General features: G+C 40.1%; 1 protein-coding gene and 3 long non-coding RNA genes across 4 annotated transcripts; all 4 read left to right on the top strand.

Annotated features, from left to right (window-relative positions):
• Nucleotides 1-23,737: 23,737 nt before the first annotated feature.
• On the top strand, nucleotides 23,738-42,773 carry LOC311051371 (dynactin subunit 1-like; the record flags this gene model as incomplete). The annotated part of the gene is given in 17 exon segments (XM_084065935.1): nucleotides 23,738-23,749; nucleotides 31,174-31,372; nucleotides 33,313-33,491; nucleotides 33,792-34,006; nucleotides 34,860-34,978; nucleotides 35,153-35,231; nucleotides 35,840-35,999; nucleotides 36,737-36,841; nucleotides 37,513-37,704; nucleotides 38,504-38,623; nucleotides 39,053-39,205; nucleotides 39,657-39,817; nucleotides 40,352-40,520; nucleotides 40,810-40,848; nucleotides 40,850-40,879; nucleotides 41,265-41,477; nucleotides 42,621-42,773. Coding segments are annotated over 17 exon segments (2,298 nt in total).
• Nucleotides 42,774-42,919: 146 nt separating this feature from the next.
• Nucleotides 42,920-43,573, top strand: LOC311048321. The gene is made up of 3 exons (XR_014601084.1): nucleotides 42,920-43,029; nucleotides 43,123-43,237; nucleotides 43,528-43,573. It is a non-coding gene; the product is annotated as an uncharacterized lncRNA (long non-coding RNA).
• A 3-nt stretch (nucleotides 43,574-43,576) lies between these two features.
• Nucleotides 43,577-44,723, top strand: LOC311048315. The gene is made up of 3 exons (XR_014601083.1): nucleotides 43,577-43,627; nucleotides 44,019-44,104; nucleotides 44,673-44,723. It is a non-coding gene; the product is annotated as an uncharacterized lncRNA (long non-coding RNA).
• Nucleotides 44,724-49,973: 5,250 nt separating this feature from the next.
• On the top strand, nucleotides 49,974-50,993 carry LOC311048304. The gene is made up of 3 exons (XR_014601081.1): nucleotides 49,974-50,033; nucleotides 50,706-50,781; nucleotides 50,924-50,993. It is a non-coding gene; the product is annotated as an uncharacterized lncRNA (long non-coding RNA).
• Nucleotides 50,994-72,089: the final 21,096 nt, after the last annotated feature.

The raw sequence follows: 72,089 nt of genomic DNA on the forward strand, positions 1-72,089 counted from the left end.
CCGAGGTGAGTTTTCTCAGGTCATGGGGTGAGTGTTCCTACCCCCGAAAATCTTGGGGGTGAGTATTCCTACCTCTGGGGTGAGTCTTCCGGGGTGAGTATTCCTACCTCTGAGGTGAGTTGGTTTTGGGGTGAGTCTTCTTGAGAATACAAGAAGACTCACCTCAAGACAAACTCACCTCAACTGAAAAAGGAATACTCACCTCGGGGGTAGGAACAGTCACCCCGGGGGGTGGGTAAACTCACCTCAGGACCTGAGAAAACTCACCTCGGAACACTCACCCCGGGGGTAGGAACACTCACCCCGGGGGTAGGAAAACTCACCCAGAAAAACTCAATGGTGTAATGTACAGTGAGTTTTTGTTTTGTGGGTGGGTTTAACCTTTCCCCTCTACACCAAGTCTGTATGTTTAAAAAAGGCACATCTACCGGCTTGTGAGCTTTCCTTTTTCACAGAATGCTTTCATAATGAGACACGTTTAATCCATACTGGATTAAATTCTGTCTTTGAAGGTATAGAATTACCAAATTATGTTGTTCAATGATATATTTGTGTTTAAAATACACACACACACACACACACACACACACACACACACACACACACACACACACACACACACACACACACACACACACACACACACACACACAAAGAGTAAGGCATCAAAATGTACCAAAAGTAATATTTCTAAAAACTAAAGTTCTCAAACAATGCATGTGTGCAATGCAATGTTCTATGCTGTTATCATTTATACCAGCAAAGTAGTAGGTAACTAAATATCCTAGGTAAAAATAGGGAAAAGTGTTTAATGCATGTTTTACAATAGTGAAATGTATATCTAATAGTAACTAAAGTTAAAGCACTTTAATTAGCTAAATGTAATTTAACAACATACATTGACATTGGAATGTTCATTTCTCTGGGTTCCTACCTTTGTTTGTTTGTTTGTTTGTTTGATGGGGGCACAGGAGTGAAGGGGAGGAGGGGGGTTGACCACTTAACACTAATAGGCTTCGTCCACACGTACACGGGTATTTTCATAAACGCAGATATTTCGTTTTCGTTTTTGAAAACCTCCGCGTCTACACGGCCCTGTATAAAAAAATCTCTCTGTCCACACGACAACGGCTAAACGTTAACGGCTAAATGCAAAAACTCTGTTTACCGTGTCCACACGGGAACACATAGCCGGAGTTTTAAAAAAAATACACTGTGGCAGGAGTTTTCCAAAAGATGCGTTTACATGGAGCAAAAACGCGTTTGCGTGTGGACGAACCCCCCAAAACGCATATAAAAAGCTACGTTTATGAAAATACCCGTGTACGTGTGGACGAAGCCTAATATCCCATTCCACTTAATGATTCATTGTTTGATATCTAATAGGTGGATGGGGCAAGGTGTGGAGCTGGAGACACATAGCAAATGACCATGCTATTTGCTATTTGCATTCCTTGTTCACTTTTCTGATGAAATCTACCTTTCATTCATTCTGTGAAAATGGAAAGCTCACATTATGAAAGCATTCTGTGAAAATGGAAAGCTCACAAGCCGGTAGATCTACCTTTTTACCTTTTCTGATGAAATCTACCTTGTATTTAAAGCACTATTTAAAGCACTTTATTAATTCTATACCTTCAAAGAAAGAATTTAATCCAGATATGGATTAATCCAGATATGGATTAAACATAATTATGAAAGCATTCTGTGAAAATGGAAAGCTCACATTATGAAAGCATTCTGTGAAAATGGAAAGCTCACAAGCCGGTAGATCTACCTTTTTTTAAACATTGGGGTGAGTTTTCCACAAAGTTGGGGTGAGTCTTCCGAGGTGAGTTTTCTCAGGTCATGGGGTGAGTGTTCCTACCCCCCGAAAATCTTGGGGGTGAGTATTCCTACCTCTGAGGTGAGTCTTCCGGGGTGAGTATTCCTACCTCTGAGGTGAGTTGGTTTTGAGGTGAGTCTTCTTGATACCCTTCTTGATACCCTAAAAGCATGCCTGGACTGTTCAGATTGGGACACTTTTAGAGATGGCTTTTTTTTGCAAACTGATAAACAAAGTATGTTTCACGCCCATGCATCGATTAAGAACAACCTTAAAGGAGGGCTGCCAACTGCAGGAATCTCCTGGATTTCAACCACGTCTCCTGACAATCCAGGAGAAACTCCCCAAATTCGCTAGAACGCAGGAAATTGCATCTATGTTAAAACGTTTCTGGGGGTGGACCCCCAGACCCGACCGCAAATAGTAAAAAGACAAATCAAGTCTGTTCATGTGTCTCCTATATATGTAGTGTTATAAAACACATGAATAGCTTTAAAACATATTAATAGAGTTATAAAACACATGAATCGTTTTAAAACATATTAATAGAGTTATAAAACACATGAATAGTTTTAAAACATATTAATAGAGTAAACATCCGCAGACACATGTGTCTGGAGATTATTATGGATTAGTGTTTCTCATATCAAGGACCCCCAAATTAATGTATGCATTTGGCCACGGACCCCCATCTGAAAATATTTTGTGCCAGGGACCCCCAGAATAGAAGATTTATGTTAAGAAATTCAACATTATTCAAACTTTTCCAAACATTTTCGAGATTTTGGAACATTTCAAAGAATAGCAGATGTACAAGCTCACCGCGCGCCACGAAGTGACGCTGTGAGCTTGTATATCTGATATTTTTGAAAAGCCAAAGTATAAAATGTGGAGCTTTCTGAGTCTGACTCCACACAGGTGTAGATGGTTTAGTGTTGATGGGGATCGATTCACTCTGCAGGTTGAAGATCCGGTCGAAAAACGGAAGCGGAAATAGTGCGTCCACGTAATGTGCGGTTGAACGTGTTCTACGCACCGGATCCAGTAGGCGTGGCTTTGGACCGGATGTGAATACAGTTTTAAATGGACGCAGGCGCGCGACGCTCGTTTGCTTTGAATTGTTTGGTGTGCACCGCGCTACGCCACTTTCTGTTGAAGGTAAAACTGATGTTTGATTTATGTCAACATGACACGTTTTTATCCACCAATATTTACACTATTAATATTTAAGCTTTCAAGGTGTTGTAGGCCTAGGACTGTGAATTATTATGAGACCCAAATTATAACCGAGGGCGCAAATGCAAACTAGTCATTTTTTTCCAGTCTGACTTAAATGTAGGCTATACATGATAAAATACATCTATAGTCTTGATCCAAGGCTATCATCAAGCAAACATTTGTTACAAATGATCACTAAACTAAATTGTCACTATAAAGTCAGTGGTGGAAAGTAACTAAGCACATTTACTTATAAGTACTGTAATTAAGTAACATTTTGAGGTATTTGTACTTTACTTGAGTATTTACAATTGTCTATACTTTTACTTCTACTCCACTACATCTCAGAGGCAAATATTATACTTTTACTCCACTACAATTATTGGAAAACTTTATAGTTACTAGTTACTTTTCAGATGTGAATTATTATATTATGAAACATACATTAACCCGTTTAGCCCTATTTTATATAGGCTATTTGAAAATAGCCGATCTACAAGCTCACAACGCGTTGCATCGTGACACATTGTGAGATTGTAGATCTGCTATTTTCAAATATTTAGTACTTTTACTTTTGGTACTTTAAGTACATTTTAATGCCAATACTTTTGTACTTTTACTCAAGTACATTTTTAATTCCGGACTTTTACTTGTAACAGAGTATTTTATATTGCAGTATTGGTACTTTTACTTAAGTAAAGAATTTGAGTATTTTTTCCACCACTGCCTAAAGTTTAAACCTTAAACCACACTCACTGCGTGGTGGTTTGTTGGTAGTGTTTGTTGGTAGTTTTAAACGGCTCATAAATCCCCATAAATGAACCCAATCCAACACATGCGTGGCTTTGGGGTGTTTCAACCCAAAGCCACGCATGTTACCCGTCCATACGGGTCGGTTGTGTTCCGTAATAATTCGTAAAGTTGAATAAAGACGCGTTTTAATCCCGTGTGTGTCTGAACGCCGTTCTATTTCCACATTTACATGGAGTGTAATACCTGCGTTCACCTGACACAGCGCCACTTTACCAAATAGTTTGTGGTTCTGTGTTTAAGGCTCTTGCGTCTACATTTATGTATGCATTGTAAATATAAAGTGATTATCTTAAAGCCACAGATGTTATCCGTACATACGGGGTGTTAGTGTTCAGTTAATGTTCATTATAGTTTAATAAATAAGTGTTTTAATCCCCTCTGTGGATGAACGTCATTGTATTTCCTGGATTACATGGGGTGTAATACCGGTGTTCACCTGCTGCAACAAAGCGACTTACACCCATTGAATGATATATATACAGCAGTTGTTCTCAAACCTTTTCATGTCAAGGACCCCCAAATTGACACTTATTAGCCCGTGGACCCCCATTTGAAAAGATAAGCCAGGGACCCCCATAAGAGAATATTTTTTACGGCTCTAGCAGTGATTCTCAACCATTTTAATTTCAAGGACCCCTAGTTTGACCTGCACTAGGCTACGGACCCCCATGTAATGGGATTTCTATCTCTGGGACCCAAATTCATATTGTAAATCAATGTTAATTTAACTCTGAGAGCGTACAAATGGAACCAAATGGACCCGTTAGGGTCCATTTGGTTCCATTTGTACGCTCTCAGAGTTACAGATAAGGGTCCATTTGGTTCCTATCCATCATTTAGCAGGGGACCCCCTGGAACCCCCTCAAGTACCCCTGGGGTTCCCCGGACCCCACTTTGAGAACCAATGATATACAGTGATGTTCAGACAGACCAGATTGAACCATTTATTAATTGAATAATGTGTAATATTACTGAGCATAAAGGGTCTGTATGGTGGGATAACATCTGTGGCTTTGGGATAAACACTTTATATTTAGAATGTATACATTTATGGATTTATGTTTGCTGTTGTGTAAAGTAACTAATTATATGTACTCAAGTAGAATGTTTAGGTATATTTACTTTACTGGAGTATTTTCAGTTTTCAGTACTTTTACTTCTACTCCACTACATCTCAGAGGCAAATATTATGCTTTTACTCCACTACAATTATTTGAAAACTTTAGTTACTACTGTAGTTACTCTGCCGATATAAATTATTACATTATAAAACATACATTAACCACTTTAGCCCTATTTTATACCTAGGCTATTTGAGAATAGCATATCTACAAGCTCACAACGCGTCGCGATGTGTCGCGATCGTAGATCTGCTATTTTCAAACATTTTAGTACTTTTACTTTTGGTACTTTTAGTACATTTTTATACCAATACTTTTGTACTTTTTATACTCAAGTACATTTTTAATTCCGGACAATTACTTGTAATGGAGTACTTCTACATTGCAGTATTGATACTTTTTACTTAAGTAAAACATTTGAGTACTTTTCCCACCACTGTGTGAAAGCCTAAGGATGGAGATAACAGAGCTACGTTGTAACATAACACCCAGGCAGGAGAATAAGTAATCTAAAGTAAATATCCATATCAAAATCCATAACAATGAATCTATGAGTCTTGATCCAATGCTAAGATGACACTATAATATGGTCTCTATCGGGAGGAAACCTCAGAATGTCACAAAACTGTTACTTTTCAGGATTCAAAAATGGCAAAAGTAGCAGATCTACAAGCTCAAAACATGCTGCTTTGTGCGTTTCAAGCTTGTAGATCTGCTACTATTGATGCTTGTATGCGACGCTGTAGTATGATCGAGTAGGACGAGAGGTTTCTGCCCGACAACAACAAACGTATACTTAACACTATAGCTAGAGCCATATGAAATCCGTTTTATTTTTTTCCCAATTCCGTTTTATTTTTTCCCAAATTCTGTTTTTTCCATTTTAATATTTCTGAATTCTGTATTTTGCTTTTTATGCTCATTTTTACCATAAAAAAAGTGTCTGGTAAGTGGAAATGAATAAATGTTCAAGATATAACAGTCCATACATGGCCCTTGTTGTGTTATACGCAAAAATGTTCCCAAAATAATTCGGTCTAATTCGGTCTGAGCATGCGCAAAATGGCGTCGCCCATGTATTATTGTTTCTATCGTCTTTCTAAGACTATTTCTACGTGGATTTTACTGTTTATAAAGTAGGATGTGGCCATGCAAAATGGTGGTGTCCCGTGGATTTGTAAAAATTTGCGGTAAAAAAAATTATTTTACCGCGATTTTTTTTAATTTTCCAAATTCTGCAATATTCAGTGTTTTATTCCAATTCCATTTTTATTGGTCATTTCCGCGATTCCGTCCGCGATTCCGTTAACACGGATTTCATATGGCTCTAACTATAGCATACATGGGCAACTGGCGGCCCGGGGGCCACATGCGGCCCTCACCTTCACTTAATGCGGCCTGCAGGTTAATAGTGATATATTATTGATGTCAGCTGTTCCAATTCCAAACATGCAATCATGACCCGCTTTAATTACTTCAGTCTATATTATCAATTTAAAGGAGTAGTTCACCCAAAAAATGACTTATTTCCTAACAATTGAACACCCCATGAAGCCTTGAATTCATGCAGATTGCTTTGTTTTTGTCGCATTCCAAAGCCAATAATTTGATTACCAGCGGTCTATCCGGTAGGAGACACAAAGAGTCTCCTTTGAGTCTCCTACCGTATACATAAGGATCTTTATTATTATCATCAAATCATTGGCTTAGGAATGCGGCAAAAACTAGGAAATCTCCATGAATTCAAGGCTTCATGGGGTGTGTAATTGATAGAAAATTAGTCATTTTTTGGGTGAACTACTCCTTTAATGACTTTGTCCAATGTATTTGTATTTAAGTTCATAAGGTTAACTTAAGTATATGTAAACTTCAGGATTCCAATTCCAAAATAGCATATCTACAAGCTCAAAGCGCGTCGCGATGCGCTTGTAGATCAGCTATTTTTGCTACTTTTGTGTGACATACTAGAATGACGAATTTAATTTACAAAAAAAGTTTAAATAAGGAGATAAGAGGTATCTGCCCGACAACAACAATATGCAATGTGTCCCCCTGGAGTCAGTGTGGAAATATAGTGACCCTCTGCATCAACAAAGTTGCATCACCCCTGCACTATAGCCTACTTAAAAACTATATTTTCTATTGTTATTATACAATATATTAAATGTAATGTTGGTGTATATCTGTGTCTTGCAGGTTAATCATGAGGTGACCTTCAGCAGAGTGGACTAAATCTACTTCATACAGTGAGTTAAAAACGCTGAGTCATGGCTTCTAGCTATATGACTCAGCGTTTGACTCGCTGTATGAGTTCTACAGTGAAGGTCCTGGATGGATGGAGTCATCAGGAGATAGCTGGTAATAGAGTGTCTGTAACTCAGGACAAGGGGCTTGAAGATGGAACCTCGATGGAGTCGACGCAGCAACGAGCCCTGAGAGCTGAAACGTATAACGGTGCCAACGAACGCTCTCCGTTGAGATACAAGGCGTACGGTGCTCGGGACGTGGTGCCATACAACCTACGCGGCTCTATTAATACCAGCTATCTTCAACCGAGCGGTGGAAGGCCCCACACGGTACGTACCTGGATCACACCTGGCCAGTATAAACTAGGGCTGTGTCACCATTAGAAAAGTTGATGATTAATTGTCACACAAATGATTGCGATTTAACGATTTAATTGTGTTTGACGTTGAACATTGGTACATTATAAATACAAATTTGATCTATTTTTGGCTTCTAGGGCCTCGTAAACAACATTTGCACCAGACAGATATGACAAATAATATACATAATTTAATACTTTCAAAAAATAAATTAATAGTGGAATTAGCCGAGTGGAAATGACCGATCTACAAGCTCAAAACGTGTGGCGATGGGACACATTTTGAGCTCGTAGATCCACTATTTTTGGAAAATGTTTGAAAATATATGAAAATTTTTAACATGGTAATGATCATGACGATTATGCAAAATACATTTTTAATTCTGATATCAAAAATAATTGCAATTAGGCATTTATGTAATAATTGTGACGGGTCTAGTATAAACCCTAGGGTTTATACTCATGGTAACTGATGACTGATAAGCTGTGGGGGTTATCAGACCACACTTTGAGAATCACTGGTCAAACGGCTGAGAGGTTGTTTTCAAGCCAAATTCCAAACCTCAAAATTCTGCCTCCAGTGTTATGGAGAAATTGGTGACCTGACAAAAGATGTGTCCATCTTGTGGACTTCACATAATGTCAAACACACAGTAAATCACTGCTGTTTATGAACAGTTGCTCGGTTAATAAACAAAACAGTGGTTATTTAGATTTGGACATTGATCTTTATGTGAAGTCCAACGAGATGGTTGCATGTTTTCTGAAGGTCACCAATTTCACTAACACCACCATTGTAGGAGGGGGGCACAAACTGTGAGTTTGCCATATTGGAAATAAATTGGGCTCGCTTCCCTTCACAGGTGTTACCAATGATGCTAATGAAGGCTCTGTTCCAAACGGCCCACGGGTGTTTAAAGGGATATTTCACTTTCAAAAAAACTTTTGGTCATTTTATTGTCTACTCAGGCTTTTGTGAGCCCCCCAGACCGTTTTTAAATTGCTTGATTCAGTATTTAGACATTTGATATTCATTTTATCAGATACGCCCCCTTCCTATCTAACATGCTAAAAATGGAGTTTGAAGTTAATATGGGTTTGTATAGGAAGGGGGCGTGTCTGATAAAATGAATATCAAATGTCTAAATACTGAATCAAGCAACTTAAAAACGGTCTGGGGGGCTCACAAAAGCCTGAGTAGACGATAAAATGACCCAAAGTTTTTTTGAAAATGAAATATCCCTTTAACTCCGAGAGTACAAATGGAAACAAATTACGGGTCCATTTGGTTCCGTCTGTACACTCTTAATTAGTATCATTTGTAACACCTGTGAAGGAAAGTACGGAAGAGGCCCAATCCTTGGCCAAATGCATTTTCATTTGGGGTCCTTGATATGAAAACCTTTGAGAGCCACTGTTTAGTTCTGAAACTGGATTAAATGCCAAGCATTGTATATTTACTTGAAAATGGTGTTTGATACAGGAATAGTGGACATGTCTTTGTTAAATTGGCTATTTTTATTTCTCAAATATTAAACAAATTAAGGATTTACTAAATGGTCTTAAAGGTAGGGTAAGTGATTTTCTTTGGTTAAAATAAGTGTTAAATAGCTCTATATTCTGATAGTACTCATTGCTATAGAGGGTTTGTTCAGTATTAGGAGTCTCCTTGTCTCTCCAGCTCTTTATAAAACAGAAAATGCATTTTTGTTTCAGTTTCATTTCCAATTAAATTTTCATTTTATCCAATCGGGATAGAGAACTCAATCAGGATATAGATTAAACAAGTGAAATTGGAAGTGATGACACTAAGAAATGAGCAGGCAAAATTGGAACTGGAACACTATAAAAATGAAGCTTAAAATGGGTACTTTCTCCTGATTGGCTGAGATTTTGACATCTACCGGAAACATTTATTTTCTGTTTATTAAAGAGCTGGAGAGACATGGAGACTCATGTTACTGAACAAACACTCTATAGCAATGATTACTATCAGAATATAGTGCTTTAACCTTTTAACAAAATACTTTTTGTTTTAACCAAAAAATATCACTTACCCTACCTTTAAGTGATGTAAAGTACACATGATGTGAACATGTGTACTGTACATCATTATCAGACCTAAACGTACCCTTCAACTAATTGTTTTATGCCCACAGTGGCTGTAGGCTACAGGTTTTGTAGCAATTGTAGATATATTAGGTCTCAATTGTCGAATGTTCAAGCATCTTCAAATAGTGTATACTTTAATTACTTACTTTGAGGAAAATAAATGGCCAATTACACATTGAAGTGCCCACTTTTCCCAGGTGCCCACTCTTCCGGTTACATAATCGCAAATTATTTGAGGTAATTGCAATTATTTTGCATAAAATCGTCATAGTTTCCAGTTCATAAAATGGAGGAAATGGCCGATCTACAAGCTCACACCGTGCCGTGATCGCGACACGTTGTGAGCTTGTAGATCGCTTTTTTTTTTTTACATGAGAAAGTCAAGTCAGGTAATATGGCATTCATTTAAGTTATTTGTCATATCTGCCCTGTTTACGAAGTTTAAAAGCCAGCCAAAAATATATTTCTTATGTTCAATGCCAAACAAACACAATTAAATCATTAATTGCAATTATTTGTGACAATGAATGAAGTAAAATGTCATAATGGTGACACAGCCTGTCAGTGACTAGGTTATGACATGTCACTATGGCTTCCAAAATGTCACCCTGTAGGGCCGGCACAACTCAACTTTTTGTTTTCTTTTTCTTGTGTCTTTACAGAACATGAAGTTGTCAAGAAGAAGACGTCTGTAGATGGCAGGAAGGTAGGAACCTTTTGATTTCTGCTGCTGCTTGTTAAGGGGGCTACATGCTACATGCTACCATACCATGTATGTCGTCATTCGCGTCGTCTATCGTATAGTTTCACGTTATTTGCGTTGCCACAAATGACAAATGTCTGTCCACATCACATTTATGTGATTTTATTTATCGTTTCACGTAATTGTTCGGCTAAAGCTTTGGTCACGTCGGTCCACATCACATACGACCATATGTGGTCGTAACTTCTCCTCTTTTCCTCTGTTCTTTGCTTTAATAAAGCAATAACAAAATGATTTGTTTTTATTCACTTTTGTGTCTGAGTTATTTGATCGATTTTTTATTTTTGTCTTTACTTCTTTTCACAAACACATTTCTTTCTTCTTGCCTGTCTATTGCACTAGTTCTTCACTAGTGGTTTGTGTGTACAAATGTATGTGATGTGGAGGTATGTGATTTATGTCTGGTATCATTATGGTAGCATGTAGCCCCATTAACACTGTGTTTACATCCATCTGTGCTGTAGGTCTGTGCAAACTAATAGAGAAAGCAAATGATGTCCGTAGTGTCATTTGCTTCCTTTCTTAGTGTTTTTTTTCCATTTGCTGCTGTTTGAGTCGTGGCTGCTGTTGAAGGTAAGTGCTAGTAGTGACACGGTCTATCATTGGTTGTCGGGCAGAAACCTTGTATCTCCATATTTAAACATTATTTTTTGTAAATACATTTCTTTACTTGGTCATACTACAGTGTCACACACTAAAGCAGTACAAACTGCCGATCTACAAGCTCACAAAGCAAAGATCATGATAATTACATTGGATCCATTGGAACACAGTTTATTTTTTGTGTCCATTTTAACCCATTAAGACCTGGAACTGTCATTTTTAGATTTGAGCTAAAAAGCATTATTTTGCACTTTGGGCTATTCAAAAATAGTTAAAATGTGTGCAAATCTTTGAATATATATATATATTTTTTTAAAGCTAACATTTTTAACTCAAATCTTTGCTTCTGGGGGGTTCCTAGAACGAAATATTTTGATGGGGGTCCGCGGCCAAATACATATAATTTTGGGGGTCCTTGACATGAAAAAGATTGAGCACCACTGATATAAACATACGTTTTTCAGAAAACTGTTGAGATTTAGGAGACATGTTGAATCGGCTTCAGGTCTCAATGGGTTAAAAAGTAACAGTTTTGGACATAAAAGGTTTCTACCTGACCTCCATACTTTAACTTTCCCTCTTTTCTCTTCTCTATTATTTGCTTTAATAAAGTTATTACTTTTTTTCCCCCTAGTGTGTCTTTGTGTGGTTTTTTACAAATGGAACCAAATGGACCCATCACTGGTCCATTTGGTTCCATTTGTAGTACTGACAGCATACGTATACTAGGCTGTTTATGTAATGACAGGGTACAGTATGTAGGCTCACGCTAAGCTGTATAATATAGTGACAGGGTACAGTATATGTATACTAGGTTGTATAATATAGTGACAGGGTATAGTATATGTGGCTCTTGGTCACATAGCAAACTCGCATAGTTAAACCTATTTGCGCTTTATCTATTTTTGATAAAGTTAAAAATATAGCTTTTTTTTGCCCTGTCATAGTATCATGTAAACCTTTTTTAGTGTTGCTTGCGTTGCGTCATTTAACGGGTGGCGGGCCAGCGGTTTGCGTCGTTTGCGTTCAATGCCCGTCATTCGTGAAGAATAAGTAAGAAGGGACTGGACCAGTGTTTTTTTATTATTGGGTCACGGCCAGCATTTTGATTTGATTTGCGTCGCGTCTCAGGATTTCACGTAACATCCGTGCAGGTAAGTCATCACGTCAGCCCACATCACATAAGTCCATGGTGTAGTGTAGTGTAGTATGTGATGTGGATTGATGTGATGTATGTGTTGTCATTTCACAACACATGCGGGTAAAAATTACATTTGATTTCACGTCGCTTCCGTGATATGCAGGTAAGTCTTCATCACGTCAGCCCACATCACATATGACCGTACAGGGGGGCCGTATGTGATGTGCATTGATGTGATGTATGTGTTGTGTTGTGTCATTTCACAACATATGCGGGTAAAACATCATCACGTTACGTCCACGTCACATATGAACATATGTGGAGGTATGTGATGCATGTCGTCCTTTACGTCGTGTGTCGTTTCGCGTAATTTTATTGGTGTTGTACCATTTCAGGCTATTTGCGAGTAAAGATTCATCACGCCAATCCACATCACATAATAATAATAATAATAATAATAATAATAATAACATCACATTACTGGTCGTAGGGTTAGGGTTATATGTGATGTGGATTTATGTGATTTTGTGATTATTTCACGACATTTGCGGATAGCTCGTCATTCACATCGGTCGGCAATTTTTTCTTTTAGGCCAGGTACACGCCGTTGTTTACAGTAGGTCAGAACAGGGAGAGATGTAGGGCCATCATTCATATCATATGCATTTAACCCATTAAGACCTGGAACTGTGTCATTTTTAGATTTGAGCTAAAAAGCTTTATTTTACACTTTGGCTATTCAAAAATAGCAGATATGCAAGCTCATAGCGCAGCACCGAGTGCCGCGCTATGAGCTTGTAGATCTGTTGTTTTTGAAAATTCGTGAAAATGTGTGCAAATCTTTGAATATATATATATTTAAAGCAAATATTTTTTAACTCAAATCTTTGCTTCTGCGGGGGGCGGGGGGGGGTCCCTGGAACAAAATATTTTGATGGGTGTCCGCGGCCAAATACATATCATTTTGGGGGTCCTTGACATGAAAAAGTTTGAGAACCACTGATATAGAAACTTATGTTTTTCAGAAAACTGTTGGGATTTAGGAGACATGTAGAATCGGCTTCAGGTCTTAAAGGGTTAATGACTTTGGTTATTCCTGTTGCTTGTGTATTAATGTCATTCATAGTGTTGTATATTGTGTACTAATGTCATTCATAGTGTTGTGTACTAATGTCATTCATGCTGTTGCTGTATTGCTGACAAATATTGGCACAATTGATTTTGCGTTGCGTCATTTGCGGTAAAGCTTAATCACGCCAATCCACATCGCATATGACCAGTATGTGATGTGAAGGTGTTTGACGGATGTCGGCATGTGCATCACGTATAGTTACTCGTTATTTGTGCCGTCATTTGCGAGTAAAGCTTCATCACGTCAATCCACATCACATAATAATAATAATAATATAATAATGTAATATAAACGATACATACAACCATATGACCAGTATGTGATGTGGACTTCGTTTCACGTTGTTTGCGTACAATGCTCGTCATTTGGCAGGAGAATAATGAAGAAAATGGACTGATGCTGGACTGAGACTGATGCAGAGAACATGAAACAAAGAATGCTGCTGCCATTGCGTCATATGCGCCTCGTATGATTTATGTCAATCGTTCACAAATGATGTAAATCATACGAGTCTCTCTATCTATCCCTCTCTCTGTCTCTTTATCCCTCATCTCTCTATCTCTATCCCTCATCTCTCTATCTCTTCCCCTGCTAAGTATGTTGGTGAATGTAATGCACATTACAAAGTGCTTTGGTTAAAGGTACTATAGATAAATTCACCATTTAAATTGTAAACTTTGAATTGAACTCATAGGCATCAGCTAGCAGCCACTGTGACACTGTGTAAGAGGCAGTTCAGTCACTGTAGACTGTATTACTCCTGGAAAATAAAATAAACCTTAGTCATAACTGTGTGATTGCATTCTAAACATTACAGTCATAACTGATGTCATTCAAAATGTGTAAGCTCTATATTTAACAGCTACCAGGCATTGTGCCACTGCAGAGGTTCCCAAACCTTTTAGCTCAGGACCCAAACTAGTGAAGATAATAGATTTGCAAGCTCACAACGAGCATGTAAATCTATTTTCACAACCTCTTTTTTTTGTTTTGTTTCTAATTTATTGCTTAGATTTGTTGTTTTCACGAAATAGCACATGTTCTATTTTGCTTGCTTCTTATATGTGCTTTTAATTCATTTTAATTTTACTATTTGACCCCAGAAAAAATAGTCACTGTTTGAATCTGGATCTGAAATTATCAATAAACAAGCAATGGCAAAAACACACTGGAATGTAAACATTTCAGTGTAAAGATTGTCATAACGTTTTAGCTCGAGACCCAAAAGAGAAATGTGTTGTCTCCCTGGGACCTAGTGAGAATAGCAGATCTGCTGCAAGCTCGGCTTGTAGATCTACTATTTTCATTACTTATTTTATTATTTTAAATGGAATTTCTTTGATTTTTGTTTTTAAATGTATCGGGTTCTTTTGAAACATAAGAACGTTTTACTACTCTAAATATGTTATTTTATTCATGTAAAACAAATGTAGGATACTAAAAGGAAAGAGGAATATTTATTGACTGATCTCAAAAACAAATGAAAACTGGCAGAAATAAAGACTCACTCCATAAAAACCTTAAGGAAAACTCCTTAGACAGAAACTAAGAACATATATTTTTATTTTATTTTTTCTATGTTCATCAAGTGCTCCAAGTGCTCAAAGTGAAAAGTGCAGCAACACACATTTAGGTCGTAGGACCATCGTCAGTGCAATTAAAGCTTCATCACGTCAGTCCACATCACATAATGACCGTAGTGTAGTGTAATGTAGTGTAGTATGTGATGTGGATTTCTGTGTTGTCATTTGTGGGTAAAGCTTCATTATTCATGCCGGTCAATAGGCGAGGCACTGATGATGGTCCTTTGACCCAAACGTTTGCTGCTGCACTTTTCACTTTTAGCACTTGGAGCTCTTTATGAGCATGAACAAATAAAACACTAATATATTTTTTTAGTCTCGGTCTAAGGTGTTTTTCTTAAGGTTTTTATGGAGTGAGTCTTTTCTTCAACCGGTTTTCCTTTTGTATAAAGATGTTAACATAGCTACCCATTTATGGTCTGTAAATGATTACATTATTACAAATTCTAAAAATATAAAATTGGTTGGAGGAGTCAAGATTTTATTTCACACTTGTAAGTTTTGTGGACATTTTTGTTTTTTGATAACAAATATGATCTATATGTCATTTACCCGATTAAAAGCATTATCAGGTTTTTATTAAAACAAAGTAAAACAATGTCCACAGAGCTTTAAAAAAGTGTTAAATAAAATAAAGTTCCTCTAAAAATGTCAATCTTAATTGTGAAACTTAATTACATGTTGCTCATGTACTTAATCCATAGGGTTAGGTTTTCATCTGCCGTAGTTGTAGATCTTTAATTAAATGTTCATGTACAGAGTGTTAATCCATAGGGTTATGTTTTCATCTGCTGTAGTAGATCTTTGAAATGTGTAAATCAGTGGTTCTCAACCTTATTCTGGATCTGACCACTTAACATGGCAGCCGTGTTAAGTGGACAGATGGGTGGGCCTTTTCAGAGCATGCTATAAAGACCAATCAATCCATTGGTACTAACTTAGTATAAATTATTTATTTAGTATAACTTTTTTATATTAAATCTTAATGTTTTTGCCAAATATTTAGGAGGAGAACCACTGGTTTAAATGTCAACTAAATGTAAGTTGTAAGTTAAACAAATGATTCCCCTACTTTATGGAATTGCTTTTCTTTTTTTAATTTACTTTATGAAATTAGTTTGAGCTTGTAGATCTTCACTCTTGTAGATTTTCATTATTTTCTTTTCTTTATGGAATTTCTTATTTAGCATTTTCTTAAATGACATTATTTTGAATGTTTTTCTTTATTTTTGTGACATTGATCTTGTAGATCGGCTATTTTCACTTTTTATAATGTTTTTTGGACATCAACAATATTCCAATATGTCATATCTAATCCATTCAGAACAAACCAATGTCATTTCAAATGTATTTAATACATTACAATGTTCAGTGAACCGTAATCCACAGGCCAATAACCTGCTGGAAGCTTTGATTGAATACTTAATTAACAGGTTGGGGGGGGGGGGGGTTATTTACTCATGACCCAAGAAAATGTGTCCACGACCCATTATTGAGTCCCGACCCATAACTTGGGAAACAGTGGACAAGGGTCCATTTTGTTCCATGTTTCCTTAAATATATGAGGTTCCTTTGAAAAATAACGTTTTATTTCTGTACATTTCTTTCTTTTTTTTTATTGTAGGAAACTAAAAGGAAAAATTGGAATATTTACTGACTGTAGCTGGTCTCAAAAACAAAGCAAAACTGGCAGAAAAAAAGACTCCCTCCACAAACTCCTTAGACGAAGGACCAAAGAAAAGCTATTTTTATTTTATTCGTTTCATGATCATAAAGTGCTCCAAGGGATCAAAGTGAAAAGTGCAGCAGCAAACATTTAGGTCATAGGACCATCGTCAGTGCTATATCATCAGATCTAATCATTTTCGGTTAAAGTTTCATTACGTCAGTCCACATCACATATGACCATAGTGTATGTCTGGTGTAGTGTAGTGAGTGTAGTGTAGTATGTGATGTGGATTTATGTCTCGTTTCATTTTGCGTAATTTGATTTGCGTCTCGTCTTATCATTTCACGTCACTTCAGTCATGTGCAGGTAAGTCTTCATCACGTCAGTCCACATCACATATGACCATAGGCGCTGTATGTGATGTGGATTTATGTGTTGTCATTTGCGGGTAAAGCTTCATTATTCACGGCGGTCAGTAGGCGAGGCACTGACGATGGTCCTTTGACCCAAAAGTTTGCTGCTGCACTTTTCACTTAGCTCTTGGAGCACTTTATGAGCATGAACAAATAAAATGCAAATATATTTTCTTAATCTCTGTCTAAGGAGTTTTCCTTAAAGTTTGTGTGGAGTGAAAACATGGCTACCTATTTATGGCCTGTTCATGAATTTTCCATGGCCAGACATTTGGGATCAATAAAAGTAGGAAAAAAGGCTGTTATTCTAGGCCGGACTTGTCCTTTAACATGGCAGCCTTGTTAAGTGGATAAACTAAATTGGTAAATGGATGAACTCTGACGGGATAGATGAGGGAGGTCAGCAAGAGTTTTTTTTGTGCAAATATTAATTTGAATATCTGTTAGTTTATTGTATCTTATCTGTATTTTGTTGTAGTTTTTCTCCTTTTTTATTGTTGTAATGTTAATTATTGACATGTATTTTGGGTTATTGTTTTCCTGTTTTCTTCTTGGTCGTCATGACTTCATAGGCTTGTCAAAATTACATAATAGCATTAGTCTTGATGGATAATATCATTGGAAATGATGTAATATTTGCACAAAAAATATTTCAGTTGTAATGTATGTTTTGTTTTAACTTCCATTTACTGTATTTGAATGTGATGGTATTCTATGTATGTGTTTACCTTGTTTATTGTGAGTCACTCTGGACAAAGAGTATAGATGAATATCTACATTGAAAATTGTGAAGTGACTTTACTGTTGAAATGTAAATGAGTGAATGTTACCATGTGATTTGTAAATAACAACATAAAAACAAAGGCTCTGGTGTGGTTCTCCTGGTTTACCGGGATGGGGTTCAATTCCCTGCAGTGCCCTACTCATAGTGTTGTATTTACCATTTTATATGGTCTGTTTTATTTATGTTCATAGTGTTGTATTTACCCTTTATGGTTTTATTCTTTATGTTCATTGTGTTGTATTTACCCTTACATGGTTTGTTTTATTCTTTATGTTCATTGTGTAGGGTTGGGATCCTTCATTATCATTATAATTGTTGATGACCAAATGGACCATTACAGGTCTGTAACTCTTTAGTGTACAAATGGAACCAAATGGACCCGTTATGGTGGTCCTTGAAACGTAAAAGTTTGAAGACCACTGGTATTGTAATGGTTTATCAGACGTGAAGTCCACACACCAGCTCTTAGTGTGATGGATACGGTTCCAAATGCTAACGCAGCTACAAGCTCTTAGCCTGTCTCAAAGTGGGGTCCGGGGGGGGATTTCAGGGGGTTCCCAGCTAGAGTAGTTAAGGTAGCATCATAAACATTTTAACCACTTTATCCATTTACTAGAGTCTCGGGGGACTACGCCCCCCGAGACCCCAGCCGTTGCGCGGGGCTTTGCGTTCACTGGTGCCTACGTGTGTCTGTCTTTGTGTTTGTGTCGCTGTAGCACAGAGTGGGCATTAAGATGGGATGTATGCTCCTTTAAGGGAGGTGGATCGTGGGATTCTGTTGTTTGCAAAGAGGCGTTGTGAATATTGTCTCATTGCAGACTCACCTTATTGCCACCTGATCGTGTGAGTGAGTGTTGTGTGTACGTAGGGCGGAATAGCTTGCGGGGTTGTGTGCTTTTTTGTTTGCTACTGGGCCTTGCATAGGAATGGATATTTTGAAAAGATGTAACAGTGTAAGGAAGCGTCTTTTGTGTGAGGTGGTAGGCCTTGACAATTATGTAGTGCAAGCATAAATGACACATGGAAGAATGCAACAGATGTACCTCAATGGCGAAGAAGCAGATGTCCATGTTGTAAGGAAGTTGGCAACGCAGGGCCTGCAGAATTGGAGTGAAAGAGCAGCCAGGAATCAACCACACAATGTGACATGTTGAAGAGGGATTATGTGAAAGGAAAGGCAGTGATATGTGTGTGAAGTGTTAAGCAGCAGCACTATTAGTTATGTGGATTTATGAGAAAGGAATGTAACAATGCATGAACCTTGCCTCAAGGGGGACGAAGCAGTAGTCCAGGAAAGAAGCAGCAAGGCCGGCAGGTGGCGCGGGTTGTCATGAAAGGCTCTGCAGAATGGCTGAATGGCAGCGGTGACTTTGATGACAGCGGTTGTGGTGCTGTGTGATAAGCAGAAGGGGGTTGTGACCTATGTGGTGCCAGAAGTTGTTGGAACAGTACGGGATAAAAGCGTATCCCTGTATCACAACGACTTTGGCAACCACCAATTGGTCAGCTCATCGTCACGTTGATTAGGGGGGAAAACTGTAGTAATAGTAGTGGATTGTTTGTTTGACGGGGGGCCACTGCAGGTGGTGGAGGACTGCTGTGAGATGGTCTGTGGAACGGGCACTGGTGTGCGGGCAAGGCAGTGAAATGTCTGTGAAGTGGTAATTTGCGTCATTGTCAGCAGCACTTATGTAGATGAATGAGTAATGGCACATGTGACAATGCAGCAGACGTACCGCTTTGTGAAGGAGCACTTGACCATGAAGGGAAGTTGCAACGGGCTGAGGTTACACAGATAGTCATCCATGACAGAGGCTGCAGAATGGGAGAAATGGAGAAGGCGGGAAGGAAGCACACAATGTGAGACGTCCACCATGGATCATGTGACAGTGAAGACAGTGATTTGTGTTTGAAGCGGTAGCTATTGTCAATTATGTAGAGAAATTACAAATGGCACATGGAAGAATGCAAGACTTTTACCTCAATGTGGAAGAAGCACTTGTTTGAAAACCACATTGTCAGTGTGGTCTGTCTGGTGCGGTATGGCAAACGTCAGGGCTGCTGGGTCACCCGTCCTTGAACTGGTAACATAAAGCTGTCCGTGGCTGAAGACAGGGGACTGTAGCCAGACTCCCACTCTTCTGAGGGTCTGCCCTTGGGACTTGTTGATGATGGTGGTGGCAAAAGCAGTGCGGATCGGAAACTGTCGGCTGGCCCAGTCAAAAGGGAACTGTCCAGCTTCAGGAAGGAACTTGATGCGAGGGATCAAGACTTCCTGTTGTGTGGCTGCGATTGTGCACAGCAGGAGCTTGTTGTTGAGGGACCTCTGGAAGAAGAGTTTGGTGCCATTGCACAGTCCGTCTTTAGGGCTGATGTTGCGGAGTAGCATCAAGGGCATTCCAGGCTTGAGGGTGATGATGTGGCGGGGAAATCCACTGGGGCAGAGGGTGTTGAGATATTTGATGGTGAAGCGCATAACATCTTGGTAGTCCACCAGGGTGTCAGCACTGGTGAGCTTGGTAGCCATACCTGGCATCCAGGTCTCCATGATGTCATTGATGGTGTCCACCTCTTTGTTGGTAGGGGCAAGCAGTGATCTGCCGTGCAGCCAGTCAGTGCGTGCGTAATTGGTTGGCAAGTCTGGAAACACTGTGTTGCAAAATTCTTTCATGGATGTGGCCTCTGCGACGTTGTTGCGATCTGTGTTAGGTTGAATGTGGAAACGCATGCTTTCAGGGATGGAGACAAAGTCGTTGGCATCATTTGCTGTGCCATCGCCAAGGCTGAGGGTCCACGTGTCGAAGTCCTCCAGACGTGGGTCTCCACTGGCCTTGACGCGCATGTTTTCTGTGAGGGAGAAGACGGAGAATTTTTCCCAGAGTGTGGAATTGTTCAGGCAGCTGTCTATAATCTGGCCCTCATTGGCCCCTCGAATCACTGGGAGACACTGTCGGAAGTCACCTGCCAAGACAATAATTTTGCCACCAAATGGAGTGTTTGGCTTCTGGAGTAGGTCTTGCAGTGAGCGGTCAAGTGCCTCTAGCAGGTGGCGGTGCATCATGGTGGCTTCATCAATCAGCAGGAGGCGTGAGCGGCGTAGTAGTTTGGCCAGGCTGCTCTGTGCTGTGATGTTCAAGGTAGTGTTCTTTGTGAGGTGGAGAGGAGCTTTCAGGCGCGAATGGAGCGTTCTGCCGAGGTGAAGGAGTTGGGCTGCAATGCCAGTGGTGGCCATGGCAAGGGCAATGCAGCCACCTGGTTCCAGACTCCGCACTGCATCTAGGAGGGCATTGAGCAGGAAGGTTTTACCGCAGCCTCCACGTGCAGATATGAAGACTTGTAGGCTTTGTTGTTGTGTGACAGCTGACTTGACTGTGTCGTAAATCTGTTGTTGTGCTGTAGTGAACTTTGGTATTGTTGCCTCCACAGTGGCGGAGAGCTTGCGCACATCGTAGTTCATTTCTTCACGGATGAGGGCGTCTTCCATGTTGACCAGCCCATGGACAGTGGCCTTTTCAGCATCAGTCATTGGTTCCAGGAAAACGTTGTGGAGGTCCTGGTGATGTGACTGGAGTGAGGCTTGTAGATCCAGTCGGACTATGGTTTTCAGCTGGTCCTCAGTGAAGGAGAGATTCCTAAGCTGTGCTGTGCGCTTGAAATCATCAGTCCACTGTGACCAGTTGTCGTTGAACAGTGTTTTGGGGTCAGCTGGTTGGCAGAAGAGGAGGATGATTACGAATAAGAGACGAATCTGTGGGCACAGCTGTGTGATTGCAGCCTCAGTGAGGACAGTGGCCCACTCGTTGTCGTCATCCAATAGGCCGAGCTCCCTGCACACTTCCTTGTAGGTTTCCAGGGTCCTGCCATTGATGGAGTAGAGGTCGTCAAAACTTGTTTTCCCTCTGCAGTGGTCATGGTGGAGTAGCATTCTCAAGTAGAAGACGTCGCCTGCCACGGGGTTGACGGTGTGGACGCGACCAATGGTGACTGCCTTTTTTTTCCTGAGCTTCCATTTTTTGGTTTGTGGTAGGTAGGTGTATTTCTGAGGCATGTCAACATAGCGCGGCATGGTTGTAGGGTCGAAGTGTGGACCTGCGAGGGCTTTCTGTTTGTCATTGTTGTCGAAGAAAGCAGTCAACTCTGTGGCCCTCTCCTGCTGCACCACAGTCTCCTCATGACCATGGGCAAAATAGACTTGCTGCTGCTCTTTCAGATGCAGGCGGAGGGCTTTGACAGGAGGGTGGTTCTTTGATATGTTGAAGGAGAAGAGTTTCCAGCAGGCCTCACTGGATCCAACTGAACGCATGTCCACATACTCGCGAATCTCATCACGTGCCGGTTGGACGCCATCCGCTTCAGCAGATACCATTGCACGGTCATGCCCTTTGGCAGGCAAATGTAGATAGGGGTGTGGGTGTAGAGAGTAGTACATGCAGGCGTTGCATGTTGGTGTGTATGTAGTGTGGTGTGCTGTTTGTGGAGGGGGAAGCAGTGTATTAGTTATAGGGCATGTGTGAAATGACTCTGCCGTCATGTGGAATGTGAAGTGCATGGAAGTGCAGAGGAGGGGCAACTGAGGAGCAGAGATAAGGGCAAAGAGGGCTGTGTGTTGCAGACAGAACATGCACACACACACACACACACACACACACACACACGCACACACGCAATGCACAGGGAGACACATACCCAGACTGTGTGCATGTATGTGGTGTGTGAGTATAGGGTGTATGACAGTATAGTGGAGAGAATGTGTGCAAGAGTGGAGAAGAGCATAAGTCATTACCTTGTTTGGGAGACAGCTGCAAGGAAGGTTGTGCTGTGGCTGCAGCCTGGCGCAAAAGTCTCAAGGAGCGTCTCGGTGTGTTGGGCTGCGGTTGGTGCTGCTGGCAGCGTGTGTTCTTTGAGAGGAGTTGAGCTGAGAAGTGAAGACAGTTGACTATGAAGTAGTGTGAGGAGCAATTATGCAGTGTGGATGAGAGGTGCGTGAATTGTCAGTAAGGCAGTCTGTGTGATGTAAGTGATAGATATTGGGGGCTGGTGTAGTAGGTAGCTAGTGTTCAGTGTGAAGATGTACATAGGAATGTGGGGTGGAGACGGAAAGAATTGCACACACATGTATGTTGCGGTGTATATAGTGTGTGGTGCTGTTTGTGGAGGTGAAGCAATGTGAAGGTGAAAGGCAATGAGGGCAAAGAGTGTGATTTGAAGGCCAATGCAACAGCAGAGGACGTCCACCTGAGGACAACAGATGTGCGCAAGGACGTCTGTGTCGTGCAGACAATAGAGTGAAACACAGACACTCTGTGTGACAGAGAGACACAGACACACACACACACACACACACACACACACACACACACACACACACACACACACACACACACACACACACACACACACACACACACACACACGCACACACAGACACACAGGCTGTAGTTGTGTGTGCATGGTGGTGATGTGAAAGAGTAGGTAGTACATGGATGACAGTGGACTGCATGAGTGGAAGTAATGAGAATTGCATTAGGCAGTACCTTGCTTGTGAGGCAGCTGCAAGGAAGGGCCTGCTGTGTGTGCAGTGTGCTCCGGTGTGTGGTGACTGTGTTGATGGTGTTGTTGTTCTGTGCCAGTAGGCAGGTGTGTGCTGAGGCGATTGGGTCACGCACATAGACAGACACACAGACTGGCAGTGTTCCTCTGTGTGCATGTTGGTGATGTGAGGGAAAAGGTTGTACATATGCTTTTGCGAAGAGAATGGCTGGAAGTTTGGGAATGCAGTAAAGTCTACCTTGGCTGTCAGGCAGCTGCAATGAAGGGGTGTGAAGCTGGCGTTGTGGTGTGGCATCATGACCGGCATCTGAGAAGTGATGTGGCATGTACAGTATATGAGGTACACATTGGATGAAAAGGATTAAGTGCAGGTGGGAGACGTGGCGTGCTTTGGGTGGACATAGAATGTGCGAGAAGGTGAGTGTAGTCATGATGGGAAAGTGTGCGCCAGTAATGAGCAGTAATGCGATATATGTGAATCAGTGAGACAAAAGAAGTGGTGGTGTGTTGTTGTGCTGGGCAGAGCATATGTTGGTGATGAGAGATTATAGGTGGGAAATAGTGTAGAGTGGAAAGACTGCATGGAAGGGATGAGGACAACAGAAGTCATTACCTTGGCTGTCAGGCTGCTGCGGTGAAGGTGTGGGAGGTAGCTGGTGATGTGGACTCACTTCGTGCTTGTCAGCTGAGAAGTGAGGTATGCATGTTAATAGGTGTTGAATAGGATTGACTGCATGTGTGGTGACACACACACATATGTATGCATAGTGGCTGTGGCATGATGTGTAATGCTATGCGCAAGGGAAGAGCTAAGGACATGCAATGGAGGGGACTGCATAGTGAAAGAGACGTACAGAGAAGGTGGTGAAATGTAGGCCTTTTCCTTTTCATGACTGCCAGACAATGACGGTCCCAAGCAGGAGTGGGGTGGTTGTAGGTAAACTGTGAAGTAGGGAACATTGTGAGGCAGTGTAAGTGTGGTGTGACAAACAGGACAATGTGGTATTGCAGGTGAAAGTGCTTTATAAGCCAGAGAGAAGTTAGTTGGAATGAGTATATCTGAGGCTTGATTTGGCTCAAACCTTTTGAAAAACGTTTGAGGGACATAAACAATATGATATCAAATATTATTATTATTTTTTAAATTCATGGTGTAGCTCCTTTAACTAAGGCTTCTAGGTGTAAACATTTACTTTCTACTACATCAATATGTTTGTGTTTTAATGTACTGTATAGTTCAAAACCATCTGCAACAGTGCATCTAAAGTCCCTTTGCCCACACCTTCTCAGAGGAAATGACACTCAGACATATTAATGGGGTGGGCAGAAAGAGTCTTTTCACAGTGAGCTATTGTGGTGACTGCTAGAACAGCCAAATAGAATACATTGATCACAAAAAAGACAGAGGATTTTTTCCATAAACATTGAAACATCTAAGCTAAACTAAATCATTTTAACTGCATATTTTGATGTGTCTTTATTTTCACACAATGTCAGGATTAAGAATCAAACTCATAACCTTCTGTTTCTCAAGCAGGCTTTTAATCCAGTGGGCCACTGTGCCATGCCTAAATTTGAAGGCCAAATAAATAATGACAGAAAAGCCAAAGGCTTGTTTCCATTGGGGTTCATTAACATTGAAACATCTAGACAAGTAACAGCACAGCAAACCATAGACAAAGTAATATGCTGTAAAGTTCTTTTTTCTTTTCCTTTTTTTAAAGTACTGTTGTGTGTTGTTCTACAAATAGGAATGAAGACCTTTCATAGTAAGGCAGCTGGTAGCACAGTGGGTAAAGTCAGTGCCAATGCTGCCAACATGTTCCAGAGATTGTGGGTTCAAACCCCACTTGCCCTTTACCCCGAAAAACTTCCTTTAAAATTTTTTTTTGGTCCCCCAAAAACCTGTTAGGAGTACGTTTCAGGCAATTTCAAGTTGATTGGTAGTGACTTTTTTGTGACTTTTTTTTTGGTCCCTAACATTCATCGAGCTCTGGACTTAGACATTTTTTTTCCGTTTCGGTAGTGACACTACCGAAACGAAAACAAAATTGTTCCCCCAAAAACCTGTTAGGAGTACGTTTCAGGCAATTTCAAGTTGATTGGTAGTGACTTTTTTGTGACTTTTTTTTGGTCCCTAACATTCATCGAGCTCTGGACTCAGACATTTTTTTTCCGTTTCGGTAGTGACACTACCGAAACGAAAAAAAAATTGTTCCCCCAAAAACCTGTTAGGAGTACGTTTCAGGCAATTTAAAGTTGATTGGTAGTGACTTTTTTTTTGGTCCCTAACATTCATCGAGCTCTGGACTTAGAATTTTTTTTTCCGTTTCGGTAGTGACACTACCGAAACGAAAAAGAAAATGTTCCTCCAAAAACCTGTTAGGAGTACGTTTCAGGCAATTTAAAGTTGATTGGTAGTGATTTTTTTTTTGGTCCCTAACATTCATCGAGCTCTGGACTTAGAAATGTTTCTCCGTTTCGGTAGTGACACTACCGAAACGAAAAAAAAACTGGTTACGCCCACCGTGGGACTCCCCGTACATATGCACGGAATTTGGGGGTTTCTAGGCGACTATGCACGGAATGACGTGCACAAATCCGTGCAATGTATACTAATTCTCTGGCGATCAGGCTGGGCAGTCATAGGGGTCTTAAACGTTTTCAGGCCAGGGACCCCCGTTGGGGGGTGGTACAGCATATATTGTATAATGCAGGGGTCTTCAACGTTTTCAGGCGTTTTCAGATATACTTTTGCTGCTCTTTTCTCCCTCTACACCTATAACTCTTTGCGAGGCGTTGTGAGCTTGTAGATCTGCTATTTTTGGCTAAAGTTCTCCTCAGAAAAGGGATGCTAGGGTTCAAGTGGTTAATATAAAAAAAGAAAAATCATATCACACAAAGATTTGGCGGACCCCTGTAGTAACTCTGAGGACCCCCTAGGGGTCCCGGACCCCCTGTTGAAGATCCCTGGTATAATGTATAACATTGTGTTTCATATAGACATACGTACCATGTTGTGCATTCAAGCTATTCAAATAATAGATTAATATATTCATTCATATCCACTGCCATTAGTAAACATACTTTACTAACTGAGAAGAATGTAATACTATCAACAATCTACCACACTTTAAGTATATTTTGATGCCGATACTTTTGTACTTTTACTCAAGTACATTTTCATTACCAGACTTGTACTTGTAACAGAGTGTTTCTACAATTGCAGTATTGATATAATTGATTCATTGATATTCATTGTTAAATAAATATTACAATGTATGTCTATTATTATTATTATTATTATTATTATTATTATTGCTGTTATATATTTCGCTAACTTCTTCTTGTTAACTTTTAAATTAGTGAAATGACGTTTGCATTGAAAACGAATGTATCTATTTTTGGTTCGTGCGCATGTGCGTGCTTGTAATAGTGTGTGTGTGTGTGTGTGTGTGTGTGTGTGTGTGTGTGTGTGTGTGTGTGTGTGTGTGTGTGTGTGTGTGTGTGTGTGTGTGTGTGTGTGTGTGTGTGTGTGTGGGGGGAAGGGGGGCGGGGCTTGTGTCGTGTTCGTGTCGTGTTTGTATGTGCACGTCATAGAGTTGTTTGGGTGCGTGCGCATGTGCGTGCGTGTAACAGCGTGTGTGGGCGGGGGGGGGAGGCTGTGCTTGCGTACACGCGAGAGGGCATTCCCGGGGATGCCCTCTCGCATGTACGCATGTCTGCTTGTCAGACCAATCACAGCCCTTGTTGTTTTGTCCCGCCCCTTAAGTTCACCGTTCTTGCAGAGATCGGCTCACTTCACAAGGTTTACAGCGGATGCTAGGTCGCTCGATACTAGGTCTCTCCGGTCGATGATAGATTACTATTGGAAACTGTTCTACTTGATTTCGGTTCATATATCACTGATCTACTTTAATTTCGTCGTGTTTTGTCTGAGGTGAGTAATATTACTTGATATATACTTTTTTCCCGCCTTTATTACTTTATTTTTATTTTGTCCCGCCTTTTTTGGACTACATGAACGTTCAGATTTCAAACACAGTTTTTGCCCCATGGCCACGGATGTTATAATTATGTACGGGCCCTCAGAAGTAGCCGTATCTTCCATATTGTTCAATAAAAACGCATCTTAATCCGATCGGTGGCCATTTGCTGATAGCTGGCACACTCTATCAGAGTGCAGTACACCTACCAACCGATGGGTAATGCAGTTGAAAGCATAGGGCGGACATGCTGAGAAAATGGCCACCGATCGGATTAAAATGCTTTTTATTGAACATCACTGAAGATACTGTTACTTCTGAGGGCTCGAACAGAATTGTCACATCCGTGGCCGTGAGGTCAGAACTTTATATTTGAAATTTGAACGTTTATGTACATGTACGGGCCTTAAATGAATTAAGTACAAACGCCAGGTTACGTTTGTTTCAGGCCCCAGGACTCTGTTGGTTTGTTTTCATAAACTTATGTCACAATCGACCTGTCCATAACAATTCATTATACAACGCAGAATGCAGCTTTTAATCAACATGGCATTTGTTATATCTTGTCTGTTAAAATTGAGCTTGTAGATCTGCTAAAACTAACTTTAAGCAGCCTCTGAAACTGGGTTAAAAACAACCTAGGCTAACCAGTGCTAACGGCTATAAACGTATGCCTACAACTTCTGCATGGCAGTGACGTAAATGATTACATTATCAACAGTATCGCTATCATGTTTATGTATTTACCAGGGACACAGTGCACATTAATCAACATGTTGGTTTTCACATCCGTGTAATGAACCAGAGTTAGCCAGAAGCTAGCTTTCATCTGTAGTCCCTGAGCAGACTGTTAAAAGTGGTGATATAACTATCCATACATAAACGGTTGTATTAATACCATACAAGACCAGTAGACATAGTACAGGAGACAGAACAATTATATTTTATATGTTGGTGGACTTTACTGAGACAATGGCAAACAACGTGGCTTTGACTCAGTATAGAGTAACATGAGTTTAACGCTAGAAGGAGATGCTGTTGTAATTTGACTGTTTTACTAGCAGTAAATAGACATTCATTTGACGCACTGTTTGGTTCAACAAGTGTTTATCTGCACCGAGCATTGTACTGGGTTGACTAATGTTAGAGGACGCCGTGGCTTTGTTGTTTGTTGTTGTTTCTCTCGTTGAACCTGGCAACTTGCCATGTCCGCTTATTGTAAGCGGATGGTCGCGCTTCTTTTGGGGCTTGTTTTGGGGTTGAAAAGGACCGTAATGAGAGTAGACGGTACACGGTCGGTCGTACCGTGTCGGTTGCGCACGCGCGCCACTCTCAATTGTATATTAGTATCATCATATTTATGATTATGTGCCCACATTTGCCTCTAAATTGTGGAGAAACTGTCGATGCGGAACCAAACTGTCAAGCAATTGTTTCCGCCCAGACACGTTTAACTGTCGCACATGTCGAAAATAGCCGATCTACAAGCTCACAACGCGTCCGCGTCGCGCTGCGACGCGTTGTGAGCTTGTAGATCGGCTATTTTCAAATAGACTATGTATAAAATAAGGCTAAAGTGGTTAAGGTATGTTTTATAATGTAATAATTTATATCTTAAAAGTAACTAGTAACTAAAGTTTTCAAATAATTGTAGTGGAGTAAAAGTACAATATTTGCCTCTGAGATGTAGTGGAGTACAAGTAAAAGTATTGGAAATTGGAAATACTCAAGTAAAGTAGAAATACCTCAAAATTGTAGGCAAATAGGTTTTATAAAATGTTCATGAATAGGAATTAATATTCACATGTATATTCATGAATAACTTTGGTTAACTAGAACACTGACCTGACTTAGCCACGTAAGCACAATTTGTACTTTGGGATACAAGCTCACAGCTTGTCTTATGAAGTTTTATACATTTACTATTTTTCAAAATTTGAGAACTTTGATAAACATATTTTTTAAGTCTTTAAACCTTTGCCTATAATGGCATGCCCAAAATGGGTAAGCCAGGATTAATGTGGTTAACTACTACATTAATCTACAATCTTTCAACGTGTCGCACTGTGAGATTGTAGATATTTGTAAAGGGGTAAAAAAGGAGGGGCCCATTATAGACCCCTGGCTGACACCGATAAACACATTATTTAGGAACATAATGGATTGTAAACGGTCACAAAATATATTAACCCTCATTCAATATACACACGCCCACATACAGGCAGGCTTACTGGACGTTGTGTACTTGTCTCTATACTGTGTATATTTGGCACAGATGTATGCATATATGACCGGTACGCAAGTTCTATGCTTGGTTCAGGTGTTTGGAAGGACAACAAAAACAGAACATATTTGCATATCTGGTTTAATAAAGACATAAGCCAATCCTTTTACAGCTTCATCAGTCATAAGGGGAACTTTAGCTTTGACGTGTTTTGGCAATTAAAGCAAAGATGTCAACATGTGTGTTCCCAAATATGAGATTTATGATATGAGAGCATTGGCTGTACTGACGCACGCTGGAATGATTACCAACGTTTGTCTGTGACTGTGTTGTGGTATTAAATCATGCTGCAGTGTTTTTAGATCTTACCACAATACTGATATTCAGCATTATGTACAATTTATTTTTTTAAATTTCAATTGAAAAGAAAAGGGGCAATCCTTCTTGAAGGTAAAGCCTTTATTGAATAGCTATAATTTCATTTTAGAAAAAAAAAACGTGTCCACCTACAGAACTCGGCCTTTATGAATTGAATACGCAGGACCACAATGGAAACAAGCCCTCAGGGATTTTTGTGTTATCCTTTTAGCATTATTGTGTAGGCCTTACTGTGCCTCTGTACTTTTTGCAAACTGCTGATAAAGAATTCAATCAATCAAAGCCACACAGTAATTTGCATGATGGTCAAGCAATGGCTGAACATGGCTTTGCTATCATGCTGCCTAGGATGGCAAATAAACAGTGATATGTTGGATGGATGGATAGGCTTTTAGTTTAGTGGTGTTAGTTAACAAAATTCAGTGTCGTAAATATACATGTCGTTACAACATTGGTTCTCAGGGGTACTTGAGGGGGTTCCAGGAGGTCCCCAGCTAAATGATGGATAGGAACCAAATGGACCCTTATGGGTCTGTAACTCTGAGAGTGTACAAATGGAACCAAATGGACCCTAACGGGTCCATTTGGTTCCATTTGTACACTCTCAGAGTTACAGACCCATAACATTGATTTTACAATATGAATTGGGATCCCAGCGATATAAATGCCATTACATGGGGGTCCGTAGCCCTAATGCATGGGTTCCCAAACTTTTTAGCCCGCGACCCCAAAATAAGGCGGAAATTGACTCGCGACCCCACCTAAACCTGGAGGTCATTTATGCACATAAACTTGCACGTTCGGTGCGCATTTGTAATGTGTTAAAATGGTAAAATGTACCATTTGTGATCATTTTAGATGGTATTTCATCCATTCTGTTGAATAAAAAGTTACAAAAAATATATATATATTTTTTTTGAATGACCCAAAATAATTTCGCGACCCCACGTCAGTCTCCCGTCGCGACCCCTACTTTGGGAACCCCTGCCCTAATGCATGTCAAACTGGGGGTCCTTGAAATTAAAATGGTTGAGAATCACTGCTAGAGCCGTAAAAATCGTCTCTTATGGGGGTCCCTGGCTTATATTTTCAAATGGGGGTTCCGTGGGCTAATAAGTGTCAATTTGGGGGTCCCTGGCATGAAAAAGTTTGAGAACCACTGCGTTACAATACACAATTTAATTTAGAAAAGACTTTGGACAGCTGCTTTTTACAACAAACCCTCAAACGTGTTGCTCTGCTCCGTTCCCCAGGTGGTGAAGCTTCACACCAAGCTGGGGAAACCCATCCCTTCCACGGAGCCCAGCGTGGTCACCCAGACCTCCTCCTCCACCACGGCCGCCACCAGTAAGACCCCCTCCTCTGGCCTGGGCAGCTCCAGCACCACCTCTTCCTCCAATGCTTCTGCCTCCCACCCACAACTCCTCCTACTACCTGAAGCCGGTCAACATAGTGAGCGGTGGCGGGGGGGCGCTCGGCAAGAACGCGCTCGGCAACAGTCTGTCGTCTGCCAACTCCACCGCCCCCGTCAAGAAGGCCTCCGCCCCCCAAGATCAACTCTGTCGGTCAGTAGGTCCCCTTTGAATTTTGACGTCTCCTGGCGGTATTTGACAATGACTTCATTCTTCACCTTGTTGCCATTATGCTCTGTACTGTTGTACATACTTGCTGTATTCCTGTTTGATTAGTATAGCTCTTTATTTAACCAGTTCAACCACATGAATCCTAGCGTCCCTATTCGAGGAAAAATCGTCTCACTACACGTCACGAGGCATTGTGTGAGCTTGTAGATCGGCAGAGATTGATGAGTGATAGAAAAGGACGGGGCCAATTACAGACCCCTTGCACACCCATCTAAGTATATAGGGTTTAAGTCATTGAACCCCTATATGTACTTATCACACAATGAATAAAGAAAACGACTTCCATTTTCACTTTAAAAATGATAAAACTTTTTTTTTTTGACAATTTGCACCTATAATGACGTGCCCAAAATAGGGACACCAGGTTGAAAGTGGTTCAAACACTCATCACTAATAAAGAGTGAAGCTGGTTTCACAGAGCGTGCTTTGCACTCAAAGGCTACATGCCAATGTCTGGATAAGTCTCTGCCAACTTGTGTAGTGATGGACGGCGACCAGGTGTGCGTTTCCAAACCTAACATTTCTTGAAGTTCTGTGCCTTGTTGAATAACAAGTGTATAACCTAGTTTAACCATGCAGTGAAATGGCCAATAGTTCACTCCTGGCCCTTGCAAATGGAAACGGTCATTATATATTGAAATTCTTTATTCGGAATAACCCCTTGAGATGAACCATCTCGTTTTCAAGGGGCTCCGCAGTTACAGAATACATAATAATACATTTAAGAAACAGAACAAAACAAAACATAAATAAACAGGACAATAACAACAATCAAGGGGGGAAAACAAGACAAAACATACAACAATAACATAACAACAATACACAAAGCACATACAGTACATGAATTATTGTGTCATAGATCTGTTACTGATAATTAGTGAAAACATGAGCAGGTAGTCTCCAGGTGAGAGGACAGCGCCGTTTTAAACAATTGAGGAGATGATATTGACCGAATATGAACAGGTATGTTGTTCCAGTCAGAAGGAGCTTTAAACCTAAAGGATTTTTTGGAAACCGAATTAAATGCACTTGGAACATCAAAGTAAACTTGTGCACAATGTCTCAATTGGTGTCTAGAAGTAAAATGATTCATATACTGTTTGAGATACTGTGGGTAATTAAAGTAGATACATTTGAAAATGAACTGTAACCAGTGCTGCTGTCGTCTTCATTGTTTTCGGTCATTGTTTTCCTTTTTTTATTTTTTATTATTGTGATTTATTGCATTTGTATGCTGTCCATTAGTCAAAGCATCTGTGGACTAGTGACTCCTCAGTGAAATGTAAAATGGAATGTCACAGTTTTAAGTAAACCAATACTAAGAATCTTTGAATGGGATTGTGTGTTAATAATGATGTTTTGTTTGTTTTTGCATGATCAAAATTTTGATTTGCAAATTCTTATCGGTTAATCAATTCATTTTTTGTGTGTATTTACGATTAGAGGTTGGGTGTTCACTAATGTTTACGGTAACTTTTGATTGAAAAATAAGGCCCTGCTACAAATAATAACTTCTCTAGCTGTGGTCTTTTGGAGCAGTAAGGATGAAGTCATTAGTAGACACAATTTCGGGTTTTATCGTATTTGTTGGCTGTTCACTTCATCCAATGCCATCTGCAAACTCACAACACCTTGCATCGCCTATTTTCGCCACTAAATAGGCAATTTATGAAATATTGGAAGAGGGTTTGTGCCCAATAGCAATGGTCTGAGACTAAAGAACCCTACCTTCCCCTTCGCCCCTTGCAGGAGGAAACAAACTGCAGACCACGGCAAAAGCGGATGAGATGAAGGCGGCGGAGATATCCAAGCCAACGCGGATGGCTGCCCCAGAGACCAAGAATGATATCTCTGATTGGCTGTCTGCGGCGGCGCTAGCTGCACTGCAGAACGACGTGCAGCCTGTTGGTCACGACTACGTTGAAGAGGTATTCTGACAGTTCACTTGGGTGTTGCTTGCCAAAAATAACTGATCTACATGCTAACACGTCGCATCACGACACATTGTTAGCTTGTAGATCAGTTATTTTTGTGAGTATACATTATATTGTTAAATTGTCCTTTTTGCAGAACTATGTCTTTGTCATTAAAAAGTAATTGGTTACAGAATTGCCTACTGAGAATAGTAACTCTTTGGAATACTCTTACATGAAATAAATTTAAACCTCATTGCGATTCCTTTCTTGTCCTGTGAATGAATAGTTTTCTTTCCACCATTTCTCTTTTAGCCGCCTCGTCGCCCCGACTCTTCAGACGATCGCTGCGTAATGACCAAGCATGCAGCCATTTATCCCTCAGAGGATGAACTCCAAGCTATCCAGAAGATTGTGTCCATCACAGAACGTGCCCTCAAACTGGTGTCGGACATCATCACTGACCAGGACAAAGACAAGGGCAAGGAAGAGGAAAAGGAGAAGGAGAAGAAAGAAGTCGCTAAAGACAGGTGAGGCATCTGAGAGAGCTCAACATCTCTTTGTCTCCTCGTGTTTCTGTGTTTAAAGCAATTCCATTCCAATTCCCTTAAATATACTTGGCCACCAAATGTAGTGGCCTGTAGGACCAGACTGAGGAACTTGAAGGGGTCCTTGGGGGGGGGATCTTTAACTCAGAGTCTATAGCGGGAACCAAATGGACCCGTAGTGGTCCATTTGGTTCCATTTACACACTCAGACTGATGCCTTGCCATGTAGATTGGGCTCCCAGAGATGAGAATCGTATGAAATGGGGGTCCGCGACCTCATGCAAAACAAACTGGGGGTCCTCAAAATGATAAAGGTTGATAATCACTGCTCAAAAATCTATGTACACGTGTTTCTTAATGGTTTGTATCTGTCTCTCTTTCTCTCCCATCCGCGAACAGTCTTCTCCCGGGTGGTTGAAGCCAGAAGGCACCAAGCGAGCTGAGACAGAGCGCAAACGTCGAGGCACAGACGGCTGTGTTGTTGACGGACAACGGATGATGAGAAACAAAAATACAACGGATGCACGCTTATGAGAAACAAAAATAAATATTCACTACTATGACTACTTTTGTATTTGACATTTTTCAATTTCTCTAAATATTATAAACTTTCACATATCGCGTATGAAAAGGCTACTATGGGCTACAGTGAAGTCGGACCGAATGACTGAAACGTTTTTTCTTTTTTTACTCTTGGTGTGGGGATTATGTTATGAAAGAAGAGAAATTGCAACTTCTATAGTCCATGGGAAACCATAAACCTACATCTAAATGAGTTGCCATATTTACATATTAACATAGAAACTCCGCAAGATATTCCTCTACACTTATTTAGTGAGAACATTGCTCCTCCTGCTGCTGAGAGCATCTCAGCACTAGCATTACTCCTGCCTGCCCCCTGCCGCCAGCCCCGCCCCTCGCCCCCTTCTGGCTTCAACCACCCGGGAGAAGACTGTTCGCCTCCCATCCACCCCTGTCTCTCTGTCCAATGGTTCCTTGCTGTCTCTCTCATTCTTTCTCTCTCTCTGACTCCTCTCTCTACGCCACTCTCTCTATCAACCCTATCTCCCTGTGTGTATCTTTCTCTCCCACCTCTACCGGGTTCCTCTCATCATGCTGTCCCTCCAGGTACAGACGGCACGGCCTCCAGCTACCATGTCAAACAGTTGGAGGAGCAGAAGGGCAGGCTGAAGGAGGCCTTGGTCAGGTCAGTCAAAATGTGTACATCTGTTTAAAAACAACAGCAGTTGACCCAAATGGTTTCCAATCAGGAATGACTTGACAACAGCATGATAGTCATAATAACCATTATCCACAAAAGCAAGTGGTTTAAAAATAAACCACTTGACTTAAATGATATGTAGGTGTCCTCTGCTGCCTCGGACACACGCACATTGTACTTTTACAATAACAAGACATAGTCTGGTTATGGCATTGCCTCCCTGTCAAATCGGAAAAGCTGCCGATACTGCCTAAAATGCTGGTATCTGTATTGGCGAGGATGCCATTCCGATACCACATAAATTACATGATATTTCATTCATATTTTGATTTCTTCAATTGATGTTGCACGACTGTTTTATACTCTTACTTGTACTATATACCTGAGAGTGTACAAATGATATACTATAAGACCTGTAAGGGTCTATTTGGAACCCCCTCAAGGAACCCAGATGGTCCCTGAACCCCACTTTGAGAACCACTGTCCTAGATTTGTTTAAATGAGATGCGCAAGTTATGGGGATCGGTAAGGGAAAAAATGGTATCGGTTACACCTCTAATTGTAAGTTGTTAACCCCCCTGTTATGTTCACAGGACGCGTGACCTGTCCTCGTCAGAGAAGCAGGAGCACGTGAAGCTGCAGAAGCAGACGGAGAAGAAGAACGTGGAGCTGGACACTGTGAGGAGCCAGAAGGAGAAACTCCAAGAGGACATTACACTAGCCGAGGCAACTATCGATGAGCTGAAAGAACAGGTACGGACAGTTAGAGCGAATCACTATCATTTTGAAGAGGGGGTACTGTCTTCCCCTGTATAGGATATGAACCACATGCTTAAAATGAAGATGATTTCATCTTTTTCTTTAAAAAGATGACTGCTAATGCTCTTTATCGTTAAGACCTGAGGCCGATTCTGCAAATGCCTTCTAAACCAGTAGTTTTTCCAAGATCTTTCAAAAATGTTAAAAAATGGCAGATAAAATCTAAAATGACACAGATCCTTTCCCGTTTTTAAGGGGTCACATGTTCTAGTTTACTATTTCACCATATCTAAACTACTTTAATAATACATTTTACACACTTTAATTATACAATGAACAATCAAACAGCTAAGTATGCAATACACATGAACTTAATTTTATTTAACCCCACTTAAGCCCTAAAATTCTCACTTACATGCCCAAAATTGGGACGGGACGTTGAATGAAAGTGGTTAAATATTGTATTTGCTGATGCTGATATTGTCAAAAAAATAGAATGTTTAAAAGAACAAAAGCACAGCAAAAGAAACACAATACAAAGTGATGAAAAATTGTAAGAGGCAAACCATTTGGGTCAAACAGGTTTCCTTTGCAGATATGAATGTCATTCTGTCAGATTTGCAGATATTAGTGAATGGGATTGGGTGAAGGGACATTTAAATGCATATGGATAATTGTACCTGACTTTCAAACCATGTGCCTCTTGTAATGATTGTGTGTGTGTGTCACAGGTGGATGCTGCGCTGGGGTCAGTGGAGATGGTGGAGACCCTGACGGAGAGGAACCTGGACCTGGAGGAGAAAGTCCGGGAGCTCAGAGAGACGGTCACTGACCTGGTCAGTGCACCTGTGTTCTTCACCCCGACTTGCATGCAATCAGTTTCATACTGTAGCCCATTAAGACCTGAGGCCCATTTTACAAACGCCCTCTCAGTGGTTCTCAAACCTTTTCATGTCAAGGACCCCCAAATTGTTGTACAAGCTTGCAGCGTGGCACGAAGTGACACGTTGTGAGCTTGTAGATCTGCTATTTACAAAAGATTTGTACCGGTATACATTTTGAAAACTTAAAATGGGACATTCTGCATAAGGAATACTTTTACTTTTGGTATTTTAAAGGAATAGTTTACCCCGAAAATAACTTTCCGTCGCATTCCTAAGCCAATAATTTGATGACCGGCAGCGGTTCCGTATGGAGACACAAAGGAGATTCTTTGTGTCTCCATACAGAACCGCTGCCGGTGAGTAATCGATAGAAAACGTCATTTTGGGCGTGAACTATCCCTTAAGTACATTTTGATGCCACTACTTTTTTAGTTTTACCCAAGTAAATTTTGAATACCAGACTTTAGCTTGTAACAGTTTTCCTACATTGTAGTATTGATAATGTTACTTAAGTAAAAAGATTTGAGTACTCCTTCCACCACTGCATTTGGCTTTGTTCTACGCCTTACAATGTATATACTACCACACATGACGGTCGGTCCCCTCTTCTGTCCTCCCAACAGGAGGCCATTAATGACATGAACGACGAGCTCCAGGAGAACGGCAGGGAGACTGAGATGGAGCTGAGAGAGCAGCTGGACATGAGCGGGGGAAAGGTCCGCGAGGCCCACAAGAGAGTTGAGGCTGCCCAGGAGACCATGGCCGATTACCAGCAGACCATCAACAAGTACAGAGAGCTCACTGCCAGCCTGCAGGTGCATAGATCACTACACACATACACGTTGTACTACTATACTTACTTACCGCAACATTTTAGGATGGATTTTCGTTTTAAATGCATTTTTTCCCCCATGAGTTTTTTTGCCGTTTGTAACCCTGAACCTAACTCTAAATCCTAATTCTGACCCCAACCTGAATCTTTTCCTAATTGTAACCTTGGCTCTAAAAGTCTTTGTTAACAAATTCTCTTGTGGTGTCCAGGAAAAAGGCCTTCACAAGGTCAATTTCTACTATACTTATGGGGACACGTGGCCCTCAAGTATATTCATTAGGGCTGTCAAAAAAAATCGATTCATGAATAAATCGCGATTCTTAATGCCACGATTTTAAAAATCGATTCAAAATATTAAAATCGATTTTTTAAAAATGTTTTTAATTTTTTTTTATTTTAATTTTTTTAATTTTTTTAATTTTTTTTATAAAATCGCAATAAATCGCAGAATCGAATATCAATTAATCGCAGAATCGCAATTTTAATCGAATCGGCACCCTAGAAAATCGCAATAAATCGCAGAATCGAATCGAATATCAATTCATCGCAGAATCGCAATTTTAATCGAATCGGCACCCTAGGAATCGATTTTGAATCGAATCGTGAGGTAAGTGAATCGTGACACCCCTAATATTCATAAACACACACACACACACACACACACACACACACACACACACACACACACAGGAATGAGAAGTGAGCTGCTATGATTATCAGTAGGTCGTCAGTAAATGCACATTGCTCACTGCTGTCTGTGTGTGCTTTTCCCTGTGCACCAGGAGACCAACAGAGAGCTGACCAACCAGCAGAATGCCAACGCTGAGCAGGTCCTGCTGCATCCTCCTGCAGAGATGTTTGATTTCAAGATAAAGTTTGCAGAGACCAAAGCTTATGCCAAGGTACGGCTGAGACGAATGTCAGAATGCTAGGAATCTGATTGGGAGTTGATGGGGATTTTAATAAATCCAATGACAATAAAATGTCTAAAGTGACACTTTGGTACCACTACCACAAAACTCAAGCCAAGCCATACTGGAAAGAAATGGATTGGAAAAGTTTGTATCCAGTTTAACTGAGCACTAGGCTTACGTGATCATAATTCTTGTTAATGGCATCAATGGACATTTAGTTTAAAAGTTTTACATTAATAAAAGTTTAAGAAGAGTAATGAATAGTAACCGCTCATATCATAAAATTAGGATAATCATTTCTGGATCCTAAAATTATTACGATATTTATCAATTCCGATTCCTTCATTTTCATGGGTACCTGGCAGTTTGGATATGGTTCCTAACTTCTATACCCAACCTTGACTGTGTGTCTTCCAGGCCATCGAGATGGAACTGAGGAAGATGGAGGTGGGCCAGGCTAACCGCCAGGTGTCCCTCCTCACCGCCTTCATGCCTGAGTCCTTCCTCCGCCATGGAGGAGACCACGACTGTATTCTGGTGCTGCTGCTCATTCCAAGGCTCATCTGCAAGGTGTGTGTGATCTGCAAAAAAACGAAAAAAATAGTCTGACCAATGCCACATGGGTCGATCCTGATTTTGGAGAGTCCTAGACCACTAATGTTTGACCGATCTTTTGTAAAAAAAAAAGTATTTTAATGTGTTTAACAACATAAGCCCTGTTCATACATTTTCAGAAATAGCCTATCTACAAGCTCACAATGTGTCGTGAGCTTGTAGATCGACTATTTTTGTTATTGTTTTGAAAACGTTTGTTAATGTTCACTTAAAATGACATGCCCAAATAGGTAGTAGGGATACTCTGTTGAAAGTGGTAAAACATTGGGACACATCGGCTGCATAATTACAATACTGATCGTCGACAAATAAGTAAAACAATGGCCATATATCAGCCAACCGATGTATCGCTCAGGCTCTGCTTACCACCTGTTCCCAACATGTCCGTGTGTCATTTCCCCTGCAGGCGGAGTTGATCAGCAAGCAGGCCCAGGAGAAGTTTGACCTGAACGGTGACCCCCTGCAGGGAACCGCGATGAGGGGATCCCGTGGAGAGCAGCTCAGCTTCGCCTCAGGACTGATCTACTCCCTGGGCCTGCTGCAGGCCACTCTGCACAAGTATGAACAGTGAGTGACTATCGCACATGAGAGACTAAATTGGGAATGTTGTCATTGGAGAATACCCACCATGCTAAAATGTTATAACAAGATTCCAAATAAATTAAAAGATTCTGGTAATGCTCCATGTTGCTATCCAGAACTGAACACCTTTATTCCCAATGTATTGAACATCTTCAATAAAAATTCAGTCCAATGAGAGACAACTTTTCTCGCTCGTATTTCGTTTATAAGTTTTGTCCTCTGTTAACTACTTAAGCCCTACATACTTACCGTCATACCGTATGACGAATAGTGAAACTAGCAATTCTACAAGCTCACAACAATCTGCTATTTTTGCTGCAAGGGAAAGTGCAACATTGTATGTATCATATTGGTCCCTGAATCTGAACAAAGCAAACGCACTACTGGTTTGAAAACACACTTAATGCATTACTTTTGAGCGTCCTGTGTATCACAAAAACCTTAACGTTATCGGTCTCTCCACTCTCGCCACTTCTAACATTATCTGTCCTTCCATTGTCATGTCCTCCTCTCATCCAGGGCTATGAGTGGCTGCAGTGTGGAGGTGTTTAAGAGGATGGGCACGCTGTACTCTGAAATGAGCGTCCACGAGCGCTCTCTGGACTACTTCATCGACCTGCTACACAAAGACCAGCTGGATGAGACCATTCAAGTGGAGCCACTCACCAAGGCCATCAAATACTACCAGGTAACAACAATACAGGACCTCTAGGCTGCCATCTAGCATTTAAAACATGCACACATTTGTGTGTGTGTGTGTGTGTGTGTGTGTGTGTGTGTGTGTGTGTGTGTGTGTGTGTGTGTGTGTGTGTGTGTGTGTGTGTGTGTGTGTGTGTGTGTGTGTGTGTGTGTGTGTGTGTGTGTGTGTCTCTCTCCATGGAAAAACTGTGCATGTGTCCGGTCTGCATTAATACGCATTCAACGTATTCATGCTTGTTACTTGTCTGTAAGTAACTCACTACTGTTGTGTCCTCCAGCATCTGTACAGCATCCACCTGGCGGAGCTCACAGAGGACTAGCTCACTGCAGCTGGCTGACCACATCAAGGTATTTCAACGCCTTGTGATTTTATTTTGTCTTTATTTATTTTTTGTTGGTGTTTGCTGGGTTACATGTCGCCTTTCCGACGTTAACGAACCCTATACCTAACCCTAACCGCACGCGGAAGCCACTAGTCGGAGTGGCGAGATGTCGGAATGGAAGGCGGTTACCGTTTGCTGCTGTCTGCTGCACCTTTAATGCGGTCACACCCTTGCCCGTTAAAGCCGAAAGCAAGCTACGTACGGTGCAACTGTGAAGAAAAACGGATCTAACAAAATAAGACTAAGGAAGTTTATTTTGTAATTTGGTGATTTTTTTTTAATTCTGTTGTGATTTGGCACTATAGTCAAATTTAACAAATTGTCTCAAGACAGTTTACATATTGTCTCAGTTCATCCAGAGTGGCCTGGACTGTGTGGCAGTGGAGTCGGCTCGCCTGCGGGCCTTCCTGACCGCCGGTCAGGAGAGCTCCAGCCTCTGCATCCTGCTGAAGGACCTGGACACCTCCTGCTCCGACATCAGACAGTTCTGCAAGAAGATCCGTCGCCGCATGCCCGGAACGGACGTGATGGGAGCACCCGCCGCTGTCATGTTTGGACCACAGGTACACATACACCCATTCTACTGTCTGTACGGGTCAGTGATTCTCAAACCTTTGAATTTCAAGGACCCGCCCCCCCCCCCCCCCCCCCCCCCCTAATTTTTATGTGCACTAGGGCACAGACCCCCATTTGGTGCAATTCATCTCTGGGGTCAATTCTTCATCTCTGGGAACCCCAATCCACCCTGTAAAATATGTTTTCAATTAAAAAAAAAGCTACTTTTTGATATAATCACTGATATATTTTTCACAATGACCATTCCACATACAGGTAGATGTTGTTTGACAACTTCTCTTAGAGTGTTTGCCCCTGACAACCGGGAATGTATTTCTTTATGTACTTTTACAGTTAATAACAGGATTCCCACGGTCATGAATTTCCTGGATATATTTTGAAATGAGAAAAACTGTCTGCCAGGCCTGGAAAATGTTTGGAATTCATCAAATGTTTTGGAAGATGTTTGGATATACATAGTTTTTGGCTATTGATTTTGTTCATAAAAAACATGTCTGACATTTCATGAAATATGTAACATGGTAAAATGCAGTGCTGCGTGAGAGCTGCCTATTATACAGAACATCACGTAACAAAAATAATACATCTACAAGCTAAGAACAAACGTTGTTAGCTTGTAGATCTGTTCTGTCGCGTGACGCCTTTGCTCGAGGTCTGTCTTGGGGCATTGATGGAGTAAGAGCCTCATTATTGCCACCATACGATTGATATAGGCCTGGAAATAGGGTGAAAAAGTTATGGAAAAGTTTTGAAAATGACCAGGTAAAAATGTGTGGGAACCCTGACCAGTGCTTTAACACATTGACTGCCTGAATTATTTTCACTGCCTATTGTTATTCATGCCAGAGATTTTTCAATGGGAAAAAAAAAGTACTCAGGAGCCGAGATACAAAATTTTAAAGTTTTAAGTTAACAAGGAAGTGGATGAGAGTAAAGATCTTCGAAAATTCATATCTCCTTGGTCTTTGGGTCAAATAAAAAAAAAAAAAAGTTTTAACTCGTTTTTAGCAGATCTTGGCACTCAAGTGATGAAAAGCTAAAAACGAGTTAATTCGTTTTAGGCATTCAATGTGTTAAAATATTACTGTCTATCCCTGTGTTTCCCCTCCCTTTTTTTTACTTCCACTTAGATGGTTGAAAAAAATCTGAAGGACAGACCTGGCGGAAAGAGGATCCTTACCGAGTATGCTCGGACAAAAAGCCTAACGGATACCAGAAGACGCGACATGGTGAAGATATTGGTTGCACACATGGCAAGTGAACATGGGTATGTTGTCATCTAAAAATGATGCACCCAATACACAATTTTGGTTGTAGTTGGTGCAGGCCAAAATCCTCCTTTTTGCAGAAGGCAGCGGCACAGCAATACTTTTGTTTGGATCTCATACGTGTGTGTGTGTGTGTGTGTGTGTGTGTGTGTGTGTGTGTGTGTGTGTGTACTGTAGGACGAGTCCTTCAAGGCGTGTTAAAGAGGACTATGCACAGGGCATCACTGCCTTATTCCCATACCTGGCCGATCCCCAGGGAAATTTGGGCTATGTAAGTACATAAAACACCAGTCTAACGCACATTTACACATGCTCATTAAAACCAAATGACACTTTCCCCCCCTCTTTTCTTCTTGTGTTTTAGGAACAGTATTACAGTCCAGTCGATGGGAGTGGGTTTCTGGCATGGCGAGTGAAATCACTTCAAAAAGAAGCATCAGAGGGACAAAAAAAGAGCTGAAATGTTCAGCCACTGACGGGTGTGTGATTTTGATTGTAGCTAGAATTTAAGGCTGAAGTCACATGTTCACACACACACACACACACACACACACACACACACACACACACACACACACACACACACACACACACACACACACACACACACACACACACACACACACACACACACACACAGGAAGAACCAGTGCAACATGTCATGTTTCCCCCAGTCCACTGTCTAGCAACTGTGAAGATGGATCCTTATAGTAAATGCATATCACTGGAAAGTATTGCAGCAGTATATGTGGTTTCTACACTGTTACAGGTGGTCCAAATGCTGGCGACAGAGCTCCCGTCTGTGAGGAAAGCCAGCTAACCACAGAAACCCAGTGTCGTGAGGCCATTGTATATGTGGCTGTATGTATGTATGTATGTATGTGGCTCTTCAACTGCCTTGCATTAACCCACTAAGACCTGAGGAAGCGTCTGTGTCACTTTTTCATTTGAGCTAAAAAGCATTATTTTACACTTTGACTATTCAAAAATAGCAGATATATATCCCCTCCCCTCCTCTCCTCTCCCCTTCTCTCCTTCTCTCCATATCTACAAGCTCACTGTGAGTTTAATGTTTGGAAAATAGCAGATCTACAAGCTCACTGTAAACTTGTTGCCTTATTTTAAATAGCCGATCGACAAGCTCACTTGTCAGCTTGTAGATAACTTGTGAGCTTGTAGGTCTGCTATTGTCACTATATTTATATAGTGACAAATATATATTTGTGTCTAAAATACAGTATTTTTGCTTGACATTTTCAGCTGTGGCGTGGCTGTACACCGGATCTGATATCTTGGCCAACACAGCTGTGGACTGAGGGGACCGTCCCAGACTGCACTACTGCAAGGTTTGTTTAACATAACATGACACATGTGCAAATCAAAACCTTTTAGATCTAACTATCTAATGTTAGCATATGGACATTTTCTTGTGGTCAGTCCATTGTCCGTTTTTAAGGAGGCATTGCCAATATATATACTCTGTAGCTTAACTCTTTGACTGCCATATGAACAGTGTAATAGTGTGCCACTGCTGCCAGCAAAAACAGTGATTTTTACTGTATCAGTTTGCATAGAAAAATACTGTACTTGTACTTCTATCCACTACAGCTCAGAGGCAAATATTGTACTTTTAATCCACTACAATTGTTAGAAAACTTTAGTTACTTTGTAGATTTTGGTTATTGTTTAAAAAAACATAGGGTACATTAACCACTTCAGCCCCATTTAAACTTTGGCTATTTGAAAATGGCAGATCTACAAGCTCACAATGCAACATGTTGTGAGCTTGTAGGCTTACAAGCTCACTTGTCAGCTTGTTGGACACTTGTCAGCTTGTAGATCTGCTATTGTCTATTGATATGCATGTACTTTCATAGCTTTGTGTCTAAAATATTGTATTTCTTTTTTTTACAGCTCCTGCTGCGGACCCAGGTGACAGACACACCATCCCAGGCCTACTGCAAGGTGTGTAACTATCTAATGTTGGCTTATTGACATTGTCTTGGGGTCAAATACTAGGTTGTGGGGGTCTGTGGTTTAATGCATAGGCTAAAAAATGGAAGCTCTTTGACATTACAATAGTTTGAGAACCACTGGTATTCAGGTGACAAGTATATGTTGCTTACATTTTCTATAGTTGTCAGCTAATAATAATAATAATAATACATTTTATTTATAACGCACTTTACATTCTCACAGATGTCAGAGTGCTACAGATTAAAAACAGAGCATAAAAACAGCATAGGCAACAAAACAATTACAATAGACCCAACCAGGCTAAACTAAAGGGCCAACTTTTAGAAATTATAACTCAATACGAAAAACAAACAAAGTCCATGAAAAATTAGAAAAATGTGGCGCTCTCAGGTGGTCTGGGAGGGCATTCCACAGACATGGGGCTGTGTGGCAGAAGGCCCGGTCGCCCATGGTGCGGAGGTTGGTGTCAGGCACGACAAGAAGGTTGGTGTTGTTGGAGCGGAGGCTTCAGGTGGCAGGTTTTGGGGTGAGGAGTTCTTCGAGGTAGGGGGGGGGGGGGGCGTTGCCGTAAATGCACTGATGGGTGAGAAGGGAAATCTTGTATTCGGTCCTGAAGGAGATGGGGAGCCAGTGAAGTGAGCGGAGGGTGGGTGTGATATGGTCATATTTTCGCACTCTCATCAGGACCCTATCAGCGCTGTTTTGGATGTATTGGAGCCTTTGGAGGCTCTTGTTAGGGATCCCGATGAGTAGTGCATTGCAGTAATCCAGCCTGGAGGAGATAAAGGCGTGGACGAGTCAGCTGACTGAAAGGTGATAATAGGGGGGTGATTAGAGGTGTGGTTATCCATATGTGGCCAATATTTCAGCACAATATGACAGTTTTCAAGATGGATCTTGGCACTGTTTCTTTGCTATTGTCCAGTTTATAGAAAGCTATATGCTGATAGCCATCATTGCTTTGTGTTTGTTTAGTAACAGGGAACAGCCTGTCTCTGCAGGTCCTTTTTAAACAGAAAATTAAGGGTGTGTTGGCAATTTCATCCAACCATAATCAACAACTTGATTGTATAGGATGTGTCCTGTATGAGTTCTCTCTCCTGATTGGATGAAATTGGTCTCTCAAAATCACAATTTAGTTTTAAAGGCAGTTACTGTATTCACCCAGAAGCAGTATAATAGCAGTCGCACCCCTACTTAAGTAAGACTGTGTTTGCATACTGGTACAGTGGTGTAGTTAACTGGTATAGTTGCTGTGTTTTCACGTCGTGGATGCAATGTATTATTTAGTATATTCGTTTCCATTTGAAAGTATGCTTTAATAAGTACCTGGCATACAAACATGCTCACTTCTGTGTGCCTACGTGTCTTTGGGTCATTCCAGGGCCAGTGTTTAAAGGAGGAGTTCACCCAAAAAATTACTTATTTTCTATCAATTGCACACCCTATGAAGCCTTGAATCCATGGATTATTTTTTGTTTTTGTCGCATTCCTAAGCCAATAATTTGATTCCCGTCTCCTACCAGCTAATGTATCCGGTAGGAGACACAAAGTAGATTATTTGTGTCTCCTACCGGAAATACACACGGTCATCAAATTATTGTCTTAGGAATGCCACAAAAACAAAAATAAATCCATGAAATCAAGGCATAAATCACAGTATTATTCATATTGTAGCATTGTTTTGTCTTTTTTCATAACTATTGATTGTGAAGCATTTGTTTGAAAAGAACACTAACACTTGTTTCCCTGTTTTTCAGAAGCCGTCCAGCACTGACATATTTTTTTGCCTTTAACCTTTTTCTACTTTTCAGGAATGTTCTTTGTGAATAATTGTCATATTTCTAAGATAATTGCATTCCATTTATGTTGTGGCTCGTGAACCGGTAGTACCCAATTTCTATAACACAATATTGGCCATCCCTGAATTTAATAACAAACTCACACATGAAATAATCAATTCTAACAAATGCATAACAAACTATTTTGGATTGTATACTGCCTTTTCATGACCCACTACCTTATATTTACATGTGCATGTTGTAAATGTTTAACTCACCATTTGTTTTTAGGGCTGTAAGACTGTAACACTTATTAGGACTAAATATTTTTTTTATTCATTTTGACAAAAAATGTAATTTTATTCAAACAGCCAATATACACTTATTAAAATAGGACTTAATTTCCTAATTAAACTAATAAATGTAATCCCAAAATAATTATGGAAAATGTTACACATTGATTCATTGATAAATACAAAATTAGATATCTACAAAATACACTTTGAGATAATTAACTTAATCAATATAGTTGCAGCCCTACAATTTGTACCTATTTTTTCAGAATGTTACATGTTGTTTAATAATATATTAATATATTTACCAGGAGCTTGCTTGATCCCCTTTTTTAACAAATGGGTCGGTGCAAGAATTTTTTTCCCCGTGCACTCCTAAACTGGCTGAAATAGGAGGCGGGTTTTTTGCTTCACCCTGGAAAATATTGAATTTACTTAAAAGTTAGAATATAATTTTGGATAATAACAGTAATAGTAGTAATAATAATCATTATAGCATCAACAATATATCTGTCAATAATAAACTGTTTACAGGCATTGTAATAGTTACCATACTATATAATTGTATAATTATCAATAATAACTATAATTAACCTATATATAGAATCATAAAATATAACCATACTATTATTACATATATAATCATAATAACAACAACTATAATAACAATAATTGATAGGACATTTTACCAAATATATTGATGGTGTTGCTTACAGTAAAGGTACCAATAATACAATTGTGTTAATAAATACTTTAAACTATATCTGCTCTGCTTTGTCTCTACTTATTATTCTTTTTACCATGTGGTTGAAAAGTGAATCTATATGTTTGGTAATGTATTTAGTCGCATGTATTTAACATTTACAATGAATACAGATGTGTGTTTTTTTTTTTTTTGGAATTACTATTCATAATCAGAAGGGTTCTTCACTACTAAAGCTGAACAAAAAGTGAAACTTTGGAATGTAACATCTCTTAATACCTAAGCCCATACACATATGAACATAATACACAAAAGTTTTTTGTTTAACTGACAATAATTTTTGCCTTCTACAATCTGGTGTTTTAATTTATTTGACCAACTTATCCACTTAACGGTTTGATCCATGCAAGTGTCAAAGCTTGTAATTGAAAGTGTTGTCAGACTATAATCTCTGCCTGCTGGACAAAATGGACTTCAATCCCTCTACTGTGTGTAAAACTGTGAAGCAATCTACATGGACATTAGAGCTTAACCAAAACTCCTGCCTGGTGATGACAAGTCTGTCACAATGTAAGCTAAACAATAGTTTTTCATTGTGGTATTGACGCCATTCAGTAACATTGATGTGCCTGATATGCTGGGGAGTATCTATTTTACAATATACAAAATGGTATGGCTTCAACCCAGCTACTAGCCAGGTCGACATGTATCGTAATGGTTCCACATGTATTATATGGTGAGACATTCCCAAGTACATTACAAGGTATTTAATATCTATTATCAGGCTGGGGGAAAATAGGTGCTGAATCTTATACTCACAAAACATGACATCATAATATAAGGAAAACGTGAAATGTCTTCTGAGTATTTACAACTTGTTTGCAAATAGCAGATATGCCATTTACTCTATATACACAGGGTATTGTCTCCTCTCAATATCTCAGATCAGAACAATAAGGTAAAAAAAAAGGCAAGTTTGCTTTAACAATAATTTATTTTGAGATCTTCAACACCACTGGAGACTGGACTGTGAACTATGTGACGATGGATTCCTTGGACCCCCATGGCCGCAACCCAGAACTCTGCGTCGGCGCAACCACACTTTGCAATTGCCCTGAATTGTGAAAATTCTAGTTCAGTCTTATGCTAGATGTGCTCCTGTTTCTGCTCAACATTGTAACAGGGCCTTTTATTTATATGGTATATATTTTACCACGAATGTTTGTATTTTACCACGAATGTTCCATTTTCGTATGAAAATCTTGTACATATTGTGTGTCTTGTGACGATTGGGTCCAATATTTAGTTCAGTAACCATGGAGCTAAGGAATGGTTCAGAAGCTGTGTTCACGTTCACAAAATGAATATTGGAATTGGTCTATTTGTTCTATTTGATGCCTCTTTGTTATGCATCTTTTGGGAGGCCAAATACAGGCTTATATTTTTGTAACTGTCATTATTCGACTGTTCTCTTGGGATAAAAAAAACTAAAACAAAACAAAACAATTAAACGTCAACGGTATAGTTTGAATTAACGGCTTGCTCCTCCGGACGCGAAACGTAACGTCTGGGGGGTGACAGATACATTTTTTACACCCACCCTTTGTTATTGTGGTCCAAGTGAAGACGATGATTACTTTTAATTGAAAGTCATGTGTAATAATTAAAAGTAACTTCCCCTACACTGTCTATGAATTGACCTTCCTTCTCTCCGTGTCTTCCGGGTTGCAATTGGAGGTTCTTCACCTGCTGTCTCCAGAACAGAAGGCTGAGCTGCTACTGAGGCCTGAGGTTGCAGGCCTGGACAACGGGACCCTCAGCCTGATCTTCCACAGCTTAATGACCGGTGGTCCTGGGCCCACCCCCACCTCCACCCCCGGATACACATACACCTCACATAGCCCCTACTCACCACCACCACCACCACCACAGAATAGCTTCAGAGAGGTTGCATAGCTTTAAATATTATACATTTCTTTCATCCAATTAAACTTTTACCAGATTGTTGATGGTAATCTTCATAACCTTAAACAATATTATTTTGTTCTTTTTGAAACACTTGCAGGTGGTGAATGGGTTGATGGGAGCTTTCAGACCTGTTGGGAGCCTCGTCAGTGAGTTTGTGTCTCTCACACGTGAGGTACATACAGCGTACATACATATACTATATGCATATATGAGAAGCCAATTACTTGTTTTTATATGACTAGTTTATTATGGTTATGCATATTACATCTGCTAACCTGACATGACCCTGACATTCCTATCTATCTGTTGCTCTCCAGAGAAATGTATCCGAGATCGGAAGCATGACTCTGACCCAGACCCTGCTGAACTGGACCCTAGCTGAGCTGGCTGGCATGTACACGCCACATAATACGTCCATAGCCCAACCAATGGAAGAGTTTGATGTGACAAATGTGGAGGATTGGTTCAACCATGTTGTACCGCCACTATTACAGAGATTCTTACCCCATGGGCAACTCCCTGACCAAATCAAGTATGCCTTCCACCAAGTGTTGTAAGTACAATTCATATTCTTTCATACAGTGAGTAGATGCATGTACAGTCCAGCGTCCATGTCTTTCCAATTATGTTGTGCAGGCTAGTCTTGACCAAAGTCACAGATTTTCCTGGATGAGCCGAACTAGTTTAATTAAGAGTGCCGGTGGTGTTAGTGGACTTCTGTTTCCTTTCACATTCAACACAACACAACACAAAATAATGGAAATCAACAAAAGGGCAACGTTTATTTATGGATTAACTCAAAACGTTTCTTTGAATATTACATGCGAGATAGCAAATATTGAGTGAGTAATAACTGGAATTGTTGATTGTAACCTTAAACAAGTGACCTAAGCAAGGCAGGACACAAAGATTACAAAAGGAAAGACAAACACAAGCCCTTTACTAAGATGTGAACACAGGGTAGGTGGCTGAACAAAGTTAAAATTATTAAAGGGAACTTAAATACAAACCGACACAAGGAATTTGTCACTTTGTGATAGTGAACCTAACAAGACAAAGGTCAACAATGTCCTGCTTTTGGAGTGATAACAAAGGTCAGCCTCTGGGCACCCTCTGGTGGCCATCCAGAAATATTGCAGGTTATGTCCTTTGTAAGTCCCTTGTTTCGTCCACTGTCCATTATCTATGAATATGATGCTGATTATTGTGCTTGCTTGTTGAACAGCTATTTGGACATGGGCAATGACACCACTGAGGTCCAGGACACTTGCAGCATCACCCTTGAAGAAAGATCATGTGGCGTGAGAAGGCTTTATTAATTGTTTCTGAATTTCTTTAATTTAAATGTATTACACAAAGGATTCCAAATTCTATTCTAGATGTCGTCGGATAGGAAAGTCATGCCTGTACATCCATTATCCTTCTCCCCATCTCTTCTACCAGCTTACCAACGCAGTGGAAAATGTGGCCCGTTTCATGCACTGTGCTGCCCGTAGCAACCTCACTATGTCAGAGTCGATGATACCCAGGAGAACCTGGAGGACCCAGACTTCATCAGGATGTGGTTCCAGATCAAACTGCTGCCTCTGCTGCCTACAGTTCCCATAAGCCTCCTAGACTGCCTCAGCTTTAAGAACTTCACCTGTCCTGTTTACCAAGCCCTGTGAGTTGTCCCGTTTATAAAGGGAATGCTATCTTCTCTAGAACATAACTGTTTCCCAAACATTTTCAGCTTGAGACCTGAAAGATACATTTGGTGACTTCCTGGGACCTAAACTTTTAAGAAAAATCATTATGAATTATAAAGTATGCATATTTAAAAAATGTATTTCTTTAATTTCTGAAAATCTGTTGATTTAAAAAACTTTACCTTACTTTAATTCATAAAACCTGGTCTGTGACCCAAAAATGGGTCAAGAGTAAGACCCTACGTTTGGAAAACACTTATAGTCGAAATACACAAAATAGTCCCGGAATAATGATACATTTCTTTGCATTGCTGGGTCCAGAGTAAAAGACCTGAGTCATCATATGCGTCTCATGGATCCTGATCACAACCACAGCCCAGTGATGTACGAACACTTCATCCATTACTTCTTGCTACATCACAACACGTCCAGTAAGTGAACCAAGTAGCCATAGCTAGAGACAAGCTCAGAGGACCATTTGTCTGCAGATGTACAGGAATTTCTGTTGCTTTCAGGGTACATTTTTGAGTAAAACATTACTCTATTCTAATACTATACTATTATAGCCTACACTGACTTGTGTATTTATCTTCAGATCCTCAGTGTGTCTCCTCATCCAGCCATAGTGCAGAATGGCTGGAGGAGAACTTTGGATTCTTCTCCATGTTCGCCCCCATCACAGACTTCTATGACCTCAACCGTGACTTCTCTGGAGTGAGTGTGGATAATCTGAACATTTTTACTGAAAACATTGATTTGATTGTTTGTACTTGACACTACAATTACAGTAACTTAATAACCTTTCAACCTGGCGTATATTTTGGGCATGTCATCACAGGATTGCAAGATTTTCAAAAACGTAATAGCTGATTTGCGAGTGTGACATTATAATTCGATTACGTATAAAATAGGGCTTCAGTGGTTAAATCTCATATCCTGCCCTCTCCCATTATGTCCTGTCTGTCTGTCTCTTGTCTTAAACGTGTCCAGATTCTACACCTCCTGACTCCGAAGCAGACTGCAGAGATGCTGCTGGTGCCTACTCCTCCAGAGAAAGACGTCATCATCCATGCAGTGTTTGACCATCTGACACAGTCTCAAGGAGACTTTCCTGAGTTCCTGCACCACCTGGTTCTGCTCGCTAGAGAGGTAACCTCATCTGTAGAGCGTCTTATGACAGCTTAAAAAACGTACAGCAAAATATAATAGTACTTATAATAATTATTATTATTATTATAATGCATGGACTTTTATCCACCCTGTGATGTCTACCAAGTCATGTGAGTGTGTTGTGATGATGTTAAATGGCTTACATTTTAAAGGGGCTACACCATGAATGTAAAAAAATATATATTATATATAAATATTGCCCGCCAACAACCCCGTGGTCAACAATTGGTATTTTCTTGTGCGCCTGGCGTATTTCATCCAATTAAATGATAACTTCATGAAGACATTTGGAAAGTCTGTTTCCAATGTATTTTGCATTGTATTCTTGCATGTGAGGCTGTTGTCCTTTTACCATAATATTTAATATTGTCTGACCACATTACCACCAAGATAAAAGTCTTGTAAATGTATTGCATGAATGAACAGGTATCGCAAATAAAGTGATTCCAGTTGCATTTCTGATCTGGTGTCCCGTCTAATATGTCTCTATCCACTAATATGTCTCTATCCACAACGTCAGGCCTATGTCAGTGAGTCGTTCATCCCAGAAGAGAAAGTCCAGGAGCTGGGGCCTGCGTCACGCAACGCCACTACTGATGACATCAGCATGTGGAACATCACACAGATTGACACACTGTGTTCTTTAATGGACTCTTCAGATGGGGAGTGGGATTCAGCTCTGGTAAGTATACAAATGATCTTTCATTGATTGATGGTGTTATTGACAAAAATGCATGGGGCGGCAGTGGCTCAGGAGGTAGAGCGTCTGTCTGTTTGTCTGTCTGTCTGTCTGTCTGGCTGGCTGGCAGGCAGTGTAATCAGTGTAGAAGTGAGAAAACATAATGTGTTGTGATTATATTTACACGTTTTTGCATGTGTGTTCGTAAATGTGTGCAGTACATGTATATGGCACTAACACAGTTTTTGTCACCATCAAGGCCAAGGCCATCATTTCCAAGTATCTGACTAAGGCGGGCAACAGTCTTGGCAGTGCAGAGCTCAGTTGTGTCAAGGGACCCAACCTGTGTTCCCTGGATACCAGTGTCCTACAGACCATCTCAGAGGACACCCTCAGGTGAGGGGTGTTGGGGAGGGAGCCAGTAGTATCGTAAATCATGTTTACTTTAGTATTTCTTCACTACTTGCACACACTTGAACATCGACATTAATGCAAAAAACTATTATTATAAAAAATGAATTGGGAATATTTGTGGGCTTTATTGACAGTGTATAGTAGAGCGAGACAGGAAACAGGGAGAGAGAGATGGGGAATGACATGCAGCAAAGGTTGTCGGGACTGGGATTCAAACTCGCGACACTCTGTCAGACTGTATTAGAGCCTATATATGGTATGCGCCTGGACCGCTAGGCCAACGGGCGCCCCACCCAAAACTATTTTTAACCTAATTAACCCTGGCATCCGTATTTTGGGCTGGCAAAAATAAGAATCAATTATTATTTTATAGAAATAAAAGTCCTAATAATAATAATTCACGCATTTTCACAAATAAAAAAGAAAGTAGTAAAATTAGCATACATTTCTACAAGCAACATCGTACAACAAATTATAAAAGAGTGATGTGTGTGATTCCATGACATATTAGCCAAAAGGTAAATAAGATATGTAAGGGACTGGATTTTAGAGACTGAATAAATTACATTTGTGGTTGAAAATGTGGTAGCACTCTTTTGAGATGTGTGCTGTGTGTCTCCTGGTGTTTCCAGTAATTCCAGTTTGCTGGTAGTGTCCAGCTGTACGCTGGAGAAGAAGAAAGTGCTCTTTAACATCGCAGAAAAAGCCTTCTCTGGACTCAGCCGCACTACAGCTATCAGCACTACCAGCTTCCAGAATACAGAGCCATTTTTGGGTAAGCAAGCATTCATTCACATGTACATGCGTACAAACACATACTGTATATTGCAGTGGTTCTCAAACATTTCCATGTCAAGGACCCCAAGTTCATACACAACTGTCTCTACTGTACTGTATACCAGTGGTAATAGCCTAACTCAAACATCCTCACAATGTCTCAAATTTCTCACGCACGCACGCACACGCACGCACGCACGCACGCACGCACGCACACACACACACACACACACACACACACACACACACACACACACACACACACACACACACACACACACACACACACACACACACACACACACACACACACACACACACACACACTTTAGAGATGGATAAATTCAGTATTTTCTTTATGACCTGTAGGTGGTGCATCCCTTTCCTATGTGAGAAGTGCCGCTGCCTCCAATGTCAACATGGACCTGGATACCTGCGTCAATCTGGACCCGAGTGTTGTACAGGTTAGTGGCGTGTGCGTGCGTACGTGCGTGCGGCCTTGTGGTTGTACATTTGGGAAAGGCAAGTGGTTAATGTATGTTTTTATAATATAATAATTTATATCTACAATAACTAGTAACTAAAGTTTTCAAATAATTGTAGTGGAGTAACAGTACAATATTTGCTTCTGAGATGTAAGTAAAAGTATAGACAATTGGAAATACTCCAGTAAAGTAAAAGTACCTTCTAATTGTACTTACAATGCTGCGAAGTCCAGAGCTCGATGAATGTTAGGGACCAAAAAAAAAGTCACTACCAATCAACTTTAAATTGCCTGAAACGTACTCCTAACAGGTTTTTGGGGGATTATTTTTTTTTTGACACAATGGTGTCACTACCGAAACGAAAAAAAAATTACTAAGTCCAGAGCTCGATGAATGTTAGGGACAAAAAAAAAAGTCTCTACCAATCAACTTTAAATTGCCTGAAACGTACTCCTAACAGATTTTTGGGGGAACAATTTTTTTTTTGACACAATGGTGTCACTACCGAAACGATTTTTTTTTTACTAAGTCCAGAGCTCGATGAATGTTAGGGACCAAAAAAAAAGTCACTATCAATCAACTTTCAATTGCCTGAAACGTACTCCTAACAGGTTTTTGGGGGAATATTTTTTTTTTTTGACACAATGGCGTCACTACCGAAACGAAAAAAAAATTACCAAGTCCAGAGCTCGATGAATGTTAGGGACCAAAAAAAAAGTCTCTACCAATCAACTTTAAATTGCCTGAAACGTACTCCTAACAGGTTTTTGGGGGAACAATTTTTCTCTCTCTTTAACATCGCAGAAAAAGACTTCTCTGGACTCAGCCGCACTACAGCTATCAGCACTACCAGCTTCAAGAATACAGAGCCATTTTGGGTAAGCTAGCATTCATTCACATGTACTGTACATGCGTACAACCACATACTGTATATTGCAGTGGTTCTCAAACATATCCATGTCAAGGACCCCAAGTTCCTACACAACTGTCTCTACTGTACTGTATACCAGTGGTAATAGCCTAACTCAAACATCCTCACAATGTCTCAAATTTCTCACGCACGCACGCACACACACACACACACACACACACACACACACACACACACACACACACACACACACACATACACACACACACTTTAGAGATGGATAAATTCAGTATTTTCTTTATGACCTGTAGGTGGTGCATCCCTTTCCTATGTGAGAAGTGCCGCTGCCTCCAATGTCAACATGGACCTGGATACCTTCGTCAATCTGGACCCGAGTGTTGTACAGGTTAGTGGCGTGTGCGTGCGTACGTGCGTGCGGCCTTGTGGTTGTACATCTGGGGAAAGGCAAGTGGTTAATGTATGTTTTTATAATATAATAATTTATATCTACAATAACTAGTAACTAAAGTTTTCAAATAATTGTAGTGGAGTAACAGTACAATATTTGCTTCTGAGATGTAAGTAAAAGTATAGACAATTGGAAATACTCCAGTAAAGTAAAAGTACCTTCTAATTGTACTTACAATGCTGCGAAGTCCAGAGCTCGATGAATGTTAGGGACCAAAAAAAAAGTCACTACCAATCAACTTTAAATCGCCTGAAACGTACTCCTAACAGGTTTTTGGGGGAATATTTTTTTTTTTTACACAATGGTGTCACTACCGAAACGAAAAAAAATTACTAAGTCCAGAGCTCGATGAATGTTAGGGACCCAAAAAAAAGTCTCTACCAATCAACTTTAAATTGCCTGAAACGTACTCCTAACAGGTTTTTGGTTTTTGGGGGAATATATATATTTTTTTGGCCTCCACACTTAGTGATTTTTTCAGATTTAACTTCGTTTCGGTAGTGACACAATGGTGTCACTACCGAAACGAAAAAAAAATTACTAAGTCCATAGCTCGATGAATGTTAGGGACCAAAAAAAAAGTCACTACCAATCAACTTTAAATTGCCTGAAACGTACTCCTAACAGGCTTTTGGGGGAATATTTTTGTTTTTGACACAATGGTGTCACTACCGAAACGAAAAAAAAATTACTAAGTCCAGAGCTCGATGAATGTTAGGGACCAAAAAAAAAGTTTCTACCAATCAACTTTAAATTGCCTGAAACGTACTCCTAACAGGTTTTTGGGGGATTTTTTTTTTTTTTGACACAATGGTGTCACTACCGAAACGAAAAAAAAATTACTAAGTCCAGAGCTCGATGAATGTTAGGGACCAAAAAAAAAGTTTCTACCAATCAACTTTAAATTGCCTGAAACGTACTCCTAACAGGTTTTTGGGGGAATATATATTTTTTTGACACAATGGTGTCACTACCGAAACGAAAAAAAAATGACTAAGTCCAGAGCTCAATGAATGTTAGGGACCAAAAAAAAAGTCACTACCAATCAACTTTAAATTGCCTGAAACGTACTCCTAACAGGTTTTTGGGGGATTTTTTTTTTTTTGACACAATGGTGTCATTACCGAAACAAAACAAAAATGACTAAGTCCAGAGCTCGATGAATGTTAGGGACAAAAAAAAAAGTTTCTACCAATCAACTTTAAATTGCCTGAAACGTACTCCTAACAGGTTTTTGGGGGAACAAATTTTTTTTTGACACAATGGTGTCACTACCGAAACGAAAAAAAAAATTACTAAGTCCAGAGCTCGATGAATGTTAGGGACCAAAAAAAAAGTCACTACCAATCAACTTTAAATTGCCTGAAACGTACTCCTAACAGGTTTTTGGGGGAATATATTTTTTTTTGACACAATGGTGTCACTACCGAAAGGAAAAAAAAATGACTAAGTCCAGAGCTCGATGGATGTTAGGGACCAAAAAAAAAGTCTCTACCAATCAACTTTAAATTGCCTGAAACGTACTCCTAACAGGTTTTTGGGGGAATATATATATTTTTTGGCCTCCACACTAAGTGATTTTTTCGGATTTAACTTCGTTTCGGTAGTGACACAATGGTGTCACAATGGTGTCACTACCGAAACGAAAAAAAAATGACTAAGTCCAGAGCTCGATGAATGTTAGGGACCAAAAAAAAAGTCACTACCAATCAACTTTAAATTGCCTGAAACGTACTCCTAACAGGTTTTTGGGGGAATATATATTTTTTTGACACAATGGTGTCACTACCGAAACGAAAAAAAAAATCCAAGTCCAGAGCTCGATGAATGTTAGGGACCAAAAAGAAAGTCACTACCAATCAACTTTAAATTGCCTGAAACGTACTCCTAACAGGTTTTGGGGGAACAATTTTTTTTTTGACACAATGGTGTCACTACCGAAACGAAAAAAACATTACTAAGTCCAGAGCTCGATGAATGTTAGGGACCAAAAAAAAGGTCACTACCAATCAACTTTAAATTGCCTGAAACGTACTCCTAACAGGTTTTTGGGGGATTTTTTTTTTTTTTTTGACACAATGGTGTCACTACCGAAACGAAAAAAAAATGACTAAGTCCAGAGCTCGATGAATGTTAGGGACCAAAAAAAAAGTCTCTACCAATCAACTTTAAATTGCCTGAAACGTACTCCTAACAGGTTTTTGGGGGAACAAATTTTTTTTTGGCCTCCACACTTAGTGATTTTTTCGGATTTAACTTCGTTTCGGTAATGACACAATGGTGTCACTACCAAAATGAAAAAAAAATGACTAAGTCCAGAGCTCGATGAATGTTAGGGACCAAAAAAAAAGTCACTACCAATCAACTTTAAATTGCCTGAAACGTACTCCTAACAGGTTTTTGGGGGAACCATTTTTTTTTTGACACAATGGTGTCACTACCGAAACGAAAAAAAAATGACTAAGTCCAGAGCTCGATGAATGTTAGGGACCAAAAAAAAAGTCTCTACCAATCAACTTTAAATTGCCTGAAACGTACTCCTAACAGGTTTTTGGGGGAACGATTTTTTTTTTGGCCTCCACACTTAGTGATTTTTTCGGATTTAACTTCGTATGGTGTCACTACCGAAACGAAAAAAAAATGACTAAGTCCAGAGCTCGATGAATGTTAGGGACCAAAAAAAAAGTCACTACCAATCAACTTTAAATTGCCTGAAACGTACTCCTAACAGGTTTTTGGGGGAATATTTTTTTTTTGACACAATGGTGTCACTACCGAAACGAAAAATTTTCTCTCTCTTTAACATCGCAGAAAAAGCCTTCTCTGGACTCAGCCGCACTACAGCTATCAGCACTACCAGCTTCCAGAATACAGAGCCATTTTTGGGTAAGCAAGCATTCATTCACATGTACATGCGTACAAACACATACTGTATATTGCAGTGGTTCTCAAACATTTCCATGTCAAGGACCCCAAGTTCATACACAACTGTCGGTAGCACTTTACAATAATGACCCGTTATAAAGCATTTATAAACGTTTATAAGTAGTTTGTAAACTATTAACAAATCACTAACAACCTGTTTGTTGACATTCGTAAATGATTACTAAAACCTTTATAACTACAGTTACAAATCATTTGAAAAGTATTAGTAAGTAGTGAACTATTCATGAATAAGCCATTTATATACATCTGTAAAAGATTATTAAATCATTTGTAACGACCCATTCTAAAGCATTTATAAACGTTTATATGCAGTTTGTAGACTATTAACAAATCATTAACAACCTGTTTATTGACATTCGTAAATGATTACTAAAACCTTTATAACTACGGTTACAAATCATCTATAAAGGTATTAGTAACTATTCATGAATAAGCCATTTATAATACATCTGTAAATGATTATTAAATCATTTGTAACTGATGTTACATAATATATACAAGCTATTGGTAGCTTGTTCATGTTTAACATATGCTTTGTTAAACATTCCTAAAGTATCTATAAATCCTTTAGTGGAGGTGTTAGGACCCAAAAATATGCCGTTGACTTCAAGTCATGATGCAAAGGTCCCCTTTGGTATGGAAGTACCTTAGGGCCATAGGAAAACATTTATCCAAAGAGACGAGTTAGATCACCCTTCATTTCTGAAATATACATGTTTTAAAAAATGGCTGCCACCATTTACAGCAATACAGCAAAAACAATATCTTTGCTTCTGTTAAAGCTATAACAATAATATTGGTGTCAAAGTGTACATTTTTGGGGTCAAGTAATCCAATTCAATAGGTTTCAAGGCAAAAAAAATATAAAAAAATCTCAATGCCATGAAAACAGGGCTAAAATATGCTAATTTAATTGGAAAATGTTGTTTTAACAGGGTAACTTTCCATTTTCCCCACTCTAAAACCTTAATTTAGTTTCCCCTTTGGCATGGAAGTACCTTAGGGCCATAGGAAAACATTTATCCAAAGAGACGAGTTAGATCACCCTTCATTTCTGAAATATACACGTTTTAAAAAATGGCCGCCACCATTTACAGCAATACAGCAGAACCAATATCTTTGCTTCTGTTAAAGCTATAATAATATTATTGGTGTCAAAGTGTACATTTTTGGGGTCAAATAATCCAATTCAATAGGTTTCCAGGCAAAAAACCCAATCATTTTCTTATTGCCATTGAAAACAGGGGTAAAATATGCACATTTTATTAGAAAAATACGTAAATAACGGGTAACTTTCCATTTATTTCCCCTTTAAAACTTTAATTTAGTTTTCCCTTTGGCATGGAAGTACCTTAGGGGAATAGGAAATAAATTATCCAAAGACACAAACTAGATAAGACGTCATTTCTAAAGTATTTGTGTTTTAAAAAATGGCCGCCACCATTTACAGCAATACAGCATAGCCCATATCTTTGCTTCTGTTAGGGCTATGATGATAATATTGGTGTCAAAGTGTACATTTCTGGAGCCAAGGAATACAATTACATAGGTTCCAAGACTAAAAAAACCAATAGTTTTCTCATTACCCTCACAATGGGGGTAAAATATGCACATTTCATCAACAAAATAAGTGACATTAAAATGTTCCCCCTATAAAAAAACTTTAAGAAGTACAACCTCTTATGCACATGCCATATGCTCTATGTGTGTCTGTCCAATCTAGGAACCCAGTCAAAAAAAGGAAAAAACAGCACCCTCTGCTATTTTTTTCCTTAAGATTTGACTCTGGGGGGGACCTCCCAATAGAATGTGGATAACAGGATGGTGGCCATTAGGTCCGCCCTCAGCCCTCCACTTCCGGTCTACGTGTCTTTGTTTACATTCCTAACATTCCTAACTATACACGTTGTATCAGGAGCTCCCGACAGATTCAGCTGCAGAGCTCTGATCTGTCTTGAGAGATTAGTGTCTGTCTGACTGTAAGTGTATATGTCTGACTGCTATCACCTGAGAGTTACACCTGTTGCTGCCACAAAACATAAATTCTGCACAAGGGACTGCAACAATTTGATTAAATCAGAGGTGACAGAAAATCTGAGACACTTTGAGGTTCAATTTGAGGTTTGTACTACTTTCTCATTGAATACAGAATGTTTTTTATGTTAACTGTGCCATTATTGATCAAAAAGTGGACAGAGCAAGAAGAAGACATGAAGAGTCTGTGAGCCCAGTAAAAACACAGTGCATGAATGGTGGTGGCAAGTTCACTGCACAGGCTATACTCTCATGCTCATCATCATCCTCATGTGAATAAACCACACCGTGTTTCTTCTGTGGTGAAGTTGGCAACAGAAAGGAACTAAGGACGGCTTCCACCCTGGGATTGGATCGAAAAGTGAAATAATGTGCTCAGGTGCTGGGTGACAAGTGTCTGTTAGCTAAACAAGCTGCTGGTGACATGGTAGCTATGGAGGCAGTGCATCATCGTGCATGCCTGACTAGGCTCTATAGAAAAGCACAAACCGCCGTTGTGACATGACAGAAAATAAGGCAACACAGGTCATCAGAGCACATGTCCTCAATGAATTGTTTGAGTCAATCAATTATTATTAAATGTAACACCACGCGCCTTCGAGAGGATATTGACATCAGATCTGTGCGACTAGATCGTGGCTGGTCCCTGTTATGTTGTTTGATGATGACCTGAAAGCTGTTGTTGGCATGAAAAGCAACACATTTACTGATGTCTCCATCATCTTCAGAGCAGCTAAAATCCTCCGGGAAGAATATCTTCCGATGAAACAATAATTTACAGGTTCCTTCACAGCCTCCTGATTCAATCCCTCCCCTGTTGCAATTGTTCCTAAACATGCTTCTGGATGGATAAGGTATTGACCAGCCAGCCCCTGAACCAGAGAAGTGCCAGGTTGCTACATCAATTGGGCAGCAAATCATTTACAACTCTGTGAAATGCAGATCCAAGAAATGTCCGTAGTGTTAGTTGTCACATAAGAGAAAGGGAACCACAGCTTCACTGTATCTGGCAATGAATCTGCACCTGCATACTGGCAGTAAACACCAGGTGGATACCATGCATAAGCGAGGTATGGTGTATCATGTGATCGCTTGAAAACATTGAGTACAGTGATCAATCAGTGGGAGCAGATTGGTGTGGTGGTCCCACCTCAGGCAGTTAAGGGTGTCTTCACTAATGGTGGTTTTGACAACATTGACCTCAACCCATCGTCAACAACAGCAAAATCAGCCCTCCACGGGACATGCATAAGCATTCAGCAGCACTTCCCGTCAGATGACCAACAAACAGCCAATCTCACTAACATCCTAGTTCCAGCTAAGATGGGGAAGAAGCATGTAGCTTTCTACACAACAATGGATCTGGATGTTTCACTCCAAACTGATGTTCCTGCCCTTAGTACAAACAGTCATCCTCAGCCAGCCTCTTGTCCTCTCAGCAACATACTTGAAGAAGGCTCCCAGTGGTTGGAGAGAGTCACCGACACCTTGTGGGGAAAGACAACCTTGAGGATGAAGAATGGATCTCATGGGGTGCATATTATGCAAGCATTGCAGAGCCTTGTTCAGCGCCCCCATCCAGATCATACATACTGCCACTGTTCACAGAGTCTCCTACCAGTCCCACTATGGCTTGGCTTGGCATGCAATGAATGTCCTCCTTCAAGCAATCAACTACCTAAATCCAGGTCAGACACCAGTCATGTTAGCTGATCAACCCCTATTCACACTTGCCAAAAAAGATGCTCTGGAGTGTGTCTGGAGACTGGCTGGATGAATGGCAGTGGATGGACTACAGCTCTCACCAATAGTGTTAATTCAACTAGTGGCAAAGCTCAGTCTTTCATTGGTGTAGACCACATCTGCAGAACCTGGTACATGCATCAGGTGTCTGTAGCTGCTCTGTACTTGTGATGAAGGCTTATGAGCGATATTTGGAAAAGGCTGTAAATGATGAGTCGAGCCCCCTCTTCCTTTTGCCCTTTGATGAATGGCTTCAATTTCAATTATTTCAAGGGACTTGCCAGAACTGGTTATTTGCAAGTGCAAGACTCAAATTACCACAACAACCCCATTGTCATGGTAGTAAGAAAATTATTGGGGATTTGTTTTACCTTGAAACCTAATTAATTGGATTCCTTGACCCTAAAAATGTTTACCATTATAGCTTTAACAGAAGTAAATATGGGTTCTGCTGTATCACTTCAAATGGTGGCGGCCATTTTTAAAAACGCATATATTTCAGAAATGAATGTGATCTTATTTGTCTCTTTGGATCATTTCTTTCTTAGTGCTCTAAGGTGCTTCTATACCAAAGGGAAAAGTAAATCAAAGTTTTAGAGGAGGGGGGGTAAGTTACCCTGTTAAAACGTATTCTTCAAATGAAATTTACATATTTTACCCCCCGCTGTCATGGCAATTAGTAAAGCATTTGGTATTTTACATTGAAACCTATTTAATTGAATTCCTCAACCCCAAAAATGTACAATTTGACACCAATATTATTACTATAGCTCTAACAGAAGCAAAGATATGGGGTCTGGTATAATAGTGGTTAATTGTCGTCAGCCTTTTTTTAAAAACGCCTATATAAAGAAAATGAAGGGTGATCAAACTTGTCTCTTTGGATATTGTTTTTCCTATGGCCCTAAGGTACTTCCATACCAAAGGGGACCTTTGCATCATGACTTGAAGTCAAATGTTGCTTAGCACCTCCACTACTTAGTACATGTTATTATGTGCCCTATAGTAAAGTGAAGACAGTTCATCATTTACAACTGTCTGTTAATGTGTTTGTTCATGTTTAACATGCTTTGTAAAACATTCCTAAAATATCTATAAATCCTTTGTACATGTTATTATGTGCCCTACAGTAAAGTGAAGACAGTTCATCATTTATGACTGTCTGTTAATGTGGACTTTCTCCTTACCTGTTGCAAACTACCTGGCTTTCATGAATGCAGACACCAAACAATTACTAGAATTATCATTCATGTTAAGCAAATGATGCGTAAGACATTCGTAAAGAGTATGTAAACCATTTGTGGCGTTAGGGACCAAAAAAGTCACTACAAAGTACTACCAATCAACTCTAAATTGCCTGAAACGTACTCCTAACAGGTTTTTGGGGGGACGATTTTGGCCTCCACACTTAGTGATTATTTCGGATTTAACTTTCGTTTCGGTGGTGACCAACTTTCATTTCGGTAGTTTGATTACAAAATGTAAGTTGTGTAAAAAATAATCTGACTATACTAAGTTGTTATTTGTTTGTTTAAGTCAGGCTATACTCTACTCAGAGTCATAAGTTTACAAAATGTACTAAAGTACAGTGAACGTCTGTGCGGTTTGTCTTCATCACTGAAAATAACGTACATGTAAACTGATATAAAACTGCTGTCATGTGCAGTTGGGGTGAAGAAACACAACCATTTCACTCCTAATAATACCTATTTGATTTGACATCCTGACTTGCTGCTGTAGCTGAGGCTTGAACCTGTTACCTGCGGCTCACTAGTCAGTGACTCTATCCATTCACCTACAGCTGTTTCCTTGGAATCTGTGGTTCTGAAACGTTTTCTTGTCAACCCCCCAAATTGACATCTATTTGGGCAGTGGACCCCAATGTGAAAAGATGTAGTGTCAGGCTCCCCCATGAAAAAGATTTATATTTATGCTGTAACACATTTTTTTTTAAGTTATTTGTCTTGTTTGTTGTTCAAGTCAAAGCACCAGGAAGGCTGTACTTGTCAGCCATCTGTTAGCTCAATGGGTTGAGACGCAGTATTCATGATCCAGAGGCCATGAGTTCAAATCCCATTGATGTCTTTCCTATGATTCTTTCCTTTGCAGACTGGCTTCCAGAAGATCAAGTGAAAACTACCAGGAAGGCTATATTTGTCATCCAACTGTTAGCTCAATGGGTTGAGACGCAGTATACATGATCCAGAGGCCATGAGTTCAAATCCCATTGATGTCTTTCCTATGATTCTTTCCTTTGCAGACTGGCTTCCAGAATATCAACTGAAAACTACCAGGAAGGCTGCACTTGTCAGCCATCTGTTAGCTCAATGGGTTGAGACGCAGTATTCATGATCCAGAGGCCATGAGTTCAAATCCTATTGATGTCTTTCCTATGATTCTTTCCTTTGCAGACTGGCTTCCAGAGGATCAACTGAAAACTACCAGGAAGGCTGTACTTGTCAGCCATCTGTTAGCTCAATGGGTTGAGACGCAGTATTCATGATCCAGAGGCCATGAGTTCAAATCCCATTGATGTCTTTCCTATGATTCTTTCCTTTGCAGACTGGCTTTCAGAAGATCAACTGAAAACTATCAGGAAGGCTGTACTTGTCAGCCATCTGTTAGCTCAATGGATTGAGACGCAGTATACATGATCCAGAGGCCATGAGTTCAAATCCCACTGGTGTCTTTACTGTGATGCTTTCCTTTGCAGACTAACTTCTAGAAAAACAAGTTAAAACCACCAGGAAACCTGTAACTCTCAGCCAACAGCTTAGCTCAACTGGTAGAGCGTCTGTCCAATAACATGACTTGACCTGACTTGAGTGGGTTCGATTCCCACTCGAGTCAAGTGTCCCCGGTATCTTGGGGCAACGGATACATTGACTGATATCCTTAGTGATGCTTCCCTTTGCAGACTAACTTCTAGAAAACAAGTTAAAACCACCAGGAAACCTGTAACTCTCAGCCAACAGCATAGCTCAACTGGTAGAGCGTCTGTCCAATAACATGACTTGACTTGAGTGGGTTCGATTCCCACTCGAGTCAAGTGTCCCCGGTAACTTGGGGCAATGGATAAATTGACTGATATCCTTAGTGATGCTTCCCTTTGCAGACTAACTTCTAGAAAAACAAGTTAAAACCACCAGGAAACCTGTAACTCTCAGCCTACAGCATAGCTCAACTGGTAGAGCGTCTGTCCAATAACATGACTGGACTTGACTCGAGTGGGAATCGAACCCGCTCAAGTCAAGTCTCTCCAATAACATGACTGGACTTGACTCGAGTGGGAATCGAACTCGCTCCAGTCAAGTCTCTCCAATAACATGACTGGACTTGACTCGAGTGGGAATCGAACCCGCTCAAGTCAAGTCTCTCCAATAACATGACTGGACTTGACTCGAGTGGGAATCGAACCCACTCAAGTCAAGTCAAGCCATGTTATTGGACAGACGCTCTACCAGTTGAGCTATGCTGTAGGCTGAGAGTTACAGGTTTCCTGGTGGTTTTAACTTGTTTTTCTAAAAGTTAGTCTGCAAAGGGAAGCATCACTAAGGATATCAGTCAATTTATCCGTTGCCCCCAGATACCGGGGACACTTGACTCGAGTGGGAATCGAACCCACTCAAGTCAGGTCAAGTCATGTTATTGGACAGACGCTCTACCAGTTGAGCTAAGCTGTTGGCTGAGAGTTACAGGTTTCCTGGTGGTTTTAACTTGTTTTTCTAGAAGTTAGTCTGCAAAGGAAAGCATCACAGTAAAGACACCAGTGGGATTTGAACTCATGGCCTCTGGATCATGTATACTGCATCTCAATCCATTGAGCTAACAGATGGCTGACAAGTACAGCCTTCCTGGTAGTTTTCAGTTGATCTTCTGAAAGCCAGTCTGCAAAGGAAAGAATCATAGGAAAGACATCAATGGGATTTGAACTCATGGCCTCTGGATCATGAATACTGCGTCTCAACCCATTGAGCTAACAGATGGCTGACAAGTACAGCCTTCCTGGTAGTTTTCAGTTGATCCTCTGGAAGCCAGTCTGCAAAGGAAAGAATCATAGGAAAGACATCAATGGGATTTGAACTCATGGCCTCTGGATCATGAATACTGCGTCTCAACCCATTGAGCTAACAGATGGCTGACAAGTACAGCCTTCCTGGTAGTTTTCAGTTGATCTTCTGGAAGCCAGTCTGCAAAGGAAAGAATCATAGGAAAGACATCAATGGGATTTGAACTCATGGCCTCTGGATCATGTATACTGCGTCTCAACCCATTGAGCTAACAGTTGGATGACAAATATAGCCTTCCTGGTAGTTTTCACTTGATCTTCTGGAAGCCAGTCTGCAAAGGAAAGAATCATAGGAAAGACATCAATGGGATTTGAACTCATGGCCTCTGGATCATGTATACTGCGTCTCAACCCATTGAGCTAACAGTTGGATGACAAATATAGCCTTCCTGGTAGTTTTAACTTGATCTTCTGGAAGCCAGTCTGCAAAGGAAAGAATCATAGGAAAGACATCAATGGGATTTGAACTCATGGCCTCTGGATCATGAATACTGCGTCTCAACCCATTGAGCTAACAGATGGCTGACAAGTACAGCCTTCCTGGTGCTTTGACTTGAACAACAAACAAGACAAATAACTTTAAAAAAAATGTGTTACAGCATAAATATAAATCTTTTTCATGGGGGAGCCTGACACTACACCTTTTCACATTGGGGTCCACTGCCCAAATACAGATGTGCCACTTCAAAACTTCACACGTTACTGTTCTTTCCCTGAAAGTGGCCTGAAAATGCATGTTTTTCCTCCCTTTTCTGCCCTTAAAATGCACTGTTTTGCCCCTGAAAAGAAGTTGTCACTACACACCCCCGTTTTTCCCTTCAACAGACATCCATATACATGAGAACAAAAGAATGTGTGTTGAATAAGGTGTCAGACTCATTATGAGGCGAAAGGTGATTTGAAGAGGTCCTTGACCAGTTGCTCAAATTAATTAGCATCATAAAAGCAGTGATCATCAAAATAATTCAGCATTTTAAATGCCCTTCTTTGTCCCTCTTATTGCCCTGGGAATCCCCTGAAAATTTACTGTCTTGGCGATGGCAGGACATGTGAAGTTTTGAAGTGGCACATCTGTACATGTCAATTTGGGGGGTTGACAACAAAACGTTTCAGAACCACAGATTCCAAGGAAACAGCTGTAGGTGAATGGATAGAGTCACTGACTAGTGAGCCGCAGGTAACAGGTTCAAGCCTCAGCTACAGCAGCAAGTCAGGATGTCAAATCAAATAGGTATTATTAGGAGTGAAATGATTGTGTTTCTTCACCCCAACTGCACATGACAGCAGTTTTATATCAGTTTACATGTACGTTATTTTCAGTGATGAAGACAAACCACACAGACGTTCACTGTACTTTAGTACATTTTGTAAACTTATGACTCTGAGTAGAGTATAGCCTGACTTAAACAAACAAATAACAACTTAGTATAGTCAGATTATTTTTTACACAACTTACATTTTGTAATCAAACTACCGAAACGAAAGTTGGTCACCACCGAAACGAAAGTTAAATCCGAAAAAATCACTAAGTGTGGAGGCCAAAATCGTCCCCCCAAAAACCTGTTAGGAGTACGTTTCAGGCAATTTAGAGTTGATTGGTAGTACTTTGTAGTGACTTTTTTGCTCCCTAACATTCATCGAGCTCTGGACTTAGTAAATTTATTTTTTCACCATTGTGTCACTACCGAAACGAAAGTTTGTCACTACCGAAACGAAAGTTAAATCCGAAAAAATCACTAAGTGTGGAGGACAAAATCGTCCCCCCAAAAACCTGTTAGGAGTACGTTTCAGGCAATTTAGAGTTGATTGGTTATTTTCGTTTCGGTAAAATCTATTTTACAGAAACGAAAGTTAAATCCGAAAAAAATCACTAAGTGTGGAGGCCAAAATCGTCCCCCCAAAAAACTGTTAGGAGTACGTTTCAGGCAATTTAAAGTTGATTGGTAGTGACTTTTTTTTTGGTCCCTAACATTCATCGAGCTCTGGACTTAGTACTTTTTTTTCCGTTTCGGTAGTGACACTACCGAAACGAAAAAAAAAATGTTCCCCCAAAAACCTGTTAGGAGTACGTTTCAGGCAATTTAAAGTTGATTGGTAGTGACTTTTTTTTGGTCCCTAACATTCATCGAGCTCTGGACTTAGTAATTTTTTTTTCCGTTTCGGTAGTGACACTACCGAAACGAAAAAAAAATTGTTCCCCCAAAAACCTGTTAGGAGTACGTTTCAGGCAATTTAAAGTTGATTGGTAGTGACTTTTTTGCGACTTTTTTTTTGGTCCATAACATTCATCGAGCTCTGGACTTAGTAAATTTTTTTCCGTTTCGGTAGTGACACTACCGAAACGAAAAAAAAAATGTTGCCCCAAAAACCCGTTAGGAGTACGTTTCAGGCAATTTAAAGTTGATTGGTAGTGACTTTTTTTTTGGTCCCTAACATTCATCGAGCTCTGGACTATGTAAATTTTCTTTTTACCGAAACGTTTTGCCGAAACGAAAGTTTTGGAAAATTGTCCCCCCAAAAACCTGTTAGGAGTACGTTTCAGGCAATTTAGAGTTGATTGGTAGTACTTTTTAGTGACTTTTTTTTTCGTCCCTAACATTCATCGAGCTCTGGTATATGTAAATTTTCTTTTTACCGAAACGTTTGCCGAAACGAAAGTTTTGGAAAATCGTCCCCCCAAAAACCTGTTAGGAGTACGTTTCAGGCAATTTAGAGTTGATTGGTAGTACTTTTTAGTGACTTTTGTTTTTGTCCCTAACATTCATCGAGCTCTGGACTTAGTATATTTTTTTCCGTTTCGGTAGTGACACTACCGAAACGAAAAAAAAAATGTTCCCCCAAAAACCTGTTAGGAGTACGTTTCAGGCAATTTAAAGTTGATTGGTAGTGACTTTTTTGTGACTTTTTTTTTGGTCCCTAACATTCATCGAGCTCTGGACTTAGTATATTTTTTTCCGTTTCGGTAGTGACACTACCGAAACGAAAAAAAAAATGTTGCCCCAAAAACCTGTTAGGAGTACGTTTCAGGCAATTTAAAGTTGATTGGTAGTGACTTTTTTTTTGGTCCCTAACATTCATCGAGCTCTGGACTTAGTACATTTTTTTCCGTTTCGGTAGTGACACTACCGAAACGAAAAAAAAAATGTTGCCCCAAAAACCCGTTAGGAGTACGTTTCAGGCAATTTAAAGTTGATTGGTAGTGACTTTTTTTTTGGTCCCTAACATTCATCGAGCTCTGGACTATGTAAATTTTCTTTTTACCGAAACGTTTTGCCGAAACGAAAGTTTTGGAAAATTGTCCCCCCAAAAACCTGTTAGGAGTACGTTTCAGGCAATTTAGAGTTGATTGGTAGTACTTTTTAGTGACTTTTTTTTTCGTCCCTAACATTCATCGAGCTCTGGTATATGTAAATTTTCTTTTTACCGAAACGTTTGCCGAAACGAAAGTTTTGGAAAATCGTCCCCCCAAAAACCTGTTAGGAGTACGTTTCAGGCAATTTAGAGTTGATTGGTAGTACTTTTTAGTGACTTTTGTTTTTGTCCCTAACATTCATCGAGCTCTGGTATATGTAAATTTTCTTTTTACCGAAACGTTTTGCCGAAACGAAAGTTTTGGAAAATCGTCCCCCCAAAAACCTGTTAGGAGTACGTTTCAGTCAATTTAAAGTTGATTGGTAGTGACTTTTTTTTGGTCCCTAACATTCATCGAGCTCTGGACTTCGTAATTTCTTTTCCGTTTCGGTAGTGACACTACCGAAACGAAAAAAAAAATGTTCCCCCAAAAACCTGTTAGGAGTACGTTTCAGGCAATTTAAAGTTGATTGGTAGTGACTTTTTTGTGACTTTTTTTTTGGTCCCTAACATTCATCGAGCTCTGGACTTAGTAAATTTTTTTCCGTTTCGGTAGTGACACTACCGAAACGAAAAAAAAAATGTTGCCCCAAAAACCCGTTAGGAGTACGTTTCAGGCAATTTAAAGTTGATTGGTAGTGACTTTTTTTTTGGTCCCTAACATTCATCGAGCTCTGGACTATGTAAATTTTCTTTTTACCGAAACGTTTTGCCGAAACGAAAGTTTTGGAAAATTGTCCCCCCAAAAACCTGTTAGGAGTACGTTTCAGGCAATTTAGAGTTGATTGGTAGTACTTTTTTGTGACTTTTTTTTTGGTCCCTAACATTCATCGAGCTCTGGACTTAGTAAATTTTTTTCCGTTTCGGTAGTGACACTACCGAAACGAAAAAAAAAATGTTGCCCCAAAAACCCGTTAGGAGTACGTTTCAGGCAATTTAAAGTTGATTGGTAGTGACTTTTTTTTTGGTCCCTAACATTCATCGAGCTCTGGACTATGTAAATTTTCTTTTTACCGAAACGTTTTGCCGAAACGAAAGTTTTGGAAAATTGTCCCCCCAAAAACCTGTTAGGAGTACGTTTCAGGCAATTTAGAGTTGATTGGTAGTACTTTTTAGTGACTTTTTTTTTCGTCCCTAACATTCATCGAGCTCTGGTATATGTAAATTTTCTTTTTACCGAAACGTTTGCCGAAACGAAAGTTTTGGAAAATCGTCCCCCCAAAAACCTGTTAGGAGTACGTTTCAGGCAATTTAGAGTTGATTGGTAGTACTTTTTAGTGACTTTTGTTTTTGTCCCTAACATTCATCGAGCTCTGGTATATGTAAATTTTCTTTTTACCGAAACGTTTTGCCGAAACGAAAGTTTTGGAAAATCGTCCCCCCAAAAACCTGTTAGGAGTACGTTTCAGGCAATTTAGAGTTGATTGGTAGTACTTTTTAGTGACTTTTTTTTTCGTCCCTAACATTCATCGAGCTCTGGACTATGTAAATTTTCTTTTTACCGAAACGTTTTGCCGAAACGAAAGTTTTGGAAAATCGTCCCCCCAAAAACCTGTTAGGAGTACGTTTCAGGCAATTTAGGGTTGATTGGTAGTACTTTTTAGTGACTTTTTTTTTCGTCCCTAACATTCATCGAGCTCTGGACTGGATAAAATGCTGGTGACGAAAAATGACGAAAAATGCTGGTGACGAAAAAATGCTGGTGACGAAAAATGACGAAAAATGCTGGTGACGAAAAAATGCTGGTGACGAAAAATGACGAAAAATGCTGGTGACGAAAAGATGCTGGTGAAAAAATGCTGGTGACGAAAAATGACGAAAAATGCTGGTGACGAAAAAATGCTGGTGAAAAAATGCTGGTGACGAAAAATGACGAAAAATGCTGGTGACGAAAAATGACGAAAAATGCTGGT

This window comes from Gymnoscopelus microlampas (assembly GCF_963454915.1).
Source record: "Gymnoscopelus microlampas genome assembly, chromosome: 1".
NCBI classification, from domain to species: Eukaryota; Metazoa; Chordata; class Actinopteri; order Myctophiformes; family Myctophidae; genus Gymnoscopelus; species Gymnoscopelus microlampas.